The sequence below is a fragment of the Sceloporus occidentalis genome, unplaced genomic scaffold (genome assembly GCF_023333645.1).
Source record: "Sceloporus occidentalis isolate IW3139 unplaced genomic scaffold, rSceOcc1.0.p SCAF_528, whole genome shotgun sequence".
Lineage (NCBI taxonomy): Eukaryota > Metazoa > Chordata > Lepidosauria > Squamata > Phrynosomatidae > Sceloporus > Sceloporus occidentalis.
Genome location: NW_028317508.1, coordinates 1 through 72089, shown reverse-complemented (window position 1 = coordinate 72089; position 72089 = coordinate 1). Strand labels below are relative to the sequence as shown.

The window sequence follows — 72089 nt, the reverse complement described above, 5'->3', positions numbered from 1 at the left end:
GCCGGGATCTGACAACAAACCCCGGCGCACAGCAGCTGTTGCCGCGCGGATCACAAGGGAGCGGTATCGGAGATCCTTGAACCGGCCTAAAATCACTCAAGGGAGCCGGAGGTCTGTTAAAGACCTCCGATACCGCTCTCCCTTGCGAGACTGCTCCTCCAGCGGCGGACATTACTGTCCGTCTCTGGAGGGGTGCCGGGTGCCCCACTGATGAGCGGCACCCGGTGCGGACCGCCCCCCCCCCGCGCTAGGTACGCTACTGGTGGCAGCGGTACGCTACGGTGGCGTCGGACCCCGCGGCGGCGCCCCCTGGAGTGTGGCGCCCTGTGCGGTCGCACAGGTCGCACACCCCAAAAGGCCGGCCCTGGCTGCTGGCCTCTGTCCCACACCTGCAATGGCTACAGGGATCCAGGGAGATGCGTCAGCCAGCCCATCTCCCCAGCGGCAGCTCACATGTCCGGGAGCGGAGCAACTTGCCTTTCCTCCCCAGAGGCAGTGGGAGCAACCGGGAGATGTGCAAACATATATTCTGGCGCTTTCGCACCAGAAAAGTGTGGAGCGCTAACATTTTTTTTTTTTTTTTTATTAAACTCACCCTTTATAAGTAGTCGCTGGGTGGTAACATGTAATGAAAAAAACAGAAATACAAAAATAGTAGTGCAGTATGTCTGTATATAGAAATAGATAGTATATATATATAGCCTAAAGAGTGCGTATTTAAACGGAGCCTTTAAAAAAAGCGCTCCTGAGGGGGGCGGGGCCTGCAGCTGAAGAGAGAGGATGCATGGCTGAGCTCCTCTCCATACAACCCTGACAAAATCGGCACAACTCAGTTCACTAACCGGCTAAAATACCGGCACGCTGGGTTTAGGAACACCGCTAGCCCCGGAGCACAGGGACGCCTTCACAATGGCTCTCCGCCATTTTACACTCACCGCAGCTCCGGCTCTCACACGCTGAGGGGACAGACATCTCCCGGCCAGGACACCCAGTAATCCCTGCTATAAAATCAATGTTGTTTGTGGCTTTTTAGTGCAGGATCAAACTCTCAGTTTCTGGCCACACTATTGTCCGATTTTCGGCAGAAATAGGGACAAAAAGGACAAACAAGAAAACTTTAAAAAAAAAAAAAACCCGTTCTTTTCAAATATACTGCAGAAATTACCTACTATCACAGGAGGGCAGTAGTACACAACAAAGGCCTCTATATTATCGCATTCATATCTTTGGCAACTGAAGGGCATGTGAAAGTATCCTGATACAGATTACTACGCTCTCTCTAATTTTGTCTCAACTCACATTATGCCCAGCTGGCGATCTAAAAAACAAACCCCGCTCAAACTTACTACATTTTATTCTCCAAAAGATAACAATCCATCGTTATCTAATCTACTTTCTTCAACGGAAACTACACAAAGTGACGATCACTCACTATCACCTATTCATTATTCTACATACCTACATATTCAACTATGCCTCCCAAACCCACCCCGGCAGCCTCTAATACACTTTCGGAGGAAGCTGCTTCAACAGCCTCAATGGGAGACGCTAAACTTTCACCTACTATGGAAACCACTATTAGATCTCTATTTCAAGAATTCAGAGAATCCCTACAGCAAGACTTTATGTCCTCCCTAAGTACCTTATCCAAAGAAGTTACCAGCATAGGGAAACGGACTGCACAAATTGAGGAAAAAATGGGGGAATTTACTGATGCCCACAACGCTCTAGTAGACAATCAAAATGAAATGACTGATGATTTATTCGAACTCAAATTGAAATTAGCAGACCTAGAGAGTAGGTCTAGATGAAACAATATTAGATTCCGTGGAATCCCAGAATCAGTACAAGCTGCTGATCTCAGATCTCAAGCGGATCCGCGAGATATGATTATTGATAGGGTCCACAGGATTCTGAAACCTTCTCACCTCTCCAAGGACATACCCAGAGATGTCCTGGCCAGGATCCATTTCTTCCACTACAAAGAGGAAGTACTTAAAGCAGCCAAGAATCCTCCTACACTACCTGACCGCTTCTCTAAAATAGCGTTATTTGCTGACTTGTCAGCCGCTACTTTGAAAAGAAGAGCGTTCTCTACTACCACCGCAATTCTGAGAGAAAAAGAAATTCCCACTTCACTTTTGGAGTTGGGCAGGTGCGTTATCTCATCCAAATCACTTAATTTATCACAATGGTAGTTAAATTATCTACTTTGAATGTGAAAGGCTTGAATAGCCCCTTTAAACGAAATTTATTTTGGAAAGAATGTCGCAATCTGCAATGTGACGTAATCTGCGCACAAGAGACTCACCTGCTTGACTCCGACACCTTTAGGGTTAAACATAAAAACTGTCCTAATATCTTTTTTACACCTAATACAAAAAAAAAAAGGGGTGTACTTATAGCTATTAAGAACTCGGTGGCGTTTGATTAATGTCACGTATGATGCTAATGGTCGATATATTATTTTAAACTGTGACATTAATAACGTGAAGTTCTCTATTGTTTCACTCTATGCTCCCAATAGGCTGCAGGGGAGATTTCTTTCTCACCTACTCACGGCTCTCAACAAACATAGATATGGAGCGATTATATTGGCTGGGGATTTTAACAAGGTCCTTTCCCCCCGTATAGATAAGAACCCTCACAACATATCGGACAAAAACACAGACATTTATAACATTCTCTTTAAAGAAGACCTATATGACACATGGAGAACCCTTCACGCTGATGAGAGAGACTATACGTTCTTCTCTAACCCACATCACACATACTCGCGTATTGATCTCATTATGGTGGACAAATGGCTTCTCCAGAAAATTGTCTCCTCCACAATTGGTATTATATCATGGTCGGACCACGCCCCTGTATCAATATCCATTAAGGAACAATTTAACACCCCACCTACTGCCCCCTGGAGACTCAATCACTCTATTTTGGGCGACCCAAACACTAATACTACAATAGAAAGGGACCTGAATGAATTCTTTCATTTTAATTCCCCTTCAGATACTAACGTTCTTACAAATTGGTGTGCCCACAAAGCTGTCTCGCGTGGTACCTTTATAAAACTCGCCCCGGCCCCAAAATAAAGCAGACTAGCCAAGACACAAGACATTATGCACAATATTAAACGCAGAGACCCTACCTTGCTTAAATAACTCAAATCATTACGTTTCCAACTCTATCAACTTTTAAACTTCAAATTCGACTTTCTTCTTCAAAGGACAAGAACCCACTTCTACTGGCAGGGTAACAGGGCTGGCAAACTATTAGCGAATCGTTTCAAAACGAAAATAGCAAAATCTAAAATTCCATTTCTTTATGACAAAAGGGGTAGAAAGGTGCTGAACCCACAGTTGATCACAAACACATTAGCAGATTACTATAGGGATCTATACAACCTACACTTGGATCCGAATACTCCCCAGCCAACGCCACCCTCCATTTCTTCCTTTTTGAAATCTTTTTTTTTTTCAAAATCAATTTTTATTCAAGTTTCCAAACATATAGTAGGGAGGGGGTAGGGACACAGAAAGGAAAAAGAGGGCGGGTAGGAATGTGGGGGAATCAGGTTACCCCAGAATGAGACAATGGTGTACAAGATCACAAATCCAGGCACAAAATACAAGTACATAAGCCGGCGAACGTGAGGTAGCAATTAGCGGTACAAAAACAGAGAGCAAAACCAGGGGCAAAAATGGCGTACGCAGATCGAAAAGACCAGACAGCCCGTAAACAGAGCAGGAAAGAGCATCGAGCGGTCGAGCAACCTGGTAATACAGGGCATAAACAGGGCAACTACGCATCGTGCCCCACAACAGAGGATAACCAGTAAAACCATGTGGCCATATAGGCCTCCCTAAGTTTCGGAGTCGAGGCGGAAAGATCCTCAACCTTCCTGATCTCCTCCACCCTCGCCACCCAGTCTCGATGAGAGGGAGGATGAGGTTGTTTCCAGTGGAGTGGTATAAGGCTTTTAGCAGCGTCGAGGAGATGTCGGACCACCGACCGCTTGTAATGTGAGATCGAATGGGAAGTGTGGTGCAGGAGCATGGGCAGCGGTTGGAAAGGGGGGGGGAATCCGAGAGCTCCGAGATCACCCGGTGGATCTCCTTCCAGTAGGGTTGCAACAAGGGGCATGACCACCATATGTGCAACATCGAGCCCACGTCTCCACCGCACCTCCAACACCTATCAGAGGTACCCGGGAACATTCTATGGAGCCTCTGCGGCGTCCTGTACCAGTTCGTCAACAGTTTATAGTTAGTCTCCTGCGTCTTAGTCGCTTTAGAGCTCTTATGGGTGAAGACAAATATCTTGTCCCAGTCTTTGTCGGAGAGTTGAGTGTCACAGGTGGCCTCCCAAGTCGCGCAGAAGAGCGGTCGTGTCATGTAAGTCGCTGTCACGAGTAAGGAGTAGAGCAGGGAGATGGCCCTCTCCGGTGGGTGAGCCCTCGTGCACAAGGTCTCAAAGCCTGTTAAGGGCCGGTGAAGGTGGTCCCCATGTGGCAAGGTAGAAAGGTAGTGCCTAATTTGGTGGTACGTGAAGCGCTCCAACCACGTAGGTTCGCGACCCGCTATCAACGAACCCAAGGGCAGCAGTCCGCCCGCCCCCAGGAGCGCCCGAGCCCGAACAGGGGCAGGAACCCCAAGGAAATCCAGTCGACCCTCCCCACGCCCCGGCGCGAAGTCCGGGTTCCCGCAAAGGGGCAGCAAAGGTGACGGAGCGGTAGAGAGGCGAGCCCGTAGGACCACCGCCCTCCAAACCGCCAGAGTCGCCAGAATGAAAGGGTGTGAAATGCCGCCGTGGCTGCCACTCGGGCCCCACAAGGCATGATACACGCAGCCCCGCAACTCACCGAGCTCCAGGTCGACCCACGGTGTAGCGAGTGGACCCAGGGCGTGCCATTCCAAAACGCGAAGCAAGTGGGCAGCATGGTAATACCCATGAAAATCAGGCAAGGCAAGACCGCCCGCAGCTTTGGGTCTCGTGAGTTGGGAGAACCGCTGCCGAGGGCTCTTATTGCCCCAGACAAACTTAGACACCAGGGACAGAAGAACCTGAAAAAACTCCCGCGGTATCCGAATTGGCAGCGTTTGGAACAGATACAACACCCGAGGTAAAAGGTTCATCTTGATGACATTCACCCGGCCCATCCAGGAGAGGTCTCGCGGCATCCACCGCCGCAGGTCCCCAGACAGGGCAGCGAGCAATGACGTAAAATTGACATGGTAAAGACGTGCGGGGTCGGCGGTCAGCCAGATCCCCAGATACTTCAGCTTCTCTGGGCACCACTTGAAGGAGAAGCTAGGCAAGAGCGCAGCCGCTAACCGAGGGGGCAGGGTAACATTCAAGATCTCGGATTTCGAGTAGTTTATTTTAAGGTTAGATAGCTCGCCATAGAGGCGAAATGCCTCAAGAATATTCGGGAGCGTGACACTTGGGCGGTCAACGATAAACAGTAGGTCGTCCGCGTACGCCGCCACCTTATGATGTCTACCACCCTCCTGCAACCCCAATATGTTCGGGTCAGAGCGGACAGCCTCCAGGAAAGGCTCCAGAGACAGGGCAAAGAGCATCGGGGATAGGGGGCAACCCTGCCTAGTACCGTTCCTTATCGCTATAGGGGGAGAGAGCCCCGTTAACCCGAATGCGAGCAGTTGGTGAGGAATAGAGAGCCCCAATCCAGGCCAACATAAAGGGACCCAGACCCAGATGCTCCAGGGTAGCCTCCAAGAATACCCAGTCCACCCTATCAAAGGCTTTCTCCGCGTCGGTCGACAAGAATAAAATTTGGCGTGCCTCCACCCGCGCCTTTTGTATTACGGAGAGAAGTCTAATCGTGTTATCCCGCGCCTCACGTCGAGGGATAAAACCTGCTTGGTCGGGGTGGATCAGCAGTGGGAGGAAACGAGCCAAGCGCAACGCCAACATCTTAGCAAAAAGCTTTAAGTCGGCATTGAGGAGCGAGATGGGCCGGTAGCTCTGACACAAACCAGGATCCTTGCCTTCCTTCGGGAATAACCGTGATCGTGGCCGCCAATGACTGGGAAGGGAACTGAAGTCCCTCTCGTATGGCATTGAGCGCAGCAAGCAGGTGAGGGAAAAGATGCTTCGAGAAGGTACGATAGTACCCCAAGGGCAAACCGTCTGGGCCCGGGCACCTACCCCGTTGCGTAGCCTTCAGAGCCGCGGAAAGCTCCGCAGCCGAGAACGGCTCCTCCATGGATTCCGCCTGTTCGCGGGTAAGCTTGCGCACACCGTGTTCCGCAAGGTAACGGTCAACACGGACCCGTTTATCGTGGCGGGCACGAACATCCGAAGCCCGAGACGAGCCATAAAGGGAGGAATAGTAGGCGTGAAACGCGTCCACAATCTTAGAGGGATAAGGGGACAAATCCCCCGTAGGCGTCCAGACCCGATGGACGTGCGTGCTGCGCTTAAGTGGGTTAATCATCCTGGCTAACAGCTTACCACATTTGTTACCGTGCTCACTGAAAAATCTCTGACTATACAGGGAAGCCCGGCGAAACCTAGAGTTGAGAATGTCCGACAGTTGACCCCTCAAGGAGGTCAGTTCTGCGTAAGTCCCCTCGTCCAGGGTGTCTTTATGCGCAGATTCCAGGTGCTGAATGCGCGCGGTGAGCCGATCAATCTCCAGAGTGCGTGCCCTCTTTCTCCGCGTACCCTGTTGTATGAAAAAACCCCGCAGCACACACTTATGGGCCTCCCACACCACCAGAGGAGACACCCCCTGCGCATCATTGTCCTGAAAATAACGCTCCAGTTCCGTCTCCGTCTGAGAAACGAGAGCCTCGTCCAGTAAGAAAGAGTCGTTAAGTCGCCACGTCCACTCCCTGGCCCTACACAACGGAGAGTCTAGCATAATGGAAACACGAGAGTGGTCTGTCCAGGTCATCGGCAGGATCACGGCCGTCTGCAGCAAGTTGAGGTAAGTCTGAGAGAGAAATATGTAGTCCAGTCGAGAGTAGCAAGCGTGAGGCGAGGAATAGAAAGTGAAGTCCCGGGCAGTCGGGTACAGAGAACGCCAACAGTCAATCAAGTGCTGCTCAGCTAGGATTTTGCGAACTGAGCGCAGCTGGTTAGCGGGGACACAACTAGAACCAGAGGAGGTATCAGCCTCCGGGTGCAGGGGAACATTTAAATCCCCTCCCAGAATCACAAGGCCCTCTCCGAAGGTGGAGAGCGAGGCCACGATAGACTGGAGGGCCACATGTTGAGATCTATTAGGGAGATACACACTGGCAAAGGTGTAGAGAGCCTCTGCTATATAGCCTTTAACGAAGGTGAAACGGCCCGAGGGATCAAGGAGAGTATCCTTAACAACGAACGGGACCCTGCTAGAAAATAGTATAGCCGTCCCCTTAGTCTTAGACTCTGGATTGTAACTAAAATATCCCAGAGGGTAATGGGAACTCTTAAGGCCAGGGGCCTGCCCCTCTCTAAAGTGCGTCTCCTGAAGCAGCACCACAGAGGCATCATGTGCCTTAAATTCTCTCAAAGCCCTGGACCGTTTTTCGGGTATATTGAGACCCTGTGCGTTAACAGAATATATGGTCAGTGGAGCCGGGCGGAAAGCCATGAGAGTCGTTGTATAAAGCAGTGTCTCAAAACCGAGGGGGGGAAGGGTGGAGAGGAAGAGGACGGCAAAAAGGAGAACTGGAACAGGTAGGGGGGAGGTATGGGAGAGAAGTAGTATGTGGGGAAATGTGTCAAGTACCGGGTAGACTCCAACCCCCCGAGGGAGGCGAATGGGGTCCCCAGGAAACGGGATATGACACCAAGCCCCGTGGGGCAGAGAATTAAGCGGGCGAGGAGACGAAGAGAGCTGGAAAGGCCACAGAACCAAAAAACGCCCCGCCACCCGCCCGAAACAGACAACACCATAACGCGAAGACAACAAAAATTGGGCAACGCAGTACATTATAGAGTGCACAACAAATGCGGAACCCAGGGGAGAACCACCAAGAACATAGGAACCACACAATGTATAGAACCAGTGAGAGACCAAAAAAAAAAAAAAAAAAATAGTTAGACAGATAAAATAAAAGATACAACCGACAGGAGTCAGTAGGAGGTACAGTGGAAGCAGGTGAGTGGAAGTATCATAAAATGCAAGCAAAAATGTATGATGCATTTCCCACCGTGTGCGTGCAACATAGGAACGGTATAGGTACTAAAGGCAAGGGTGCTTGCAGCAATGATAAACAGAAACGCCCTGCAACAATCATGGCGCCTAAGAAAGCAAGTGAGCTAGGGAGACAAGACTCGATCTGATTGTCCAATCTCGATTGCAGTAACCTGCCCTCCAAATAATAAGATAATAGAAAAAAAATATAAAAAATAAAATTATTTTACACGTAGGATAACCAGTGCGCACATGCGCAAGAGCATGCACGTGCTATGTGAAGCACCAGGAGCATGTGGTAATGTGAGCATGGAATAACAGGTGTAAGTGTGAGAGTATGTGTGAGTGTGTGCACGAGCCACACGCGCAACCCGAGCAACAGGCGTCGAGAGTCAGGGTGGCCGCAGTGTAACATAATGACCCCATAAACACGAAACACACCCAAGGCGCAGGCGCTCCCGACCAGCCCCAAAAACACGGCGAAGAAATAAAAGCGAAAAGAAAGAAAAAAAAAAAAAAAAGTTATACAGATAAAATAAAAGATACTCAAACTAAATTAAAGTCTCACAAGAACCGCGGGTACACAGTCCCCGCCGTCGGAGCGGCGTATGTAACCAGGAAAAGATACAACTGAGTCTCCGCGGGTTCCCCACCAGCGCAGGGCCAACGTCAATCACTCCCTCGGCGGCCGGTCGCGGTCACCGTCTCCTGCAGCCCGTCTAGGGGGTCTGGCCCGGGGGGGTCCGCGTTGCGTCGATCTGCTACGGTGCTGTCGGGGATCCACGGCCTGGGTGGTCCAATCGGGGATCTCAAGCGGCGGCAGATCCAACTCCAAGAGGAAGGGACGAACGTCCGCAGGCCTGCGGATGGTAGCCGTGAGCGAGCCCCGGCGGGCGATCAGGGCAAATGGATAGCCCCACCGATAGGCGATCTTCCTCTCCTGAAGCGCGGCGGTCACCGGACGCAGGGCCCGTCTGGCCACCAGTGTGTAGTGGGAAAGGTCCTGATAGAGGGAGACCTCGTGGCCCTCGAAGGCCCAGAAACGGCGTGCGCGAGCCTTCAGCATGATCTCCTCCTTCAAGGTGTAGCTGTGGAGGCAACAAATTATGTCCCTAGGGGGATCTCCCGGGCCACCGCTAGAGCGCAGGGCCCTATGGGCGCGCTCGAAGTTTATAGGTTTCCTCTCAGGGTCAGCAGACCACTCCAGTATCATGGAGAAAAGCCTGTCCAGGATCTTTTTAAGGTCCTCGGGTCGCTCACCTTCAGGAAGGCCCCGCACCCTGATATTAGACCGCCGTCCCCGGTTATCCAGGTCCTCGAGGTGGTAGAACACATCCGCCAACTGGTGGGAACAGGACCGGCAGTGGGCCGATAGCTGGCGTTCGACATCCCTGGTCCTGGTGTCTACACCGGAGACTCTCTCGTCGAGGCGGGAAACTTCGGACCGCAAGGCCGCTACTTCGGCCCGGACCGTTTGCCTCACTTCTGCCACGAGGAGGCTGAAGTCATCCTTGGTGGGTAGGGAGGAGAACAGTCGACGCCAATCAGGCGAAGGCGGTCCCGAGGAACTCGGCACGGGCAGCAGGGGAGCACTTTCCTCCGAGGCCCGAGAGCACGCGGGAGTCTGCGCCATGTCGGAGTCCCCCGGCTGAGTCTGCAATAGCAGGGGAGTAGCAAAATAATCCTTCAACGACGAGGATTGGGGTCTGCCGTTAGTCGCCGGGGTAGTCGGCTCCGGAGGACCCTTTTTAGTGCGGCCCATTGCGTATTATACCGGGGTGTCTGCAAATCTCAGGACGGGTGGCGCGGAGCAAACGAATCAGGCAGCCATCTTCCTCGCCAGGCCAGCCACGCCCCCCTTATTTTTATTTTCTCCTTTTTGAAATCTATTAACCTCCCCTCTCTTAACAATGACACTTTACTTCTTCTAAATAAATCACTTTTCAAAAGAAGAGATATTATCGGCGATCTACTCTTTGAAACCAAATAAATCTCCAGGCCCAGATGGATTTACTGGGGAATATTATAAAAAATATTCCCATATTTTATCTCCTCAACTTCATCTAGTCTTTAACGAAATTCTTAATACAGGTACCATTCCCCCTGAAATGCTACACGCAATTATCATCACACTCCCTAAACCAGGTAAAGCTCCCAATAGGCCCGAAAATTTTAGACCGATCTCTCTGCTAAACATTGATCTAAAACTATATACTAAAATCCTGGCTAACAGGATTAACGACATTCTTCCATCTTTAATTAATAATGACCAAGTTGGCTTCGTTAAGGACCGACAAACGGTAGATGGAACAAGACGTTTATCAACTTGACTCACTTTGCGGAGACTCGTCGGATGCCTTCTCTGCTGCTCTCCTTGGATGTGGAGAAGGCGTTCGACAGGGTGCATTGGGGTTTTCTGTCATCGGTTCTAGCAAAATTTGGCTTCGCAGGCAAAATTTTCGCGGCTATTAAGGCCCTGTATTCCCACCCCTCTGCTGTTGTTTATCCCTCAGGATTCTTATCACATAGATTTAATATATCAAATGGAACACGTCAGGGCTGTCCCCTGTCGCCTCTCATTTTTGCTCTTGTGATGGAGCCCCTTGCCGAATCAATACGAACTGATCCTTTGATATCGGGCTTGCCGATGGGTAAGAAAGACCATCGCATCGGCTTATTCGCCGACGATATAATCATAGCTTGCAGAGATCCCCTGTCTTCCCTTCCATCCATACTTGACACTTTAAGGAAATTTGGAGCCGTCTCATATTACAAAATCAATGAAACTAAATCTCAAATTCTTAATATGGGCCTTTCCCCTAAAATAGTTAATGTCCTTAAATCTAGATTTCCATTTACCTGGACACCCACTTCACTCCCTTATTTGGGGATAAAATTGACGTTCCTTAGCACGCGTCTTTTTGACGAAAACTATGCTGTGTTACTGAAAAACATGAAACACAGGATTTCAAATCTACCTTCCTTGGGCGTTTCCTGGTTAGGCAGAGTAGCGGCCATTAAAATGATGATCCTTCCCAAAATACTATATATGTTCCGTACTGTCCCAATTTTTCTCCCGATAGCTTACATTCAAAAGCTACAAAGCATCATAATGCAATATACATGGATCAAAAAGAAACCAAGGGTTAGAGCAGAAACTCTTTACTTACCTCTGAGAAATGGAGGCATTGGTTGCCCTTCTATTCTCCAGTAATACAGGGCCACCTTATTAGATCAATTTAAATATATATGGAATATATATGGACGTCTCTAAATTGTGGGTGGAGATGGAGATGAAAGAGCTGGGCCCCTGTGGAATTCACGATATTTTTAGTGCAGCATATTTGTTCCGGACCGTTTTGTCATACTCTCATCCTACTTTGAGAGCAATTTCACAACTATGGCATCGGTTTGTAATTCCTACCAAACTATTTCAAGCTAATCCGTTATCTTTGTCTATTAAAATCTTTGAGGCAGCGATACCTGACTTGAATTTAGAGGTCTGGATTGACAAGGGAGTACAGCGTATATCAGACATTTGGGACGGTGAAACTATGATTCCATTTGAAATCCTTCATAATAAATTCCACATTAGCAACAAAGACTTTTATAAGTACCTACTATTACACCACGCCTTCCAGTCCATCAGAATGCACTCCACTCAAACTGATTCTGATTTGCTTCAATGGCTGACGCAACATAATAAACACCATAAAGGCATCTCACGGTGCTACTCATTACTACTTAAAACTTACCTAGACCTTCCCGACTCCTACAAACTCAAATGGGAAACTGAGCTTCATACTCATTTCACTGCAGACCAGTGGCAATTGGCACACACGGTTATACCCTCCGTGTCTAAATGTATCAGCCACCTAGAAACTTCCAAAAAACTGTTGTATCTGTTATGGAACCAGAATATATCAGCAAGAAACGCTTATTGCTTTAATGAATATAAGCTGGCCTCGACCAATATAAAGGGTTACACCTCATGCAGATACGCGGGAGACGCAAGTAGCAGTGTATTCAATTATCTATGTTTTACTAACCACAAGCGCCATCCGGCTATATCTAGTTGCAGGAAAGTATCTAAGTTTGCTTCTAACGGTTTTCTGCCTATTTCCACATAGTTTCAGGATTAACCAATTAATAAGCTTTACGTAACCTGACGTCTCTCTTTTCGGACACTATATAATCTATAATATAAACAAAATAAAGCAGAGTGATTTTGGACCTGACCCAGAGTGTGTCGTGTGTCTTATTTCTCTCTCCGTGCACGTACATTTATATTCACATAATTTGGAGCAGTTCAACAATTGAAGAAAGGCTTTATTGGAAAGCATCCAAAACAGTTGGCGCCCAACGTGGGGCTCGAGGAAGCCGTACCTGTCGGAGGTCCCTCCCGGGGAGAGTTCACGCCGTGAGCTGACGATTGGACCCTGGGACTGCAGCCCAGTTACAAGGTAAGATCGTTTCTTATCTACCTTGTGTGTCACTCGTTACTCACGTGTGTATTCGGAGGAGGGAACTCAGGTGGTTGACGCACCCTCGAGAGGCAATAAAAGAACCCCATGTAAATATACTGTCGTAGTCACTTGTTGAACTGTGGTGCCTCTCTTTTCTGGCAAGCACACTGTAGTGGGAAGGAATCGGTAAAGTGTCGCAAGTCTACACCTGATCAACCCAATTGCTCTGATCCCAGACGGTGCCGTAAGACTAACACTATTTTGGACAGCCCAGTCGCCTGTCCCCAGTGCATAATATTACTACAGTGTGTGTGTGCCTCGTATCAGAAGGTTTCGGAAGGTTGCGGACAAGGTTACGATATCGTTGCGGAATGGGGAACGATAACAGCGTTCCAAGTGGCTTTTGTACGCCCTCCCAATTAGTTGCCGACAGACGAGGGAAAAGATACATTAAGCAATTATCTAAGTTGGAAAAACGATATAAAGTACCCAGAGGAGGAACCTTATCAATTTGCACCTGGCAAAACCTCCTAAATGAAAAAGCAGGAAAATTAGACGACGACGGATTGAAAGATACTGTTAAAATCTGGCTAGATTGTAGCAAAGAATTTAAATCGTTAGATGGCGAAGAAATGTATGATGAAAAGCACTCAAGATATCTGTGTAAAATTCCAATGTCTCATACGCCACCGCCCTATAATGGCGCCGAGTCGTCGGACAAGGGGTGGAGCTGCCCAGCCTGTAATGCAATGACGTCAGGAAGCCGTCGCTCTTGTCTGTACTGTGAGGCTCCCGCCCCCTGTCTACTCCGGCTACCGTGTCGTGTCTGACACAGACACCAGCGCCATCTTGTGACGCACTTCATCAACTGTCTTTAGTGGAAAATCCCCACCAATTGCCTGCCCCGCCTTCTATGTTATATCCGGTACAGGCATCGGCGCCATCTTTGTTAACTGACAATGCCCAAAATTCTGGCCTACCTCCGGCTCCGTTGTCTTCTATGTCTATTCCCACAGTGTCATTGTACCCAGTAGTTAATCCGGATGGCACATTTGTATTACCTACCCAGATTACGGCACCCAGACATATGGTCCCAATCATGATAATGGGAAGCGGTGAGGAAACAAAGAAGGAAAAATATATCTACTAGTTCTGTTATGCTTCCGGCCCAACACCAGGCTGAGGAAGGCCTACTATTCCAGGGAGGCAAAACACTAGAAAAACCTCAAGCAGTACTATTTCCACCCGCTCCTCCCGTAGTTACACCCCCGGGACCTACACCCAGCACTACTGCCCCGATAATGATGATGGGCACGGGCGACAGTGCAGAAGGGGAGGAAATAGATACGACCGATGGCGCAACAGCTGCCCCGACCCAATCCGATGCCGACGAAGGTATGGTACTCAAAAAGGGGAAAAAGTTGCCTGGACCAAAACCACCAGCTAAACCCCAAGGAGGGTCTAGACCCAAACACCCACCTGTTCTCGCTCCCACAGAAATAGATACATATACTGACCAATCCGACGAAGAAGACGCAGGTCCGATCCAGGTCAACTCGCACGATCTTCCCCAGGCCCTCGCCGCCGTTCACGGCACTCTAACCCTGAGCAGCCTTCGAGTACGTCTGCCCCTCAACCACCTCCATCTATGGGAAATACTAATCCTAACAACCCTTTCTCTCCACAATTTGCCGAGATAATGTCTGCGGCTATAGTGCAAGCCACCCGACTTGCCACAGAAAGTTCTCCACGGGATGGTCTCTCTTCTACAGAACCGCGCTCCAAGTATGTAGCATTTAATCCACAACAATTGTACACAATTGTTAAAGATCTCCCCGAGCCCGATACACACCCAATGCCATTCTATCGCAAAATCTCACAAGCCTGGACCACCTATGGATGTACTTGGTCTGACCTTGTTAGAATTGTCCAAGCCAAATCAGGAGATTATGCAGGCCTCATTCTCGACCAGATACGAGACCCATCTTTCCCACCTTGTGATCCCAGATCTACTGAGTCGGGTCAACTGTTCATCAAACAATTAGAAATCTGGGCAAAGAACAGATTGTCCGAACAAACGGTATCTTTACAAGATATAACCCAAGAAAAAGGAGAGTCAGTGGAAAAGTTTGCCCATAGAATCAAGCAGCGTTTTCGTGATCTAGGATTCTCCTTCCAAGAAATGGCGCATTTCCGTATGCTGGGTCGTGCTTTTGTAGATGGCCTACGTTCTGATCTCAACAAAGTACTTACCACCTGCCGCCCTGAATGGAGATCAATGGACCTTGAAGTCCTTATACAGGTTGCTAAAGGATTGGAGGCAGGAAACAGCAAGAAAAAGTCCGTCATCATGGCGGTAATGACCGGAGCCGACACCACTAATGAAGCCACGGACGGACAGCGACAACGTCGTAAATGCTATGGATGCGGAAAAGTCGGTCATTTTAAAAGAGTATGCCATATCTTCCAGCTACTTTGTGGGCCTCTGGGCCTATGGACATTGGACGACTCAAAGTTCCACCAGTACAAGTTGTACTTAAGGATCCTAATATTCTTCCATATAAGGCCCAATATCCTTTATCAGTGGCCCAACAAGATGCAATCTCCACCCAAGTCGCTGCACTCTTGGAATCAGGTGCAATAATACCTACCACTTCTCCTTGCAATACTCCGCTGTACCCAGTGAAAAAGAAACAAATCAAAGGACAACCTCCAGTGTACAGGATGGTACAAGATCTACGCGCTGTCAATGAAGCTACGGTTCTGGATGCCCCCATCGTGCCGAATCCACATACTCTTTTGCCCAGTATTCCGCCTGCGGCTTCCTGGTTCACTGTAATTGATCTCGCTAATGCCTTTTTCTCCATTCCACTGCACCCTTCGTGTCAATATCTTTTTGCATTCACCCATGCTGGTCGACAATATACCTGGACTGTGATGCCTCAAGGAGCCCAAAACAGCCCATCCAGTTTCAGCAACGCTATGTCTTCTGTGCTTTCTTCATGGCAGGACGCTCACCCGGAAGTTGAACTCCTGCAATACGTGGATGACTTGCTACTCTCTACTCCAGACTCATCCACATGTCAAGAAAATACCCTGGATCTGCTCTATTTTCTAGCCACAGCTGGCTGCAAGGTCTCCAAATCAAAGCTACAGTTATGTCTTCAAAAAATTGTTTTTCTGGGACATTGTATTACCAAAGGCCGCAAACATCTTACGATGGCACGAAAGAAGGCTATCCTAGAGTTGGCCCAGCCAGAAACTCCACATCAATTACAGGCTTTTCTGGGGCTTATCTCATATTGCCATCCATGGATTTCTGATGCTTCTGTTCTGATGCAGCCTCTATATGACTGTATTCCTCGAGAACTCCCAGCAATTTTCTATCTCACACAAGAAGCTCTAGACTCTTTCTACGCTCTACAACAAATTATTGCCTCATCTCCAGCTTTGGGAATTCCAAACTACTCTCTTCCGTTCCGCCTATATGTAATGGAACGACAAGGCCATGCCACAGGTGTTCTCACCCAGATGCACGGTGGTCGACATCGTCCCCTCGGATTTTACTCCAAACATCTGGATCCAGTTGCTCGCGCGGCACCCTCCTGTGTACGGGCTATTCATGCTGCCAGCTGTCTCTTAGATATCACTTCAGACATTGTTCTTGGACACCCTCTGACGATTCTAGCTCCACATGATATTTCAGCTATTTTGCAACAGACTCAACCCAGACATCTCACTGCTCGTCATCTCCGACTCCAAGGAAGTCTCCTCCTACCTGACAATGTCTCTATTCAACGTTGCAATGTTCTCAATCCGGCTGCTCTCCTTCCGCTTCCAAGGGGGGAGTATACTGATATTCCGTCTACGGATTTTATTGATCTAGCCACAGAAGAGGATCTTCAGGAACAGCTACTGTGGCACACACAGTCATCAAATGTCGATTTTCCAGATGTACAACCCAAAGACGACCCACATGATTGTCTGACCACGATGCAAGCGGAAGTCGGTTCGCCTCCGAACATACAGGATACCCCACTCTCAAACCCAGAATGGACCCTATTTGTGGACGGCTCCAGATATGCCGATGACAAGGGTCGCTTCCATACGGGAATGGCGGTTACGACTGACACCACAGTACTCTGTGCAAAAGCTTTACGACCGGGTCAGTCGGCCCAGGAGGCTGAACTAGCTGCCCTCACCGAGGCCTGCGTTATGGCTAAAGATTCTACCGCAAATATCTATACGGATTCCAGGTACGCTTTCGGAGTTGTACATGATTTTGGAGTCATCTGGAAGGCAAGAGATTATATCACCACAGCAGGAACCCCGATCAAGAATGGGAAAGCAGTTGAAGCTTTGATGATTGCGGCCCTACTCCCGAAACAAGTTGCAGTAATCAAAATTAAGGCACACTCACAGGCTGACACTATAGAAGGAAAAGGAAACGCCTTAGCAGACAGTGCAGCCAAGCAAGCAGTCCTCAATGAAGACTCAACGGTCCCTCTAATGACGGTGACCAAGGAAGCACCAATGGAATTAGACTGGGATATTCTAATTCAATTACAACAACAAGCTTCAACCAAGGAACAAAACCAATGGATACAAGAAGGAGCAGCTAAAGATGATTGGGGAGCCTGGGCCAAAGGCCAATATCTTTGTTTACCCCGGACATTATATCCTTTAGTTGCATCGTTAGCTCACGGACCTACACATCAGTCTAAAACCATTATGAAAGAAATTATCGACAAAATCTGGATCACACCGGGAATCACTCCAATACTAGCACGAATCACCGAATCATGTTTAATTTGTGCTCAGTGTAATACCGGAAGAACAGAACCTACACCGTCTAAATGTTTATAGAATGCTCAATACTCTTTCCAGCGGATTCAGATTGACCATATTCAAATGCCAATGTGTCAGACATTTCAATATGTACTGGTAGTGGTAGATGTGTTTTCCGGATGGCCAGAAGCCTATCCAGTACGAAATCAAACTGCACCCACTACCGCAAAGAAACTCATTCAAGAACTTATTTGCCGTTTTGGAGTCCCTGAGGTCATAGAAAGCGACCAAGGACCTGCATTCACTGCAAACATCACCCAAGAAGTGTGGAAGATTATAGGTTCACATCTTGCTTTCCACACTCGGGAAAGTGGAAAGACTGAATGGCATAATCAAGTCAAAAATGCTAAAAATGACTCAAGAGACTGGTCTAAATTGGGTACAGTGTCTACCCATCGTGCTGTTTGCTATCAGACATACGCCAAAGGCATCACACAAACTCACTCCACACGAAATACTTTTCGGAAGTAGTCCCAGACTAGGCCAGTATTTCCCACAACAATTGCAAATGAATTATGAAACAATGGCAAAATATGTTATTGCTTTGACTACTCAGTTGTCTAATATATATGCCCAAGTTTTCTCTTCTATTCCAGATCCCAATACCCTCGAAGGTACCCATTCTCTATTGCCTGGAGAGTGGGTGGTCGTGAAGAAACACGTCCGATCTACTCTGGAACCGTGATTCCAGGGCCCTTATCAAGTGCTGTTAACAACACCTACCTCAATAAAAGTTGAAGGGAAGCCCCCGTGGATACACGCATCACACTGCAAGAGAGTCAAAGGATACGATCCTCCAGCAATTGACTCCTAAAATGCATATCCTTTGCAAGGGGGCGGGCATCCCATTGCTGCTATTAATCATTTTGCCGTATATGTGGGGACACAGGTTCTAGACACAGGTTCTACGGCTCAAGCTACCAGTCACCAGGGGGGTCGGGTAGCCATTACAAGAGACGCACGACTTTTTGGTACAACTCCAGTAGCACATCAGTAGCCACATTTTCGTTTCAACACTGTCATATTATAGATTGTGTTTCTAGAACCTACTCCAGAATATTTATGGGCAGAGAAACACAGGAAGGGATCAAGACCTATAATTGCGACCCCGGATACTGTATTATTGAACAAGGAGGCTATGGCTATGGCGAAGGAGGCTATGGCGGATGCCCCCCTAAACGTTGGAATTCTAACCTGATACCTTCTCTTAAAGCAGTTATTCAAGGTATAAATTCTAATTGTTGGCACGAATTTAAGATTTCCACTGCCCAAAATATGACTACTATCTTCTACACCAAGTGGGACATATGGTTACATAGTACACACAACACAGTTCAACTCCTTTGACTCCTATATTCCATCAAAATTCATTGATTCTACGTGTACGCAACTTACATGAGTGCAATTTGTTTTCTCTTTTATATTGTTTTCTGTTATTTTTTTTATTGCTCTGTCGAATGATTTCAACAAGCTTACTTATGTCATTTGTATAACTTGTATATTGTAACTGCATTACCTCTGTACATTTATACAATTTTGTTTATCTTTTCTAACAAAAAATGTAATAAACATTATGTTACAAAAAAAAAAAAGCGCTCCTGAAAAACACACGACTGTGCCCTTAAGGCGGCACTTCTCTTAAATGTCTTTCTGGCTTGTGCCTAATATAGGGTAGGCAGACCCTTCTTTGAAGCAGGTAGCAGCTGCAGCACACCAAATGTTTGGAAATCCCAGGATGCAGTAGAATCACATTTATTTTGTAAACTTATGTTAAAATCAACCCAAAGTATACAAAGAATTAAATAGTGTGTACTTCAAAAGTCCTGGTAGTCCTCCAAATACGCGTTTCACATTCTGACTTTATCAATCTGGAATGGTGTGCTTACTTCCTGATTCCTCTTTTATATCTGTTTGGCCCCTCCTCTAGGTGATTTTGTGGTGAATCAACATGTTCACTTAATGTGTCCTCCGTTTAATTTCTTTGTCTGGAAACCCAGACTAAGAGTTCATATTAACTCAAAGTGTGGGTGTACCGTGCATATTATATGTAAAGGAAAAACTGGATGTATACTTGGAAAAACATAATGTTCGGGGACATAATCTTTAATTATGGGGAACAGCTTATTGATCCAAGGAGAAATCTGACTGCCATTTTGGGGCAAGAAGGAATTTTTTCCCTGGTTAGTGCAAAATTGGAAAGAGCCAAACTGGGGTTTTTTGCCTTTTTTTGGATCAACAGCAACAAATTAACCGATATAGGAAAGGCTGAACTTGATGGAGACATGTCTTTTTTCAGCCTATATAACTATGTAACTAATTCCGGGTCCGGAGGAACCTGACCTCCCTCCCCAGCGGCAGCAGGAGCACCAGGGAGGGGATGCAGGCGGCATCACTCCCCAGCAGCTGAGTGAGTACCCGGGAGATGGCGCAGCCGGCCCATCTCCCCAGCTGCAGCAGGAGCACCAATTTTGGGAGGGCATTGATGGGCCAAATGAACTGACTGACTACGTTTGGGGTCTCCTCCTGGGTCAGTGCCATTCAGAAGGGGGAGACATAACCCTCCATCACTGGGACCACTGGAGAGGCCTGAGAGCCGGCCTCCTCCCTATTGACTATGGGCCCTGGGTTTGTAAAGACTTCTGTGTCTACACCCAACAGTATATAATCCAATCACTAGTTGAGGGGATTATCTCTGGCAGACAGCCAGGATCTGCAACCACCATTGTTTTAGTTTAATATTGTATGTCAGTCCCTCCCCCCAGTTCCACCACTACAGACATTTACCAAGACCACCCTGGAACTGATTTTGGCCAGTAATAGATAGTGGAGGTTGGGACCATATTGTATTGTTAATCCTGTTACTGCCCCTGTTGTCTCTGGGAGGCAGATTAATTTATGTTAATGTGTGTTTTGCTGAATATATCCAGCCCTGTGCGTCTAAAATAAAGCAGCCTTTGTTTTTGGTTATACCCTGCACTGAGTTCTGGCTAGCGACAGGGAAACCGGGGAAAAAGTGTCCCAGGCTAAGGGAGGGAGCGTAAGTCAGCGGAGGTGGTCGGTCAGACTAGCCAGATCCGTGACACATATGCCTACCCATACATATACAATGGCTACATACATGCCTGCCCACACACACACATATATATATACTGGTTTACACATACGCTTACAACACCCTTTCTGACATCATATCCTGGAGCCCGACATCAATTGCTGGAACACAGTGATAGGGAGCATGGAAGTTGAGGTCTAGTGCTCCCTTAAATGTTGGGCTAGTTATGGAGATAGAGGAAGGCAAAAAATTCCTTCCCGACTCCAAATATGTCCAGGCTCCTTTTGAACTCTTTTATTGAATTTACCATTACCACTTCCTCTGGCAGAGAGTTCCATAATCTCACCGCTCTTACTGTAAAGAACCCCCGTCTGTGCTGGTGTAGAAACCATCTTTCCTCCAACCGTAGAGGATGTCCCCTTGTTATAGATACAGTCCTGGGTATAAATAGGTCCTGGGAGTGATCTCTGTACTGTCCCCTTATATATTTATACATAGTTATTAAATCCCCCCTAAGCCATCTTTTTTCCAAACTAAATAACCCTAATTCTGATAATCTTTCTGGGTACTGTAGTCCTCCCATTCCCCTTATTACTCTGGTTGCCGGTCTTTGAACCCTCTCCAGCTCCACTATATCTTTCTTGTACACTGGTGCCCAGTACTGTACACAGTTTCCATGTGTGGTCTGACTAGTGACTTGTACAGTGGTAGAATTATTTCCTTGTCGTGGGCATCTATGCCCCTTTTGATGCACCCCATGATTTTATTTGCCTTAGCAGCAGCTGCCTGACACTGGTCGCTACAGGTAAATTTACTGTTAACTAAAACTCCTAAGTCCTTTTCCATGTCAGTCGTCCCCAGTGTTTTCCCATTTAATACATATTCCCAGCCTGGATTTTTCTTCCCCATGTGCATAACCTTACATTTATCTGTGTTGAACCTCATCTGCCACATCCCAGCCCAAGCCTCCAACCTATGCAGATCCATTTGTAATCGTGCACTGTCCTCTATTGTGTTAACCACGTTACAGAGCTTAGTATCGTCTGCAAAGATTGATACTTTACTATACAATCCCTCTACAAGGTCTTTAATAAATATATTAAAAAGAATAGGACCCAAAACTGACCCCTGTGGTACCCCACTAGCAACAGTAACCCACTCAGAGTATGTACCATTAATAACCACCCTGTTTCCTATCACTGAGCCAGTTACTTACCCACATACACACATTCTCCCCCAGCCCAAGCATTCTCATTTTATGTACCAGCCTTTTATGTGGCACCGTATCAAATGCTTTGGAAAAATCAAGATATACGACATCCAGCGATTCACCCCGATCCAGTCTTGAGCTCACCTCCTCATAAAAGCTGATCAGGTTAGTTTGACAGGACCGATCCCTTGTAAACCCATGCTGATATGGAGTCATACACTTATTTTCATTGACATACTCCAAAATAGCATCTCTTAGGAAACCCTCAAACAGTTTACACACAACAGAAGTTAAACTAACAGGCCTATAATTCCCCGGGTCACTTTTTGTCCCCTTTTTGAATATTGGCACAACATTTGCTATGCGCCAGTCCTGGGGAACAGACCCTGTCACTATAGAGTCCTTGAATATTAGAAATAGGGGTCTGTCTATTACATTACTTAACTCCCTTAGAACGCGGGGGTGAATGCCATCTGGACCTGGTGATTTGTCTATTTTGATTTTTTTTAGGCGGCACTGCACTTCTTCCTGGGTTAGACAGGCGACATGTACTGGGGCAGTTATCTCATCCTGCTGTATATTACCTGGCATTTCATTTTCCTCTGTGAATACAGCAGAGAAGAATATATTTAATAGATTAGCTTTTTCCTGATCCCCGTCTATAACTTCTCCCTCATTACTTTTTAAGGGGCCAACGCTTTCATTTTTAACCTTTTTACTATTTATATAGTTTTGGGGTTTGTCTTACTCTCTTTGGCAATGAGTCTGTCTCCACTTTTGCTGCTTTTATCTGATTTTTACATATTTTATTTTTTTCCCGATAGCTTTTTAGTGCTTCCTCACTGCCTTCCTGTTTTAGTAGCTTAAATGCCTTTTTTTTGCCATTTATTACCCCCTTTACATTTTTATTTATCCACATTGGTTTTCTCTTGTTCCTGACTCTTTTATTCCCATACGGTATGTACCTTTCACAGTGAGAATTTAAGATATCCTTAAAAATCTCCCATTGAGTGTCTGTACTCTTGTTTTTGAGGACATTTTCCCAATTTACAGTGTTATGGGCTTCTCTTAGTTGATCAAACTTTGCCTTCCTAAAGTTCATAGTTCTTGTGGCTCCTCTAAGAGTTCCCTTATTGAAGGACAAGTTATAATGTATCATATTGTGATCACTATTTCCTAGATGCCCCTTGACCTGCACATTAGTTACTCTGTCAGGTCTGTTGGTTAATATTAAGTCCAGTAGGGCGCCCCCTCTGGTCGGGTCCTGTACCATTTGGGACAGATAATTATCCTTACTTATAGTCAGAAACCGGTTTCCTTTATGAGATTCACAGGTCTCTGTTTCCCAGTTTATGTCGGGATAGTTAAAGTCCCCCATAATAACCACCTCATTGTGATTTGCTGCCTTGTTTATTTGCTTTAATAATTGATCTTCTGCTGCTTCCATTATATTTGGTGGCTTATAGCAAACCCCGATCAGTATTTTATTATTTTTCTTTCCATATATTTCTACCCATAATGACTCCACATTATCATTTCCCTCACATATATTCTCCCGCAGTGTGGCCTTTGGGCTGGACTTTACATAAAGGCAAACTCCTCCCCCTTTTTGTTTTTTTCGATCCTTCCTGAATAGACTATAACCCTGTATGTTAACCGCCCAGTCATAGCTATCATCCAACCATGTCTCTGTTATACCCACTATGTCATAGTTTTCTTCAGACATTATTAACTCCAGTTCGTCAGTTTTATTGGTCAGACTTCTGGCATTAGTAAGCATACAATTTAGAGGTGTATGTTTTTTTTCCCTATGAAGCCTATCCCTATTGACTATTCTAACCCCTCCCTCCGCTCCACCCCCAGGTACATTTATAAGCCCCAGCTTTCTATCTACACTATCTTCCCCTTCTATATTGTAGTTTCCCTCCCCCCCTTTACCTAGTTTAAACACTCCTCCACCCTTCTGGCCATCTTCTCCCCGAGCACAGCTGCACCCTCCCCATTGAGGTGCAGCCCGTCCCTACCGTAGAGCCTGTATCCGACAGAGAAGTCGGCCCAGTTCTCCATGAACCAAACCCCTCCTTCCTACACCAGCTTCTGAGCCACTTGTTTAGTGCCTCGGTCCCTCCTAAAAATTCTCTGTACTCACAAATGTTTTTAGTTTTTCCTTTTTCTCTCTCTTAGCGTGTGTGCTGTATTACAGTTATATGAAGCCAACAAAACGTGATTATTTTTCTCATGAAACGTGGCTAGATATATAGATTTTTTTTTTTTTTTATGAGCTTCCATATTATGGTATGTAACCTCTTTGCGAATACATTTTCTTCCTGTTTTACCAAAAGCTCAGACAGTTTTGCAGACACCTATTTAATGCATGATTCAATTCTCTCATTTTATTAGCCTCTACTAGCCTTGTGGTAGGAGTCTGTTCCACTTATCTACCACCCACTTTGAAAAGGAAATCTTGCTGAGATTAAGTAAAATTTACATACATAAAAAAAAAAAAAAGGAAAAAATTTACTAGTTTTAAATTTTATTCAGAGCTGCACTATAGGTGCAGCATGAAATTCCCCCAAAATAACAGTGGCTTCAATGAAAAACTAACGTTGCCTCGTTCAGCTGCCCTAAAATAATACAATCCTTGCGTCTGCAGAGATTAACCAACTAACAGTGATCATTCCTTTAACCTCTGTGCCTCATTAAAATATAAAATGGTTATATAACCCACTACAGATGCAGGACATACTAGTACATGCCGCAATCTTTAGGACGCAGGACAAATAACATGTTGTGTATAAATGTCCTGAATCGCTGCATTAAAAAATAGCGAGTTTAGTGATGGCAAAATTCCCCTTCACCATGTCAAACACAAGTTTAATCATCTAAGTGAAAAAATTCTAAGCAAAATTACATATAATTGGTTTATAATTGTAGTTTTTTCTTTTAGTAGCAAATATTAATTCACATGTAAATTTTTTTTCATTTTTAATAAAAACTATGATTGAGAAAAATGCATTTTTTTTTCCCCCTGTTATTTGCCACTCTGCCCCCAGTTATGCACATCTGACACCAGGCTTGCCACTCTCCCCCCCCCCCCAGATATGCCACTTTGCCCCCCCCTTCCGACTTACCAATGAATTCCCAGACTTGTCCCCCATGCTCCAGATTCCCTGGTGTCTAGTGGGGGCAGCTGCTGAACATCTGCACGATGCATGTAGACAACTTCCGCTTTTGCCAGGCACTTCCGCCAGGGCTTCTATGACGCTCCGTTGTAGAAGCCCCAGCAGAAGTTCTGGGTAGCAGTGGAGGTTGCACAGACATTCACCAGCTGCCAGAGAGGATGATCCCCCGCAGCGCTGCAGGGGACCTGGATCCTCCTCCCTGGCAGCCTGTGAACGTCTGCGCGATGACAACCTCCTTAACTACAGGGAACTTCTGCAGGGGCTTCTATGGCGGAGCACCGGAAGGTCATGTCACGCCGGCACTCCGTCATGGAAGCCCCGGCAGAAGTACCAGGTAGCAACGGAGGACGGCTGTCAGAGAGGAGCATCCAGGTCCCCTGCAGTGCTGCGGGAGATCAGGACCTTAGTCTTGTGGTCAGACCTCGATTTGAGGTCTGATTATAAGACGACCTTGAATACAAGACAAGGGGTATTTTTCAGAGCATTTGCTCTGAAAGAAACTTGTCTTATATTCGAGTAAATACGGTAGTTTAGCAACTTAATGTATGTGAGCTTTTTTGGAGGAAGCATGTGAAGTTATTCATTTTATTTAGAAAATTGTTTGAAGAGAGCTGGTTAATTATATTTAGACAGAGTCTAAATAGAAAATTGTATGCTGCAGGTCTTGATAGCCAGTCCTACTGGTACATTGGTCAAACATTAATCATGGTATTCTACTGATGTTACAGAATTAAAAGTATTGACCATGTTAACAGGAATAAGAAAAACACACACAATACGGTCATACTGGAACACAGAACCTATGAATCTATTATGAATCTACTACCCCCATTTTTAACAATAATTTATGGAAATTACAAGGACCAGTTTATGAGCCAATTCTATACTTTATGCACTTTGCTGAAATTATAGGGTTTATAATATACCACAAAATGTTACCACAATGTTAAGCTCTGAAGGAAAAAAAAAAAAAAATATGGCTTGTGTGGAAACACTAAATGCGAGAGTGAAAAACAACAAGCATCTAACAAAAATGTAGAAATATCTTGCATCCTCAAATGCAACCTAGCTCTTGGGTTAAACTCTTGACAGGGGCTTGTTTTAAAAGTTCATTTCATAATGGACTATTGTTCAAATACAATTGAAGACCTGCTGTTTTTATTTACTTAACTCATTTTAAATGGCTATTAGAAAATACTGCAAAGCAATGTATATCAAAAGGCATCACATGTACAGCACTTTCATGTTTCTATTTTTTTATTTTAACATAATTACCATCACACAGACGACCAAGTATAAATTGACAATCCCAGTTTTCTCAGGTTAGTTCTGAGAAATCAGATTACTTTGTGTGCTGCATTACCAATATTATGTTGTCTATTAATGAAATGGCAACAGAGATCTGCCTCCCCCAGTACAAGTTAATGGCAGACCCTAACATACAAACAGCTGTGATCAAAGAGACTTTATGATAATTTAAGTCCTTGCAAGTTTTGCTGTAAGTTCATCCTCTCCTTTTCCTGTCTGCTTTTCTCCACCTTAAAGGCAAGTGTATTGGTTTTCTTCTCCATCCTACGCTCCTGGTAAGAAGAAAAGGACCAGCAGTTTATCACACACATTCACGAAAAAGTGTTATGACAACATAAATCAACACTTACATTAAATATTACCGAGCTTGTTTTACTATATGGCTGTGGCTTAGAAAAAAACAAATACCGTATTTGCTCGATTATAAGACGAGGTTTTTTTCAGAGCAAATGCTCTGAAAAATACCCCTCGTCTTATAATCGAGGTCGTCTTCTAATCAGACCTCGATTAGGTTGCCAGGCTGCTAACCGGTGCTTTGGTCGCGAGCAGCGTCTCTTCCTCAGAGTGTCACATAACTCTGCCTCCCCCCTCCTTCCTCTGGGGGCGGGGCCAGAGAAGTTGCTCGCACAGCCGGGCCCCTGCAGAAGTCTTCGAGTGAGAGATCTGCAGTTCAGGTAAGGGGGTGGGGGAGGGTTTTTGTGATTAATGTGTGAAGTATGTGTGATTAATGGAATGAATGAGTATTTAAATGTTTGTGAATGAGTGTGTGTGTGATAGCATGGATGTGTAAGGTGGGTGGTGGTGGTAGCATGGCATAGGGAGGCTGTACTCCCACTGCTATCATCCCCAGGTTCCAGCATGTATTGGCTGCCTTGACTTGATAGGAGTGTGATTATTAGCAGTTATATATATATACCTCCAGAAATGCCTTTTAACCCCCTATATGCCACTCTGCCCCATGATATGCTTTTTAACCCCCTATATGCCACTCTGGCATATAGAGGGTTAAAAGGCACATCATGGGGCAGAGTGGCAAATAGGGGGTATAAGGCATTTCTGGGGGCAGAGTGGCAACCCTGGGGGGGCAGGTTGGCAAATAAAAGGAAATAAAAAAAATATATATATTTTTCTCAATCATAGGTTTTATTAGATATGAAAAAATTGTTTACATGCATTAATATTTACTAGTAAAACTTTTTTTCCTATAGTGTAGTCTTATATTCAGGCTTTTTGTTTTTTTCATAAGTTAATATTCAGATTTTGGGGGGTCGTCTTATAATCAGGGTCGTCTTATAATCGGGCAAATACGGTATTAAAATTGAAACAGTAAGCCTAACATAAGATCAAGCAACAAAAAAAAATAAAAGACTCTCTTCCTCAAACTGTTTCTTCAACTATGGTGACTTAACTCTAAGGAAGGAAGAATATGGGAAAATTGTTGGTAAAAATAAAAAAGTCTGGTCATCCTTAGGATCACTGATCATTGCTAACTTTACATGCCTAGATACCTTGCGTTCTTGCTTTATGGCTTGTTTTCTTCCCTTCCTCTCCTCTGTGGATTCTTCTCTGGACCGTGGCTGGGTTGATGATCTTGGCAAGTCAACATCATTAATCATCTCCATGCGCTCCACTTGTTTTGCTGTAGGGCCCCTTGCAGGCAGTACTCCCAGCGGAATACCAGTTTTTGCAGATAACTTTATTGCTTTCTGCTGGAGAGGAAAACAAAAAACAAACATTTTATCTTCAAAATTTTCACAAGCTGATAAAAAGCATAAAAAACGTACACTCGCTGGCCATTTTATTAGGTACACCTGTTCAATTGTTTGTTAACACAAATAGCTAATCACATGGCAGTAACTTAATGCATGTAGGCATGTAGACGTGTTCAAGAAAACTTGCTGAAGTTCAGACCGAGCATCAGAATGGGGAAGAAAGGGGAGTAAAGTGACTTTGAACGTGGCATGGTTGTTGGCGCCAGACCGGCTAGTCTGAATATTTCAGAAAATGCTGATCTACTTGGATTTTAACGCACAACCATCTCAGTGAGCGGCAGTTGTGTGGACGAAAATGGCTTGTGGATGTCAGTGGTCAAACGAGAATGCGCAGACTGCGATCACCTGCTCCGTGAGCAATGGCAGACTATGGGATGCAGTAGAGGATACGACACTGACCCGCAACAGTTGGAACAAGGCGGGGGAGCTGGAGCGGGGATGACATACATAGTGGCCGGCATCTTGCCGCCACAAGACCACTAAGCTCCTGAACACGAAACCGTCCAAGTTCACACCCTAACTGGGAAAACTACAAGGTCCATCACACGCTTAGCTATGGGGGTGTGGAGAGGAGTGCAGCAGCCAGTGTGGGGCCCTGGAGAGATTTGGGGAGGACCTTCAGAGGCCCACATTTATGACAGAGTCCTCGAGAGTGGCAAACAAATCAAACGGTGACAAAAGCTATTTAGCGTAAATCACATACTCTATGAAGGACAGTGTACCTCCTGACTACTTGTTTGGATAAAGAGTAGGTGAAGAAGGAAAAAAGAATGGTGAAATGAAGTTGCAATAATATACTGGGTATGCCTTATCGTCTCAACTGCTCTAGTATATTTAAAGTAAACATCTCAGTAAAGGGACAATGGACAGATTTATACAGAATTCTGCCAAAAAGATGATGACTAAGACTACACGTAAGCAGCAGAAAACAAAGATTTCCCTAACTCTACGGCCAGGGGAGGAAAGCTTGGAGACCCTTCCCTACCAAGCCTGGGCTTTACATGACATGGGAACACCAATTCCGGGACCCCCAGTAGAGGGCTTGGTAAAAGAAGTAGCACAATCCATTCTACTACATACAACGATGTCGGTTGACATCTCTACTAACACGCTACGCTTTACCACCTAAGAACACCAAAGCGATGTGGTAGACGAAAATCAAAGTCTTAAAGAAATGATAAATACCTACTCAGAAAAGATGCAAGCTCTAACTGAGAAACCCAATGACCGAGAAAACATAAATTGCAGTAATAAACCAAACTTTGTCGGTATCCCAGAATTAGGGAAAAACAATGTTCCTGCAACCCTGCAAATTTGAAAAGGGAATTCAACTATGCTTACACTTAGATTCCCATAAAAGTATTTCAGCAGCGGTATCAGCCAAAAGGAGAGAATTTAACCCTATACGCAAACTTCTGTAAACTCAAGTTTACTACAGCATACCCTGCTAAGCTATGCTTAACCATCAATAACTGTACAACTGTCTTCCAAAATCCAAAGGAGGCAGAACAGTTTGTTTCAGCTGATCTGACCCTCCAGACGCCAGAGGAGTATTCATGCTGCGGAAGAAACAAAATGTTTTTTTTTTTCATGTTGATTTTTGTTATCTAGGTTAAACTAAGGATGTTATAACTTTTAAATGTCAATGCAGTGTTTTCTTCACCCTCGCACACACTACTTAATCAAGGAAGTCCTGGAATGTGGTCAGTCTGTACACACCAATTAAAAGGGACCAAGGTCCTTTCATTTTTACATTAAAACTCCTGAATCCACAGACATTCCAAAAACGAGAAGGGACAGCAAACTCGATAAAAACTTTTTATTCCGACTCCAATTCTTTGGATTAACATATCAAAATCAATAAAATCACGAATATATATATAAAATGAAAGCGCTACGCGTTTCGCTCGTTCAGAGCTTCAACCAGGTGCCTGTCACGTACAAGTAGTTTGGAGACACCGTGGTCAGGTAGGACTCCAGGAGAGAACAAGGTCAAACAAGCCGAGTTCAGGATTCAGGAGAGCAGGATAGTCGTATAACGTAGCCAAGGTCAGGATTCAGGAGATCAGGATAAACGGTAAACGTAGCCGAGGTCAGGATTCAGGAAAACAACGAAGTCAGACGAGCCAGGATCAAACACGGGAAACCGTAATCAAAACGCTATCTGGGAGCTAGCACAAGGCATAGGACAACCATCAGAAGGCGACGTATGACTGAACTGAAGAGGTTTAAATAGGGAACCTCAGGGGAAGTTCGAATCCCCCGCCAAACCGTTATGATGTCACTTCCGGTATCTGGGAATCGCGGCCATCATGAGTGTGGCGTAATCTCCCTTCATACAGGCCTGCAGTGGGAGTTCGCAACCAGAGGGAGTTCTGCGAGCGCAGAAGCAGGACGCCGTGTACCAGGAGGTCTGCCTCTCCTGCGCGGCACTTCAGAGGACGGCGGCGGAAGCGGCGGTCTCCCTCTCCTTTGTGGTGGCTGCTGCGGACGTGGCCGTGCGTTGGAGGGGGGTCTCCCTCTCCTCAGTGGTGGCTGCAGTGGGGGTGGCCGTGTGTTGGAGGGGGGTCTCCCTCTCCTCCGTGGCGGTTGCATTGGAGGGTCTCCTTCGCGGCGGCTGTTGCGGCACCGTGGGAGCCGAGGACAGGTGAGTAACAGCGTCTTGTTCTTCTGTATCCAGTTTCTTATATGCATGTGAATTAATATTTACTAGTAAAACATTTTTCCTATAGGATAGTCTTATATTCAGGCTTTTCTTTTTTTCCCTAAATTAATATTCAAATTTTGAGGGTGGTCTTATAGCCAAGCAAATAGGTATATTCAGGGGAATTTTTCTATTGTTTTAGAATTATGTTCTAACTATGTTGACAGACTAAAAAAAATAAGCGGGACACCGTATGTAATCATAACTACAGTGGATATTAAAAGTCCACACCCCTACTAAAATGCCAGGTTCTTGTGATTTTAAAGAATGAGACAGATAAATCATGTCAGAACTTTTCCACTTTTAACGATAACAATTAAATTGAAAAACAAGCTGAAGGTGAAAAAAAACTAACAATAACCTGAGTGCAGTGTGTGCACACCCTCTTATAACTGTATTCAGAATTAACCAATCACATTCAAACTCATGTTAAATAGAAGTCATTACACACCTGTCATCATTTAAAGTGAATGATTAATCACAAATAAAGTTCAGCTGTTCTAGTTGGATTTACCCGACTGAGTTGCATCTCAGAGCAAAAGCCATGTTCCGCAGAGAGCTTCCAAAGCATCAGAGGGATCTCATTGTTGAAAGATATCAGTCAGGAGAAGGGTACAAAATAATTTCCAAAGCATTAGCTATACCATGGAACACAGTGAAGACAGTCATCATCAAGTAGAGACAATATGGCACAACAGAGATGTTACCAAGAACTGGACCTCTCTACAAAATTGATGAAAAGACGAGAACAAAACTGGCCAGGGAGGTTTACAAGAGGCCTACTGCAACATTAAAGGAACTGCATGAATTTCTAGAAAGTACTGGCTGTGTGCTACATGTGACAATCTCCTGTATTCTTCATATTAATGGGCTATTTCTAACAAATAAAAACATCTAAGCCCAGCTGAAGTTTGCAAAAACAAACATCAAGTCCCCCCAAAAGCACGTGGGAAAATGTGTTATGGTCTGATGAAACCAAGGTTGCATTTTTTCGCCTTAATTCCAAAAGGTATATTTGGCGCAAAAACAACACTGCACATCATCCAAAGAACACCATACCCACAGTGAAGAATGGTGGTGGAAGCATCATGCTTTGGGGCTGTTTTTTTTCAGCTGGAACCAGGGCCTTAGTCAGAGTGGAGGGAATTATGAACTGTTCCAAATACCAGGCAATTTTGGCACAAAGCCTTCAGGCGTCCGTTAGGAAGCTGAAGAAGAAGTTCACCTTTCAGCACAACAACGACCCAAAGCACACATCCAAACCCACAAAAGCATGGCTTCACCAGAAGAAGATTAACATTTTGGAATGGCCCAGCCAGAGCCCAGACCTGAATCCAATTGAACATCTGTGGAGTGATCTGAAGAGGGCTGTGTACAGGAGATGTCCTCGCAATCTGACAGATTTGGAGCATTTTTGCAAAAGAAGAGTGGGCAAATATTGCCACGCTAATAGACTCCTACCCAAAAAGACTGATTGCTGTAATAAAATCAAAAGGTGCTTCAACAAGGTATTAGAGTTTAAGGGTGTGCACACGCTAGCAACGTTGTTGTGAGTTTTTTTTTTGTTTTTTTTAATTTTCTCCCCCTCAAAAATCTCAGCTTGTTTTGCAATTGAATTTTTCACGTTATAGGTCACATTAAAGGTGGAAAAAGTTCTGACATGATTTATCGTTGTCTCATTTTTAAAAATCACAAGAACCTGGCATTTTAACAGGGATGCGTTGTTTTTTTATCCACTGTATATTGCAACAAGACTATTGTATAACAATTTGTGTTCACATTTCTCTACAAAGAAATTTCAGTCTGAAATGAGTGGAAGCTCTTGTTTATCAGCAAGTTTGCAGCTATGCATGTCAGAATTCCTAACTGCAGGTGTTCACAAATGCCTGAGCTAACTTTATAATACTAGCGCATATGCTTTTTAATGCATATGATAGGCGATGATGTGCAATTTAAATGTTTCATACCCCTTCTGTAGAAACTTTGCATTGCCTCCTACCCTGCACATAGTTCTTAGGCTTCCTGTAAATGTGTTCCCCATTCTGTGGAAAATCCATGCCGGCTTTTCCAGGAGGCTAGAAGTCTGCAGGATCCCGTCTGGGATTCCTATGGAGCCTGATTACCTGCTGTGTGAAAACAGGACAAGTTATGTCCTTTAACGTCCATTGTGTGTTGGTAGGGCCGCATGGTATAGGAAAGCCAATGTTTTTTGTTTATAGTTTCATGCATTTTTAAGCACGATATAAAAAACCTGCTTTCTCATCCCACAGTATGCCCCCTGTTCCTTCTCCAATTCCCTGCCCTTTTCACACACATTTTTTTTTTTGCCTAAGCTTCTGTCCTCTATTTGCGCACACAACTTCACTACCATTCAGTCCACGATGTTCTTACCTGTCTGTCTCTCTGCTTAGTAAGATCCCACCACAAGGTAAGTTAGGTCATAACCACTCTAAATAACAGAAGCAACTACTTTTTCAGACATATCACAGCCAGACGTCACAACTACTACAAGCGTTTGCACAACATCTGTCCTTTCTACAAAAAGAAACAAAAGAGAGTGCAGCGCTCCGTTTGTAATAACTCTATATTAATAGTGTTATGCAATATTTGAACATATCCGTCCTTACAAAATAACACCCACGTGCATAGTAAATAAAAAAAAACCCAAAAAAAACAGGTATACTTAGATTCAAATCACATGTGATGTCTTCTATGAGACTCTCAGCAGGTTCACATGAAAAATAAAAGAAGCATATAGATAATAGTATAATATTGTTTATACAAGAGATATTAACCCTCCTATAAGATTGGTACTCACAATCTTTTGAGCAACCAAGTTTGCTCAAACTATAGGGCGTCTGTGTAGAAATATCATAGGATCCAATAGTTTCTGGAAAACAGCAGCTTTGTGGTGTTCCACTCAATGTTGTTGTTCCTCAATGAGCATCAGCTCAAGATATACAGGAGGTCAAAATGAAGAGGAGGATTTGAAAGTAAAAATAGCAATTTATTAGTAGTAAAATCTAAAAAACGATATGCTTGCAACAAGCAAACAAAGTTTGTGTTACTTCCAGGTGGGCGTATCGCCAATTTGCATAACGCGTTTCACCCAATCAGGCTTCCTCAGATGCATACCAGTCCCTCCTCTTCATTATCCTTATATGCTCTGCTGCATTAGATCTGCCAGGTGGAGTCCCTTTATGTGCAGCTGATGTTTAAATCCAATAATATTAGAATGCATTATGTATAAAAGTTTGTCCATATTCAGCACCCATATTTAAGTGTCCATAAAAATATCTATAACAATGTCCATATTGCACAAAGAGAATGAATTAAAAACACACTTAACTATAAAGCATTTTAATCATAATAAGTTAGAAATTGGCTCAGAGACCTATCAAACCCATCCATATGGGGCATGTAGTGTTTCTCACATATTAGTAAAATATTTATAAAGATCATGTATAAATACCAATATAAATAGATATACATTACATAATTTAAAACATATAAAACATATGAGAAATATATATCTAAAACCACATATACATATATATTAATTATAAATTAGTTTCATATTTTATGAGGGAATAATTAATCTAAAAAATTAAATAGATCAAAATCCTGATTCAATCCCACAGGATGTAGTGTTTTCAATACATAGACCCACTTCATCTCAATCTGACCAACTTTTTTAATAAAATTTCCTCCTCTCCAATTTCTCTGGACTACCTGTATACCTATATATTTAACCCCTTAACGACAATTGCCGGTCCTGGCACGACACGGAAAAGCATGTGCTTTACGACAATTGACGTGCCAGGACCGGCACGTCTTTAAACGGGTGCAGAAAGCGATCTGTTTTCGCTTTCTGCACCCAAAAAACGTTGCTGAATGCCTCGACCTCGAGGCATTCAGCAACGCCGCTATCGGAACGAAGGGGCCATCTCTGGCCCCTCCACGGGGCGTCAACATCCGCCATACTTTGTATGGCGGCGGACACCCGTATTAAAAGCGTTTAGGAGGCGATCGATGATCGCCTCCTAAACTTAAATGGTGTCGCTGGAATGCCTCGATCAGGAGGCATCCAGCGACACCAAACACTTACCTTTCGATGGGCTGTGACCGCTCCGGAGAGCGGTCACAGCCGCAGCTGCCGATGATCTTCGCCATCAAGCAAGATGGCCGCTGCCCTGTAACAGGAACAAACAAATTTTAAAAGTTCGCTAGACAGTCCAGACCATCTAGAGAACTTTGGCTCCACTTGCAGGTTGAATACAGGTACTGCATTCACCATGCAAGTCAATGATCACAGTGTGATTAGTAAAAATAAATAAAAAAATAAAATAAAATTTATAATAATTAGAAAAAAAATAGTAAAAAACTAGTAAAATGTAAAAATCATTTCCCACTGATGTCACTATCAGGGGAACCTCCAAGTTGAAAAAAAATGTTAAAAATTTTTTTTAAAAAAGAAAAAAAAAATATATATATATATAAAAAATATATTTTTGTGAGCAAGTCCTAAAATTAGCATATTAGCTTAAAACAATTCTCGCATGGAAAGAGTTAAAATACTGGCATATTAAATGCCCGTGGGGTGTCTACTTTTAAAAAAGGTATGATTTGATGGGGTAAATTGAATTGGCCGGGTTCAACAACGTCCCAATTAACACCGGGGGAAGGATGGCCACACACCTAATTTCCAATTAGAAAAATGCACACGTACCAAATGTGGCCTTTTAGTTCCCACAAAAATGACACACCCATGCATGTGGGATATCACTGCACTCAGGAGATGTTGCTGAACACATTATGGGGTGTCGTGTGACAGCGGCATATACCAGGAGCTGTAAATTCATACATAAAGTAGGTGTGTGTGGGAAAAATACACACACAAAAATACTACTGCAAACTTTGAAAACATGCTGGTGGTAAAATGTGTGCATGCAAAGAGTTAAAATACCAGCATTTAAAATACCCTGTGGTGTCTAGTTTTGAAAAATATATGGTTTTGTTGGGCACACTGAAATGGCCCGGCTCAAAGATGTACCAAATAGGGCATGGGCAGTGGATCCCCAAATGCCAAAGTTCAACATTGAAAAATGCGCATGCCCCAAATGTGGCCCTTTTGCCCCCAAACGGCCAGGCAAAATCCTTCATGTGAGGTATCGCTGTACTCAGGAGATGTTGCTGAACACATATTGGGGTGTTTTGTGATAGTGACATATACGAGAACTTTTTAATTCATACCTGAAGTAAAATGTGTGTGGAAAACCAAATGCAAAAAAATGACTACCACAAAGTTTGACAAAGACTGGTGGTAGATATGGTGCATGGAAAGAGTTAAAATACTAGCATTTGAAATACCCTGGGGTGTCTAGTTTTCAAAAATATATGGGTTTATTGAGCACACTGAAATGGCCCGGCTCAAAGATGTACCAAATGGGGCATGGGCAGTGGATCCCCAAATGCCAAAGTTCAACATTGAAAAATGCGCATGCCCCAAATGTGGCCCTTCTGCCCCCAAACAGCCAGGCAAAATCATTCATGTGAGGTATTGCTGTACTCAGGAGATGTTGCTGAACACATATTGGGGTGTTTTGTGATAGTGACATAAACGAGAACCTTTTAATTCATACCTGAAGTAAAATGTGTGTGACAAAACAAATGCAAAAAAATGACTACCACAAAGTTTGACAAAAACTGGTGGTAGATATGGTGCATGGAAAGAGTTAAAATACTAGCATTTGGAATACCCTGGGCTGTCTAGTTTTCAAAAATATATGATTTGATGGGGTAAATTGCATTGGCCGGGTTCAAAGATACCCGAAATGGCACATGAGGGGAAGAATTACCAGATTTGGAAAAAATGGCTTTGAAATAGCAAAACGCTACCTGTACTTATTGCCCCATAATGGGTAGAAAAAAGCAAAAAAACATAAAAACATTGGGTATTTCTAAACTCAGGACAAATAGTAGAATCCATTTAGCAGGTTTTTTCATTACCTTTTATAGATGAGTAAAAGATTTTTCAACTAAAAGTTAGAAACAGTCATTTTTTTCTAAATTTTTCACCATATTTTATACTTTTTTTAGTAGTAAATAATATGATACAATCAAAACAATGTCATCTAAAGAAAGCCCTTCTTGTCCTGAAAAAAACAATATCTAATGTGTGTGGGTTCAGTAAACGGGAAAGAAGAATATTACAACTAAACACGAGCAGCGCAGAAATGTTAAAATGGCCATTGTCACGAAGGGTACAAAAAGTAAAATCAGCCTTTGTCACGAAGGGGTTAAGGTGCTTAGGGTCGCTGTTGTGACATTCTTTAAAGTGTAGAGGTACAGTGTGATTTGTTTGAGCTCCCCTTATTGCTCTGACATGTTCATCGATTCTTTTGTGAAGTGGTCTCACCGTTCTTCCAACATATTGGAGTCCACATGGGCATTCCAATAGATAAATAACATTTTTAGTATGGCATGTTATTACATTTTTTATGTTATATTGTTTGCCTGTTCTACAACTCTTGAACACTTTAATTGCTGACCTGTTCATACAGTTTGTCCCTTGACATGAGGTGCATTGTCCACATTTATAATTTAAACATACCACATTATCTAACAAGTCTCACTTTTATCCAGCACAATATAAATCATCGGCTATTGATATATTTGAGAAATTGGTTACAGATGATATTGACAAATTATCAGAAAAGAAACAAAATTTTAATACCAATAATCTTACATCAGGTGAATATCGGGCCCTCAAGAATCTGCGTCAAAATGAAAATGTTGTTATAAAACCAGCAGATAAGGGGGGTGGGTTAGTTCTTTTAGATAGATCTAAATATCTTGATGAATGTTATAAACAGCTTAATGATACAACAGTCTACATAAAATTAAAAAATAATCCTATAAACGACATGAAAAAATCTTTAGTACAAATGTTGGATTATGGAAAATTATGTGGAATTCTAACTAGTAAGGAATACAATTTCTTGAATACAACCTATCCGCGGACACCTACTTTTTACACACTCCCTAAAATTCATAAAGATTTACAGAATCCTCCCGGACGACCAATAGTTTCTGGGATTGGATCGATTTCTGCAAATTTGTCTAAATATATTGATGAGTTTTTACAACCTATGGTGAAAAAAACAAGATCTTATCTAAAAGACACAACAAGTTTGCTACAACAATTGGAAGGGATCCAATGGAAGGATAGTTATTTTTTAGTTACGTGTGATGTATCTTCATTATACACGATAATTCAACATGAAAACGGCTGTGAAGCTATAGGATATTTTTTGAATAGAGAAGAAAACATACCTAAAATACAGGGCGATTTTATAATAAGAGCCATCCAGTGGATTTTACAAAATAATTACTTTTTCTTTAATGACCAATTCTATTTACAACAACGAGGAACGGCGATGGGCACTCGTTTTGCTCCCAGCTATGCCAATCTATTTATGGCATATTGGGAAGAGACGTTTGTCTATTCTTCCCATAGCTGGGAGCAAAATTTGATTGCCTATCGTCGTTATATAGATGATCTGTTTTTTATTTGGGATGGTCCAGCGGAAGGATTGTATTCATTTTTGGAGCATCTTAATACTAATCAGTGGGGGATCAATTTAACCTCAGAACATAGCAAACAACAAATTTCATATCTGGATCTTTTAATATATATTGAACAATCAAAATTATGCACAAAAACTCTTTAAATTAGTGGACACAAATAGTTATATCCTCTATAATAGTGGACACTATAGTCCACGGCTGAATAACATCCCTAAGGGACAGTTCATGCGCATAAAACGTAACTGTTCAAATAATTCTATATACCAACAACAAATTAATAAGGTTAACGATGAATTTATACAAAAAGGTTATCCAGAATCAATATTACAAAAAGCGATGAGGGAGACCGAGATGGTAGAACGGACACATTTATTAACATCCAAAAAAAGGGACGTTCAAGATAATACTAGGGCTGCAACAACTAATCGATAAAATCGATAATAATCGATAATGAAATTCGTTGCCAACGAATTTCATTATCGATTAGTTGAATCGATTATTATCGATTATAAAATGAGGGTTTTTTCAGAGCAAACGCTCTGAAAAATACCCCTCATTATATAATCCGTTTCAGTGACTCACAGCAGCAGCTCCTACTTACCAGCCCCTCCCTGTAATCACTGTGACAACTGGCCCCGCCCCCTTCCTTCTCCCAGAAGGCCAGAACCACATGGCTGTGACACTCATCTAACTGAGTATAAAATTAATATTTGGGCTACTGAAAGTTAGGGGAGGTGGGGGTTAATTTAGGGGCAGTTATGGTTAATGGGGTGTTTAGGGGCAGCTGTGGTTAATAGGGTGTTTGGGGTTAATTTGAGGCAGTTGTGGTTAATGGTATGTTTAGGGTTAATTTAGGGGCTGTTGTGGTTGACAGGGTCTTTAGGGTTAATTTAGGGGATGCTGTGGTTAATGGGGTGTTTAGGGTTAATTTAGGGGCAGTTATGGTTAATGGGGTGTTTAGGGTTAATTTAGGGTAGTTGTTTTGATGGGGTATTTAGAGTTAATTTAGGGGTAGTTATGGTTAATGGGGTGTTTAGGGTTAATTTAATGATGAGGACTGAGGGTTAATTTGATTAATTTAATAAAGTTAACTTAAGTTGCAGCTAGAGATAAAGGGGGGCCAAACTAAGGGGAATCTAAATCCTGGGGGCAGTGAAGATTAACCCAGTACTTATCACAGTGTGCTGTGAACGGGTCTGTGACTCTATGAGGGGACTATGAGATATCTGGGGGGTATAAGGCATATCAGGGGAGGATGGAGTGACATATCTGGGGGTATAAGGCATATGTGGGGAGGGCAGTGTGGCATGTCTGGGGAGGACGGAGTGGTGTATCAGGGTGTATAAGGCATATCTGGGGCCACAGTGGCATATCTGGGGGTAGACTGGAGTGGCATATGTGGGGAGGTAGTGTGGCATGTCTGGGGAGGATGGAGTGGTGTATCAGGGGGTATAAGGCGTATCAGGCACAGTGGCATATGTGGGGGTGGAGTGGTATATGTGGGAGGCAGCATGGAGTGGCATATGTGGGAGGCAGCGTGGAGTGGCATATGTGGGAGGCAGCGTGGAGTGGCAGATGTGGGAGGCAGCGTGGAGTGGCAGATGTGGGAGGCAGCGTGGAGTGGCAGATGTGGGAGGCAGCGTGGAGTGGCAGATGTGGGAGGCAGCGTGGAGTGGCAGATGTGGGAGGCAGCGTGGAGTGGCAGATGTGGGAGGCAGCGTGGAGTGGCATATGTGGGAGGCAGCGTGGAGTGGTATATGTGGGAGGCAGCGTGGAATGGTATATGTGGGAGGCAGCGTGGAGTGGCATATGTGGGAGGCAGCGTGGAGTGGTATATATGGGAGGCAGCGTGGTATATGTGGGAGGCAGCGTGGAGTGGCATATGTGGGAGGCAGCGTGGAGTGGCATATGTGGGAGGCAGCGTGGAGTGGCATATGTGGGAGGCAGCGTGGAGTGGCAGATGTGGGAGGCAGCGTGGAGTGGCAGATGTGGGAGGCAGCGTGGAGTGGCAGATGTGGGAGGCAGCGTGGAGTGGCAGATGTGGGAGGCAGCGTGGAGTGGCATATGTGGGAGGCAGCGTGGAATGGTATATGTGGGAGGCAGCGTGGAATGGTATATGTGGGAGGCAGCGTGGAGTGGCATATGTGGGAGGCAGCGTGGAGTGGTATATATGGGAGGCAGCGTGGTATATGTGGGAGGCAGCGTGGAGTGGCATATGTGGGAGGCAGCGTGGAGTGGCATATGTGGGAGGCAGCGTGGAGTGGCATATGTGGGAGGCAGCGTGGAATGGCATATGTGGGAGGCAGCATGGAATGGTATATGTGGGAGGCAGCGTGGAGTGACATATGTGGGAGGCAGCGTGGAATGGCATATGTGGGAGGCAGCGTGGAATGGCATATGTGGGAGGCAGCGTGGAGTGGTATATGTGGGAAGCAGCGTGGAGTGGTATATGTGGGAGGCAGCGTGGAGTGGAATATGTGGGAGGCAGCGTGGAGTGGCATATGTGGGGGGCAGCGTGGAGTGGCATATGTGGGGGGCAGCGTGGAGTGGCATATGTGGGGGGCAGCGTGGAGTGGCATATGTGGGAGGCAGCGTGGAGTGGCATATGTGGGGGGCAGCGTGGCAAGCCTGGGCTCAAATGTGCATAAATTGGGGGGGGCTGGTTGGGAAATAAAGACAAGAAATGTATTTTATCAAAGTTTTTTTTTATTCTGCTGTTTGTATTTACCATCATTTGTTTATTAAATTATTTTAAATAAATGAAAAATTTACATTCATTTTTTTTATCCGATTAATCGATTAATCGAAAAAATAATCGGCCAACTAATCGATTATGAAAATAATCGTTAGTTGCAGCCCTAGATAATACGATACCTTTAATTTTCAATTATGATAAATGCCATCACGAGTTAAAAAAAATTGTTAAACGTCATTGGTCTATACTTTTAAAGGATGATGACCTGAAACAAATCCTCCCTGAAACCCCTAAAGTGATTTATAGGGGGGCTCCAAATTTGAGTTTAAGTTTAGCTTCTAGTTTTATTAAATCTCAACATAAGGATAATGGATTTATACATAATAATACAGGGTTTTATAAATGTGGACAATGCACCTCATGTCAAGGGACAAACTGTATGAACAGGTCAGCAATTAAAGTGTTCAAGAGTTGTAGAACAGGCAAACAATATAACATAAAAAATGTAATAACATGCCATACTAAAAATGTTATTTATCTATTGGAATGCCCATGTGGACTCCAATATGTTGGAAGAACGGTGAGACCACTTCACAAAAGAATCGATGAACATGTCAGAGCAATAAGGGGAGCTCAAACAAATCACACTGTACCTCTACACTTTAAAGAATGTCACAACAGCGACCCTAAGCACCTTAAATATATAGGTATACAGGTAGTCCAGAGAAATTGGAGAGGAGGAAATTTTATTAAAAAAGTTGGTCAGATTGAGATGAAGTGGGTCTATGTATTGAAAACACTACATCCTATGGGATTGAATCAGGATTTTGATCTATTTAATTTTTTAGATTAATTATTCCCTCATAAAATATGAAACTAATTTATAATTAATATATATGTATATGTGGTTTTAGATATATATTTCTCATATATGTTTTATATGTTTTAAATTATGTAATGTATATCTATTTATATTGGTATTTATACATGATCTTTATAAATATTTTAGGTGAATTAAAGTTTTATTGAAAATTTTTGAAAACATGGATAAACATAATACATCGAGACAATAGGGGGAAAGACATAATAATGAGGGTGGGGTAATGGGGCAGACAAAAAGTCGAGATCGTAAGAGCAGCGGCAATATTCTATCACAGCATTTTTACACAAGTCTGAGTAGCGCTCGGTTGAGAAGCAATGCGGAGTGAGGGCAAGGTCAGTCAGACCGCGTTGGCAAGGTGCCGCGTGCCTCCGTGAGAGACCCACATGAAAACGATAACAGGAACAGACCGACACAAACAAGAATGAGGGAGGAAGGGGGAGGGGAAGGGAGACGGGGGGAAGGAACGGCAAGGGGAGAAGGAACAGTAAACACCGGGAGGGAAGAAGTGCAATAGCAAGAAGTGAGAGCAGCATGGCAGAGGGGAGGGAAAGACACCCAAACGCCCAGTGGGTGATCACTCACGAAGCAGGGAGGCCAAAACGGGAGAAGATTGGAAGGACAACCAGCTAGCCCACACCGCAGTATACGACCCCATCCTGTCCGAAGCCAGATGTACCATCTCCTCCAAGCCCCGAATATCCTCCACACGAGTGACCCATTGGCGCAACGAGGGAACCTCAGAACGTTTCCAATAAAGGGGGATGAGGCTGCGAGCCGCATTGAGAAGGTGGCGAAGGACAGAACGCTTCATCAGCGCCAAGGAGCGCTCCGAGTGAAGAAGGAGGCCCAGTCCCGGAGAAGGCCGAAGCGACTCACCCGTCACCTCCTCCAGACAGCGAAATATCCCAGTCCAATAGGGCTGAAGTCGAGAGCAGCTCCACCAGATGTGCAGGTAAGTGCCCCTCTCCACCCCACACCTCCAACAAAGCGGATCACTCCCCGGCATAACCCTACTGATAGCAACCGGAGTCCTATACCAACGAGACATCAGTTTATAAGCGGTTTCTTGGTACCGCGACGCAATAGAACATTTGTGCGCCAAGACGCAAATCTTCTCCCACTCCTGAGCTGTAAGCACCACACCAAGCTCAGCCTCCCACTTCCCCATAAACGCCGGAGGAACCAAAGAGTCCACTTCCAGAAGAAGGCGGTAAATTGCAGAGATCCCACCTCTAAGGAGGCGATCCCGGCCAGCAAGCTGTTCGAACGGGGTGAGGGGCCGAGTAACATGATGTTTGCCTGGGAGAGACCGCACATATCTCGCCATCTGGGCGTAGCGAAAGCGTTGTAGCAGGGTGCCCTGAATGGAAGGACTAACATGGTCAAAAGCTACAGGGGCATCACCATCCCAGACGGTCGAAACTGTGGCGTCACGGGGCAGTCCCAACGTTTGAAGATAACCGACCTCCAGACCCGGGGCAAAGTCCGGGTTGCCAGCAAGTGGAGTAAGCGGCGACGGAAATAAGGAGAGAGCGCCGCTAACACACCGCCTCCGCCACACCCCCCAGGTCGCCTGCACAAAGGGGTTCAGACTGAGGGAGGACTGAAGCGCCTCGGGGCGGAGCCCCAAGCTGCCCCCGAGGGGTATACGCGTATCAGACTGTTCCATTGCCACCCAAAGCTTGGAGGCCGGACGGAATCTCCACTCAAGGAAACGCAATAAATGGGCAGCACGATAGTAGCCAATGAAGTCAGGCAGAGAAAGACCCCCTCTATCTTTCGGGCGCGTTAGCAGCATGTAACTGAGCCTAGGACGACTGCCCCTCCAAACATATCGCGTCACTAGTGCACGTAAGTCCAAGAAAAAAGACTTTGGGACGACAATCGGCAGGGTCTGAAAAAGATACAAGACTCTCGGGAGGACATTCATTTTGATCACGCTGACTCGCCCGTGCCAAGAGAAATGAGGGAAGTTCCATCGAGCAAGATCGGCGCGTAACTGTTGGAGAAGTCGGGGAAAGTTCACCCTGTAGATTGACGCAAGATCCCTGGGAAGTTGCACCCCTAGATACTTAAGATGGTCCGGACACCACCTGTAGGGAAATGAAGCGCATACAGCGCGTGATTCAGCCGCCGACAGAGACACGTCCAGAACCTCCGATTTATCGGTATTAATCTTAAAATGGGAGAGGGATCCATAGGTCCGCAGTGCAGCGTGGATGTGGGGAAGGGAAACGACAGGCTGGGAGATCGTGAATAACAAATCATCCGCGTAGGCAGAGACCTTGTACTCGCGGCCAGAACAGATCAGACCGCGGACGCTAGGATTGTTCCTGATTGCCTCCAAAAAAGGTTCAAGAGAGACAGCGAAGAGAAGCGGAGACAGGGGGCAGCCCTGCCGCGTCCCATTGTGGATGGGGAAAGAGGCCGTGAGGGCCCCATTCAGTCGTAGACACGCCGAAGGGGATGAGTACAGCGCCATTATCCAGTGGAGCCAGGCCTGCCCGAATCCCATGGCGCATAGGGTCTGGAACATAAAGTCCCAAGCGACCCTATCGAACGCCTTCTCCGCGTCAGTAGACAAGAGGAGAATTTTCTGTCCGGTCGAGCGAGCCAGGTGAATCGTGTTAAGAGCTCGATAGGTCCCATCTCGCCCCTCCCTCCCCGTCATGAAGCCCGACTGGTCAGGATGGATCAGAGAGCCCAGCACCCCCTGCAGCCTAGTGGCCAGCACTTTTGCGAAGATTTTCAAGTCGCAGTTCAAGAGGGAAATGGGCCTATAACTTTGGCAGAGCAGCGGATCTTTACCCTCCTTCGGCAAGACAGTGATTGTGGCCATCAGAGAATGGGGGTGCAGGAGCTCCCCCAGCCGCAACGCGTTAAGGAGCTTCGTGAAAGGAACCCCTAACTGCCCCCAAAACGTGCGGTAGTAGCGGAGGGGGAGGCCATCCGGACCCGGAGCCTTCCCGGCCGCCATCGACTTCACCGCCGCCCACACCTCCTCCTCCCCAATCTCCTCCTCCAATGCCGCGGACTGGTCCGCCGTTAATTTACGGCGCACGTGTTCCTCCAAGTAAGCGCGTATGAGAGGCATCCGACTTGCACCCTCCGTATCGACGGGAAGGTTGTACAGTGAACGATAGTATCGACAGAAGGAGTCGGCGATGTCAGAGGGTAAGCAGGACGTAAGGCCCTCGGACGTTGTAATCCTACTAATGAACAACGACTGCTGTTTGGCACGCATGGCCCGGGCCAGCAGCCGCCCACTCTTATTACCGTGCTCATAGAAAAGGGAGCGGGTACGGAGGAACGTCCGCTGAATATCCTGGTTAAGCAGCGATGTTAAACGACGTCGCAGGTCGTTCAACTCCAGGTAGGTGTGTTCATCACAAGAGCGCTTGTGAAGCGTCTCCAGGACGGCTATCCTCTGAGTGAGGGCCGCGATCTCATGGGTTCGAAGTTTCTTGCGGGCTGAAGCCTTACCAATAAATAGGCCCCTAACGGTGCATTTGTGAGCTTCCCACACCGTGGGCAAAGCCACCTCCGAGTCAACATGATCCCGGAAATACAACGCTAATTGGTCGGACACCTCCTGAACAAAGGCAGCTTCAGAAAGTAGGGAATCATTCAGACGCCAAGAGGTGACAGTGGGCCGATAAAGGCAAGCCCGGAGACGCAGAGTCACCGGGGAGTGATCCGAAACTGTAGAGACCGCAATAGAGCATTGCTCAGCAAGGCCCAAGTGATAGTATTCCATAAGGATAAGGTCTATCCTAGAATAAGTGCGATGCGGGGCAGAATAGCAGGTGTAGTCCCGCTCCCCTGAGTGGAACGCCCGCCAACAATCAACCAGGCGATACTTCCCCAAGAGTGAGTTAAACTGTTTGACATGGGACGGAGGGGCACCAGCGGCACGCGAAGTAGAGTCAAAGCGAGGGTCAGGCGTCACATTAAAGTCCCCCCCCACCAACAGGATGCCCTCCTTAAAGGCCATGAGCTTACGGAGTATGTGCGACAGGGTAGAGCATTGTCTCTGGTTGGGCAGGTACACAGAAGCGAACGTGAAAACTTGGTCCAGGATCGTGCCCTTGACAAATGTGTGTCTACCATCAGGGTCAATCTGGGAAGCAGACAGGAGGAAGGGGGTCCGGCGGGAAATAAGGACCGCCGTCCCACGCGACTTAGAGCCAGAATAGTTACTGCAGTATACCTGCGGGTAGGCCGGGTGACGGAGGGAAGGAGCATCCGCCCCGCGAAGATGGGTCTCTTGTAGGAGAACCACAGAAGGGGCGGGGTTACGAAAGCTCCGGAACACCCGAGACCTCTTCTCAGGAGAGTTAAGGCCCCTCACGTTGAGACTCAAAACCTCAAGGTTTGACTGGCGAAAGGCGGGGGCAGGGGAGGGCATAGCGAGGAGTCAGAGGAGGAAAGGAGAGAAAAGTCAAGGGGGGAAGCAGGGGTAAAAGAGAGGAGGAGGGGAGAAGAGAAAGAAAGAAAAGAGAAAAAAAAAAAAAAGGGGGGGGGGAGGGTAAGGTAAAAGAGGGGAGGGAGGAAGGGAGCACAATAGGAGAAGGAGGGGAGCACAACACGAGAGGGGGAACACTGAACACAAAAACGTAAGCAAGCGCTAGTACCGCTCAACAGCAGGAATCGGCGAGAGCAAAGGCGTTGCAGCCAATCTCTCAAAGTACGGGATACCGATCTGCAAGGGGTAAATGGAAGCGCTACTGCACGTGGCAGCAAGGCAGAAAACTGAAAAACGTGAAGTAAAAACTCCGCAGTACTTCGCAGCCATAGCTCACATAGACAGTGAAAGGAACCAAAACCATCCGGAACAGAACTAAAAAAGCCCAAAACATATCATCGAACATTCGGACCAAACTCCCCAGAGGCGAAGCGCATGTGGGAGTAGTACAGATAACAGGTGTCGAAACGTAAGGAGCAAGACTAGCAGGGACCCCAAAATGGGTACCAGGTGCGGACGGAGTCAGGCCCCCTCGGAGGTAGAGGGGAAGGAAAAAAAAAAAAAAAAAAACGTGGTCAGGGAGCGATGCCGTACAGCATGCTTGGGTGGTCCACAAAACCCTCCAACTTAGCAACCAACTCGCAAATGTGTACAAATCATAATAGTCATAGGAACAACAGAGCAAATAAAGAAAACATCTGGTTATCAAATATAATCAGGTGCATATAGTAGTCACCCAGCGGAAGGTCAAGTGTAAGGCAGTTATGTAGTGCAAGGCGTACATAGATAAATAAAATGAAAATAAATAAATAAATAAATAAATAAATAAAAAAATAATAATAATAAATAAAAAAATACGTGGTCAGGGAGCAATGCCGTACAGCATGCTTGGGTGGTCCACAAAACCCTCCAACTTAGCAACCAACTCGCAAATGTGTACAAATCATAATAGTCATAGGAACAACAGAGCAAATAAAGAAAACATCTGGTTATCAAATATAATCAGGTGCATATAGTAGTCACCCAGCGGAAGGTCAAGTGTAAGGCAGTTATGTAGTGCAAGGCGTACATAGATAAATAAAATGAAAAAAATAAAAAAAAAAATAAAAAATAAAAATACGTGGTCAGGGAGCGATGCCGTACAGCATGCTCGGGTGGTCCACAAAACCCTCCAACGTAGCAACCAACCTGCAAATGCGTACAAATCGTAGTAGTTATAGGAACAACAGTGCAAATGAAGAAAACATCAGGGTATCAAATATAATCAGGTACATACAGTAGCTACCCAGCGGAAGGTCAAGTGTAGTGCAAGGCGTACATATATAGATAAAATAAAAAAAATAAAAAAAAACGTGGTCAGGGAGCGATGCCGTACAGCATGCTCGGGTGGTCCACAAAACCCTCCAACTTAGCAACCAACTCGCAAATGTGTATAAATCATAATAGTCATAGGAACAACAGAGCAAATAAAGAAAACATCTGGTTATCAAATATAATCAGGCACATATAGTAGTCACCCAGCGGAGGGTCAAGTGTAAGGCAGTGATGTAGTGCAAGGCGTACATAAATAAAAAAAAAAAAAAAAAAAAAAAACGTGGTCAGGGAGCGATGCCGTACAGCATGCTCGGGTGGTCCACAAAACCCTCCAACTTAGCAACCAACCCGCAAATGTGTACAAATCATATTGGTTATAGGAACAACAGAGCAAATCATCTGGTTATCAAATATAATCAGGTACATATAGTAGCCACCCAGCGGAAGGTCAAGTGTAATGCAGTTATGTGGTGCAAGGCGTACATATATAGATTAAAAAAAAAAAACAAAAAAAAAAAACAAAAAAAAAACCCTCACACCCCCAAGGGAACTACATAGAGACGAGTCGGAACAGGTACGTCACAGGTTACTCCTCAGGCGCCGTGGGATAGCGACTCCCATCATCCACGTCTCCTCCCCGTCTCGGCCTGGATCGCCTCCGCGCCGGAACATCACGGGAAGCAGGAACTGAGGAAAACCCCGCAAGGGCCCAGTCGCCAACGTGTGGAGGAGGTATTCCTAATGCGAGGGTCACCTCCGCTACATCACGGTGTGTCTTCACGTGAAAAGTGGAGCCTCCATGTAGAATAGAGAGCTGGAAGGGGAACCCCCAGCGGTATCGAATGCTCCGGTCCCGGAGCAAAGACGTAAGCGGCCGCAGCAGTCGTCGGTTGCGCAAAGTGATCGCGGAGAGATCCTGGAACAGCGCCAATTGTTGGCCTTCGAAGGTAAGTGAGCGCAAATTACGCGCCGTATTCATGACTTCTTCTTTCACAGTAAAGTCCTGAAAACAACAAATTACGTCTCTGGGTGGATCTGTGGGCCTACCGCGGGGCCGCAAAGCGCGATGCGCTCTATCCAGGCGTATGGGGGAGTCCAGGTCGCGGCCCAACACCGTGTTAAAGAGCCGTTGCAGCAGCGCCCGGAGGTCTTCAGGACCGTCAGTTTCACGCAGGCCCCGCACCCGCACGTTGTTGCGCCTACCTCTGTTTTCGAGGTCCTCTACCGATCGCCGCAGTTCTGTCGCCAGGCCGGTCAGATGAGAGGTCGTCCGCTGCAGTTCCAACACCTGTTGCGCGGTACGAGTATGCGAATCCTCGAGGTGAGTAGTTCGCCGCTCCACGCCAGCCATATCCGCGCGGAGGGCCGCAACCTCTTCATGTAAGGTGCGCTTGACCTCCGCGATCAGGTTGCTGAAATCGGCCTTAGTAGGTAGGGACCGGAACAACTCCTGCAATGCCTCAGCCGATGGGGACGCTCCGGCGGGTGGCGGCGAACGCGAAGGCTCCTCAGACAGCGTGGTACTGGCCGGTGAGGACGCCATGTTGGGCGACGGGGGCTGCGTGTCTAAGACCGCAGGAGTCTGGAAATAAGTGCGGAGCGAGAGCCCCGACGAGCTCGGTCGCGGCTCAGGTGGTTCCTGGTGCTGGGAAGAACGTTTGGGTTTGCCCATGTTGGTCCGTATCGCCGGATGGGTGCGGATTGTAGTGAGCAGGCAGCGGAGCTAAGGGATCAAGCAGCCATCTTCCAGCTAGGCAAGCCACGCCCCCCTTTATAAATATTTTACTAATATGTGAGAAACACTACATGCCCCATATGGATGGGTTTGATAGGTCTCTGAGCCAATTTCTAACTTATTATGATTAAAATGCTTTATAGTTAAGTGTGTTTTTAATTCATTCTCTTTGTGCAATATGGACATTGTTATAGATATTTTTATGGACACTTAAATATGGGTGCTGAATATGGACAAACTTTTATACATAATGCATTCTAATATTATTGGATTTAAACATCAGCTGCACATAAAGGGACTCCACCTGGCAGATCTAATGCAGCAGAGCATATAAGGATAATGAAGAGGAGGGACTGGTATGCATCTGAGGAAGCCTGATTGGGTGAAACGCGTTATGCAAATTGGCGATACGCCCACCTGGAAGTAGCACAAACTTTGTTTGCTTGTTGCAAGCATATCGTTTTTTAGATTTTACTACTAATAAATTGCTATTTTTACTTTCAAATCCTCCTCTTCATTTTGACCTCCTGTATATCTTGAGCTGATGCTCATTGAGGAACAACAACATTGAGTGGAACACCACAAAGCTGCTGTTTTCCAGAAACTATTGGATCCTATGATATTTCTACACAGACGCCCTATAGTTTGAGCAAACTTGGTTGCTCAAAAGATTGTGAGTACCAATCTTATAGGAGGGTTAATATCTCTTGTATAAACAATATTATACTATTATCTATATGCTTCTTTTATTTTTCATGTGAACCTGCTGAGAGTCTCATAGAAGACATCACATGTGATTTGAATCTAAGTATACCTGTTTTTTTTTGTTTTTTTATTTATTTACTATGCACGTGGGTGTTATTTTGTAAGGACGGATATGTTCAAATATTGCATAACACTATTAATATAGAGTTATTACAAACGGAGCGCTGCACTCTCTTTTGTTTGTTTTATTGTCACGTAGGGGTTAAGTGTTAAGTGCTGGCAGCTATTTATACTCACTTTATATATCAAAATATTTATCAGAAGCGCCGTCATTCACTTTATTTTTAGCTTTTACATGGTGGAATCTCACCCTTGTGACGGCACGGGGTTAATAAGTGCCATCCATAACAATTATTACGACCATCTGGGGTTAAACGTTGCAGTGCCTGAGCAGTTGCCATTGTTTTATGATGTATCCCACTTCCATAAGAGTGTTGTGTATTGCCTACGTTCCCTTCCCTTCCCATCCTACCCCATCCATGTGTCCCCTGCCCACAAACTTCGGCTCTCGTAGCCCAGACACCCCTGCAGAGACTGGGGATCCCTGGTCGCTAGCGCCGCGAGAGAAGCATCAGACTGCCGGCGCGGCTATCGGGCACGCGCCAGCTATCCCGCGGTCCGCTTCAAACTACTGCCGCTCGGGGTCCCTTCGACCGATCATGTCGCTTTTTGGACCGGATATTCCTGGACCCTGAGTGCCCCCTCGAAACCCCCGAGATTGGCGCTGCTCCTTCGGGATCACCCCGACGACCAAAGTATACGGACATTGTGGGGCTCGGTTGCCTAAGTGTGGTGCCGGACTGTCTGGGCAGGACGGGAAGATGCGTCCTGATTTATGACCTTTTTATCACCTAACCCGTATATAAGCCTGTGTGTTTCCCAATAAAGTCTGTTACTTCCCTGGAACATTAGTGGCGTCTAATGCTTCAGGGGCCCGTTGGATCACTGGTTGTCCCTGTCAGGACAACTACGGCACTGTATTCAGCATCGCCTCGGCGGGATGTGGTGCCGGGAAACTAGAGTCACCGTACCAGTTTGTGAGCCCTGTAGTGCTGGTATCGGATAGCGCTCGAAGAGGTTAACCCCTCAGTCCCGGCAGGAAGCATCGCAGAACCGACGGGCGTACCCAGCCGGGGTACAAGGCGTGCCCGTGACAATTGTCACGCTGTGTAAGAGTGCAGCAACCCATGGTGACTGGCGATAGAAATTTAAACTGTAACACAAGAAGGCCAAGCTCATCTCTATGTCAACATATCTATAAGTAGCATCTGTTATATTAATAAGATAAAAACAGGTGTGGTAAAAATGAAAAAGCCATGAAAATTACTATACCTTTGGTGAATCCTTGATAATTTGGGGGTGATTATATAAATTAGAATATGTACCTGTTGCAAGAAAAAAAAAGTATTACCACTTATACAAACGTCAGATAAATATATAGATTCTGGTAGCGTAAATAAGGGTGCCTCTCGTGCCACTCGTCAGGGGGTGCTTGGTGGGCCAGCCAAACAATGTCTATGCAGCCCAGTGGCCAACTACCCGGGTCTGAGTTAGGCGGTCGTCGGGCCGCATAGACGTCTGCGCAGCCCCCAATGACGCTTGACCAGGACCAGTGAAATATGCAAGGGTTAAGAGGGCGCAGTAAAGTGAAAGGGTAATGAATGTTAGGAGGGAATAGGTGGCACAGGCAGGCTGTTTTAGGGGCAGAGGCCTACCACATCAATGTCTATCTTAGTGATAGGGGCATGCTGCACTACCGTCAATGTCTTGTTCAGTATATAGTAATAGGAGTAATGCTGTACCATATCTGTTCAGTAAATGTTATTATACAATTATAGTATTATATAAAATATATATATATATATACCTAGAGTATTTATATATTACACACCTGATAGATTCCATGGTGGTAAAAGTCGTGTGTTAGATGGGCAATGCCTTTGGTCTTTTAGCTCTTCATGTGTATGATCTTCAAAAAAAATATGGCTGGTGCTAGTTTGTGGCCATATCCGCACAGTGTATTGTTATAGGAAACTCCCAAATGAATGCTGCATTAAGAACATTTACATGGTATTGCTATTAAAGGGACACTCTAGGTGCCATATTACTTTAATATAGAAGACAGCTGAACACACATCCTGACACCCCATATATTCCTCTTTAGTCATCTCCAATTTCTTGGTAGAAAGCACTCCAACTCATTTCAATGAGAATGCTTTCCTGAGACCTATTGGTTGCTTCAAGAGGACTGGTGGAGGCTAGGGACAGACACTTCTCCCTAAGGTAAATAATTTGTTCCACTTTTTAATAACGCATATTAAAGTACTTGGGAAGTACTTTAAATTAAAGGTTTTTCATATTGCACACAGACTGAAATCTCATAGGGGAGCATAATGTACTGTTATGGTAAGGTTTGCATTTCCTGTCAGGAATAAACCTGTAAACCATTATACTTACTCAGAATAGATTCACAGTCCCACTTTTCATGAGGCTCCTCTACTACTATAGTCTGCATTTCTTCCTTATCCTCTTCGGCTTCCTCAACAATCATTTGCATCCCCTCTCTGGGTGATAGTTCATCGAGTTTAACACATCTACAAAAGAAAATTAATGAACATTAAAACTGTCTGTAACTAATACTTTCTTTGCAAAACAATAGGAACATACACCAGATCGACATTAGGCAAAAGATTGGAAATACATGATTTCACATTTTGCGCCTATATATATATATATATATATATATATATATATATATAAATATATACCGTATTTGCTCGATTATAAGACAAGTTTTTTTTCAGAGCAAATGCTCTGAAAAATACCCCTCGTCTTCTAATCGAGGTCGTCTTCTAATCAGACCTCAAAATGTCCGCTGGGGCCATGCTGCTTACCGGGCTTTGGTAACTGGAAGCTAGAAGAGTGTCACATAACTCTGCCTTCCCCCCTCTTTCCTCTGGGGACGGGGCCAGAGAAGTTGCTCGCACAGCCGGGCCCCTGCAGAAGTCTTCGAGTGAGAGATCTGCAGCTCAGGTAAGTGGGTGGGGGAGGGTTTTTTGTGATTAATGTGTGAAGTATGTGTGATTAATGGAATGAATGAGTATTTAAATGTTTGTGAATGAGTGTGTGTTAGTATGGATGTGTAAGGGGGGTGATGGTGGTAGCATGGCATAGGGAGGCTGTACTCTGACTCCTATCATCCCCAGGTTCCAGCATGTACTGGGTGCCTTGGCTTGATAGGAGTGTGATTGCTGTTAGCAGTTATATATATATATATATATATATATATATACCTCCAGAAATGCCTTTTAACCCCCTATATGCCACTCTGCCCCATGATATGCCTTTTAACCCCCTATTTGCTACTCTGGCATATAGGGGATTAAAAGGCATATCATGGGGCAGAGTGGCATATAGGAGGGTATAAGACATTTCTGGAGGCAGAGTGGCATATAGAGGGTTAAAAGGCACATCATGGGGCAGAGTGGCAAATAGGGGGTATAAGGCATTTCTGGGGGCAGAGTGGCAACCCTGGGGGCAGATGTGCATAACTGGGGGGGCAGGTTGGCAAATAAAAGGAAATAAAAAAAATATATATTTTTCTCAATCATAGCTTTTATTAACCCCTTGATGACAATTGCCGGTCCGGGCACGTCACGGAAAAACATGTCGTTAACGACAAATGACGTGCCAGGACCGTCATTTGTTAAAACGGGTAAAAAAAAAATCGATCCGTGATCGATTTTTTTTACCCAAACGGCGTTGCTGTAATGCCTCGACCTCGAAGCATTCAGCAACGCCATGATCGGAATCAGGGGCCATGTCTGGCCCCTCCCCGGGGCGTCAACATCCGCCATACAATGTATGGCGGCGAACGCCCGTTTTAAAAGTGTTTAGTAGGCGATCAACAATCACCTCCTAAACTTAAATGGTGTCGCTGGAATGCCTCGATCAGGAGGCATCCAGCGACACCAAACACTTAACTCTTGATGGACTGTGACCGCTCCGGAGAGCGGTCACAGCCGCAGCTGCCGGTGATCTTCGCCATCAGCAAGATGGCGGCGGCCCGGGAAAAAAAATAATAAAGACGAAAAAGTTCGCTAGACGGTCTCCTGACCCTCTAGAGAACCCTGGCTCCACTTGCAGGTTGAATACAGGTACTGCATTCAACCATGCAAGTCAATGGAGCCCAGCTTTCTAATCACAGTGTGATTAGAAAAAAATTAATTAAAAATAAAATAAAATTAATAATCATTAGAAAAAAAATAGTAAAAAACCAGTAAAATGTAAAAATAATTTCCCTCTGATGTCACTATCAGGGGAACCTTCAAGTTGAAAAAAAATGTTAAAAATGTTTTAAAAAAGGCAAAAAAAAATGAAAATATATATAAAAAATATATTTTTGTGAGCAAGTCCTAAAATTAGCACATTAGCTTACAACAATTCTCGCATGGAAAGAGTTAAAATACTGGCATATTAAGTGCCCATGGGGTGTCTACTTTTAAAAAAATGTATGATTTGATGGGGTAAATTGAATTGGCCGGATTCAACAATGTCCCAATTATCCCGGGGGGGAAGGATGGCCACACATCTAATTTCCAATTAGAAAAATGCACACGTACCAAATGTGGCCTTTTAGTTCCCCCCAAAAATGACAAACCCATGCATGTGGGGTATCACTGTACTCAGGAGATGTTGCTGAACACATATTGGGGTGTCGTGTGACAGCGGCATATACCAGGAGCTGTAAATTCATACATAAAGTAGGTGTGTGTGGGAAAAATACACACACAAAAATACTACTGCAAACTTTGAAAAAATGCTGGTGGTAAAATGTGTGCATGCAAAGAGTTAAAATACCAGCATTTAAAATACCCTGGGGTGTCTAGTTTTCAAAAATATATGGTTTTGTTGGGCACACTGAAATGGCCCGGCTCAAAGATGTACCAAATAGGGCATGGGCAGTGGATCCCCAAATGCCAAAGTTCAACATTGAAAAATGTGCATGCCCCAAATGTGGCCCTTTTGCCCCCAAACAGCCAGGCAATATCATTCATGTGGGGTATCACCGCGCTCAGATGTTGCTGAACACATATTGGGGTGTTTTGTGATAGTGACATATACGAGAACTTTTTAATTCATACCTGAAGTAAAATGTGTGTGAAAAAACAAATGCAAAAAAATGACTACCACAAAGTTTGACAAAGACTGGTGGTAGATATGGTGCATGGAAAGAGTTAAAATACTAGCATTTGAAATACCCTGGGGTGTCTAGTTTGTCAAAAATATATGGCTTTATTGGGCATACTGAAATGGCCCGGCTCAAAGATGTACCAAATAGGGCATGGGCAGTGGATCCCCAAATGCCAAAGTTCAACATTGAAAATGCGCATGCCCCAAATGTGGCCCTTTTGCCCCCAAACAGCCAGGCAAAATCATTCATGTGAGGTATCGCTGTACTCAGGAGATGTTGCTAAACACATATTGGGGTGTTTTATGATAGTGACATATACCAGAACCTGTTTATTCATACCTAAAGTAAAATGTGTGTGAAAAAACAAATGCAAAAAAAAAGACTACCATAAAGTTTGACAAAGGCTGATGGTAGAATTAGTGCTTGGAAATGGTTAAAATACTAGCACTTGGAATACCCTGGGCTGTCTAGTTTTCAAAAATATATGACTTGATGGGGTAAATTGCATTGGCTGGCTTCAAAGATACCCAAAATGGCACATGGGGGGAAGAATTACCAGATTTGGAAAAAAGGCTTTGAAATAGCAAAACGCTACCTGTACTTTTTGCCCCATAATATGTAGAAAAAAAGCAAAAAAACATAAAAACATTGGGTATTTCTAAACTCAGGACAAATAGTAGAATCTATTTAGCAGGTTTTTCATTACCTTTTATAGATGAGTAAAAGATTTTTCAACTAAAAGTTATAAACAGTCATTTTTTTCTAAATTTTTCACCATATTTTATACTTTTTTTAATAGTAAATAATATGATACAAACAAAACAATGTCATCTAAAGAAAGCCCTTCTTGTCCTGAAAAAAACCAATATCTAATGTGTGTGGGTTCAGTAAACGGGAAAGAAGAAAATTACAGCTAAACACGAGCAGCGCAGAAATGTTAAAACGGCCATTGTCACGAAGGGTACAAAAAGTAAAATCAGCCTTTGTCACGAAGGGGTTAAATATGAAAATATTGTTTACATGAATTCATATTTACTAGTGGAACTTTTTTTTCCTATAGGGTAGTCTTATATTCAGGCTTTTTGTTTTTTTCCTAAATTAATATAATCAGTCTTATAATCAGGGTCGTCATATAATCGAGCAAATACGATATACCGTATTTGCTCGATTATAAGACGACCCCCCAAATCTGAATATTAATTTAAGAAAAAAAAAAGAAAAAGCCTGAATATAAGACGACCCTATAGGAAAAATGTTTTACCAGTAAATGTTAATTCATGTAAACTATTTTTTTAATAAAAGCTATGATTGAGAAAAATATTTTGGTTTTATTTCCTTCACATCAATATTTAATACACAGAACATTTTAAAGGTCTTACTATTATATTTCATATCAAAATTTTATTAATTTTCCATACATAGAAAAAAAAGACAATTTTTACAATAACCAATAATACGTACAGTCGACAGACAGTGACAAATAAGCCTCTAATTCGGGATGCAACGAAATTATAGGGAAACAATATATCTCCTACTACACAATTTCCAGGAGCTGTATGCATTTCTCCCACTTTTTAACCTTACTTATACTATATCCAACTGATTTTGTTATGCCCAGTTCCATTTTACAATGGTATAATGATCGTAATCTTATCTCTGACCACTGAGGGACCTTATTACTTTTCCAATATTTGGCTATCAGTATCTTAGTAGGCAGAAGTATATGAATTATTAAATATATGTCTACCTTTGGACCTGATGGACAGTCCAGATGTAAAAGAGCAAAATCTGGAGTAAAGGGCAGCTTAAATCCAATCAATCTCTCGATATGGTCAAAGACCTTTCTCCAAAGATCTTTTATTTGAGGCCATAACCACCAGGTATGTATATAATCCCCATTTTCAGATCCACATCTCCAACATATTGCTTCTGTTTTTCCATACATTTTTGCTAATTTAGAAGGAACATGGTACCATCTATAACCCACCTTATAAAAATTTTCCCTAGTATTCAAACAACGTATAGCTTTATTGACCCACCGTATCGAATCTAACCAAGATTCCCAGGGTATTGTCCTCCTTAAATCCCTTTCCTATAACTTAATTGCCGAAATCTGCGTGTATTTTTGATGGGATCTAATGAGGGTTAAGCATCTAGAAATCATACCCTTAGTATTCCTCATACTATAGATTCTTTTAAGTTGTTTCAGATCTTCTCCATTATACAGTAGATTACATTTTGAAATAAAGCCCTTAATTCTTAAATATGAGAATATCTCTTTGGAGGGTATAGAAAACTCCTCCTGAATCTGGGGAAAGGATTTAAATTCATTGTCTAGATATAGATCTTGAACAATATAAATACCTGCTTGTTTCCATGGGTTTAGATTTAGATTATCTATATTGCCTGAGATTACATCTAAGGGGAGAAAATTCCCTAGCGTATTATGTAAACCTAGTTTTTTTTTGGTCCGATTCCATACGTCTAGTATACTTTCTAAGACTAGAGATCTTTCTCTCCATATTTTTTCCCTGCTTCCAGATCTTATAATCCATGGTAAAGATGCGATATCTCTACAGCCAATCATTTTTCCTTCAATTTGATACCATATCTCGTCTCTAGTTTCCTTTATCTGGGAGGCCATTACATGGGCTAGCATACATGCATCATGATATTCCACAATATTTGGTATTCCAAGTCCTCCTCCTCTGGTTTTCTTAGAAAGGAGTTTTAGACTTATTCTAGGTTTTTTATTTAGCCAAATGAACTTATTAAAAGCTGTCTGGATCATACGTAACCAAGATTTGGGGACTTGTAGAGGTAACATCTGAAATAGATATGTCCATTTGGGAAGAATATATGATTTAATAGTATTTATTCTACCGGTCCAAGAAATTTCTTTCCTTTTCCAGTCTTTTAAAATTTTATTGGTAGATCTTAATAACGGTAGAAAATTAGTCTCTACTATCCTTACAGGGTCCTTAGAAATCTTAATCCCTAGGTACTCTATATAATCTTTAGCCCAGATAAAATTGGATTTTATAAATCTTAATTCTTCTTGTCTTAAATTATTTGCCATAAGAACAGTTTTATTAATATTCACTTTATAGTTGGAATATTTAGAATAAATTTCAATCACTCGCATTAATTCAGGTAAGGATGTTCTAGGTTGTTCTAAAAAAAGAAGGATATCGTCTGCGTATAAGATAATCTTACTTACTAGCGTATTAATTCTAAAGCCATATATGTCCTGGTTACCTCGAATATCGGAGGCAAGGGGTTCAATTGTTAATATATATAAAAGAGGTGATAATGGGCACCCCTGCCTCGTACCATTAGTAATTGGGAACCATTGAGATGCTATCCCCGGACCAACTGTTCTTGCAGACGGACACGTATAAAGGGCCATAATTGCCTCAAAAATATTTCCTTTTAAACCATAGGCTTCAAGAGTATGTTCCAGGAAGTCCCAACTGACCCTGTCAAAGGCCTTCTCAGCATCCAATGACAGGGTCAAAGTTGGGACCCCCGAGCGCGAAGAGACGTCCAGAATATCAATAACTTTCCTAATGTTGTTCTTCGACGTCCTACCCGGAATGAAGCCAGTCTGGTCTTGAAGAATTAGATTATGTATTACAGCTTTTAGCCTCTTCGCTAGTCTTTATTAGGCTTTAGTATCGGAACTATATTAGCCCTTAGCATTTCAGGGGGGAAAGAACGAGTCTTAATTACTTCATTGAAAGTCTTGGTGAGTTTATCCGCTAATAGATCTTTGAAAATTTTATAAAATTTATTACTATAACCATCTGGCCCTGGCGCCTTGTTATTTTGCATTTCATTAATAACCTTTTTAACTTCTTCTATTTCTATAGATTGGTTTATGGACATCAGTTGGTCTTCTGATAATTTCGGAGTGGCTCTTTTTGAGAAATATTCATATGCATGTTCTTGCTTTTTAATCTTTAAGTTATATAGAAGTTTATAATAGTCATTAAAGGCTACTCCGATTTTCTCTGGAGTAAGGCACAGTTCTCCGTTTGATCTTATTTTATGGATTCTTCTTAATTGTCTCTTAGCCTTAAGTTTATTGGATAGCAATAAATCGGCTCGGTTGCCCTTATAATACCAGTTAATTTTTAGGTAATGCAAGTTTTTATTTTTTTCCTCAATTAGTGCTTCATTTATTTTATTTTGTATTTCATTTAATACTCTTGTCTTAGATTCTGAAGGGGAAAATTTGTTTTCCTGTGAAATTCTATAAAAATTTAGATATAACTCAGCCAAAGGGGCCCCCCTGGATTTTTTCATTATAGTACCCAATTTGATAAGGTGGCCTCTGATTACGCATTTATAGGCACTCCAAACTATTGGCGAAGGGACTTCTTTATTCTCATTTTCCAAAAAATATTTTTTTGTAATGTCTATTATATAATCTCTATTCTCCTTTTTAGATAATATATTTTCATTTAGGCGCCAATTTGATCTTATTTTAGGATAACCATTATTAATGCGTTATGATCTGACCAGGTAATATCCTGTATTAAAATCTTTTTTACCCTTCTTGCTATCTCATCATCACCTAGGAATAAATCAATTCTTGAATACGAAAGATATGTTTTAGAAAAGCACGTAAAGTCCCTTTCTTCTGGATGGTAAATCCGCCATAGATCCAATAAACCATAGTTCCTTATGGTTTTTTTTAAATTGGAGTGCCTGTGTTTTTATATTTTTATCTATAATCTGAACTTTATTTGTTTTCTTATCCAGCGCTGGCTCTATAATTAGATTGAAGTCTCCCGCAAATAATAGTTTTCCTTGTTTAATTCTTATAATCTTTTCAAATAGACTTCTAAAGAAACTATTAGAAGAGCCATTAGGGGCATAGATATTAATCAAGGTATAGATTTCACCTTGCATTTCCATTATTACTATTATAACCCTTGCCTCTTGATCAATTTCTTGATAGATAATTTTAGCGTCTAATTCATTACTAATAAGAATTGCCACTCCTCTTTTTCTATAACTTTCTAGTGACGAGCAAATCGTATGGGTATATCTTTCAGGAATGAATCTCATATTATCCGATTTTTTCCAGTGGGTCTCTTGTGAAAAGACGATCTGGGCTTTTTCTTTTCTAAGAAAATGAAACACTATTGAGTGCTTAGTGGGAGAATTCAAACCCTGGGTATTAATTGAAAGTATTTTAACCATAATCCCGGAATCTGCGAACCTCTATATTCCCTTCCTTGTGCATCCCGAATAGCTGACAAAACATACATAAATTTTCAACAAACATTATATAAAAGACTAGAACATTATCAGTTCTCTTAAACTTAATTAATCTTGTCCGCTGGTTATCTATCTCAACATACCGTGGTACTAAACCCCACCCACGGATAAATAACACCATCTTCCACTCTAAGATGGTAAATGGTGAAGAATTGAGTCGTCAGGCCAGAAACCCGAACACATAGCAGCTAATCGTATACCTCCTAAAAAAGCCAATAGCAGACAAGCATATATAATAAGACTAGGGCCTTAAATACTCTAATATATAGATAGTCATTAATCGATAGAACAGAGCACGATGTGAATCGACCCTTTAAACTGTGTATCTAACTAAGATATATAATAAAAAAAAAAAAATATATATATATATATATATATATATATAAATAGTGCTTTGTGAATATTTTGTGATATGATATATCTATTTATATAAAATTAGTGCTCGATTTTACTTTTAGTTTTCATTTATATAACTTATTACATGCAGTGAGTGTATGTTATATTAAATATATATACCCTTGCCCCAAATTGATTCTTCTTCTAACAGTGTGTAACTATACAACCATTACAAAAACATGTATAATATTTATTTTCTATCTCCCCTTCTCTTGTTCTTTATTATATGTAAATAATTCTCCAACGTGTATGTTAAAAAAAACAAAAAAAAACCAATTGTATATTTACTCACACAAAAGCCTGTTGTTCTATCCATTTCATAGCTGTGTCTGGGGAATCTAAGACTTCCGTCTTGCCTCCTATTGTTACAATAACCCTTGCAGGAAAACCCCATTTGTATGTTATATTGTGTTTCCTGAGTACCGAAATAGACTCCGAGAAAGCTTTTCTATCTTTTCTTGTTTGGAACGAAAGATCTTGGAATACTTTAATATCGGAGTATGGGGTCTCCTTAATTTGGCTAAACCTAACTGCTCTTATTATATTTTCTCTAATAATATAGGAATTACATGTTATAATAACATCTCCCGTGACATTTGGCGGAAATGACCTTGGTTTAGGAAGTCTAAACCATTTGTCTAAGATATATTCTCCATCCTTTAAACCCAAGGCCTTAAAAAAGGCGGTTAGGTAGTCTCCCATTAGATACTGGGTTATCTCTTCTGGAATGTTGCGTAATCTTAGGTTATTTCTTCTAGATCTGTCTTCCATTTCTGCCACCTTCAACTCCAAATGTCTTAAATTGATCTGTTGCTTAGCCATAGTATCTTTCTGAGCAAGTATAATGCGGTCTAGGTTCTCAACCTTTTCCTCTGTTGTTTTAAGTCTTTGCCCGATGGAAGTCAGTTCATTTTTCAAATCCTTTATATTATCTTGGATCTCCTGTTTTATTAAAATTAACTGATTGTCAAAGCACATTTTAATATATTCTGGTGTAGCAGGCTGTTGTTCCATGTCATATACATCCTTATCTCCTGATTCTTTGTCTGGTGTATTTATCTGTCGCGAATCTCTCCTACTTGAGAGTCTTTTATCCTGCCGATCCTGTTTATCTTTTTTTTCCTTTTCTCGTTTGGAGATAGATTTCTGTTTAGCCATTTTCCTAGTGGACATTTTGAAATATCCAGCAGTTAGTTTACGTCAAGTCTGTCCAAACTTTGTGTCTCATAGGATCCAGCTCCCAGTCTGCTGAACCCCACGTTTATCGTTTAAATATTAAGGTAATGCAAGATACCGTAGATTCCTTAGACAGTTTACGACCATTCAGATATAGCAAATATATCAATTCGATATCCTCAAAAGACGGGAGGCTTATTCTGTTCATTTAATATAGAGATATTTGATCTCTATATATTCTCTTTAAAAGTCTCTTTCTTATATAGTACTTTTTGAAGCTGTTCGATGATATTAAGGTATTATATTTGCATAGGTCTTGTATTCTCAATAATGATAAGGTATTATATTTGCATATGTCTTATATACCCAATAATGTTAAGGTATTATATTTTGCATGTGTCTTATATCCCTCAAAAAAACAAACAAAAAAACCCCCAAAAAAATACAAAACACAGCAGCTCTTGTACTCTCTTCAGTACTCTTCAGTACTCTGTACTTGATGCTTGTCTGCTTTCCTTATTTATTTATTTATTTATTTATTTCCTCTTCACCTCTCCCCTGCACATCCTCCTGCTTTGCTGTTATAATCCCCGTTCTTAATCATTCAAAACACATTATTATGTACGTCACCATTCCTGTAGAACTTCTCTTCAGCTTCAATAAAAAAGGCTAGGAGCGCTTAGATAAGGGAGACACCAATCGAGCATCCAGCGGCATTCAACGGGACTCAGCAGCATTCGGCAGCATTCAGCAGCGTTTCCAGGGTCACTCTACGGTCGGTGATCGCACAGACGCCGGCATCAGCATCAACCCAGCGTGAGAGTCAGACTGGAAGTAGCAGGGCAGCAGGAGGCGGCATGCGGTAGTTGGCAGCTGGAGGGTCCAAGGCTTCAGGGGCCGGCGATCATAGTAAGCCGCCCGCGATCGGCGTCGGCACCGTCAGCAGTTACCGATCAGCTGCGAGGTGTCGGGTTAATCGGCATTGCGGCTCATCTAGCGACGCGGCGCGCAAACGTGCGTCATCACGTCGTCCCTCCCCCTCACATTCGGGAATTAACCCTATTTCCTTCTATTTTCCAACCTGCCCCCAGTTATGCACATCTGCCCCAGAAATGCCTTATACCCCCTATATGCCACTGTGCCCCATGATATGCCTTTTAACCCTCTAAATGCCACTGTGCCCCATGATATGCCTTTTAACCCTCTAAATGCCACTGTGCCCCATAACATAGTTCATAACCGTTCATAAGGTTGAAAAAAGACCAAAGTCCATCAAGTTCAACCTATATACATATTGTGTCCCTACTGTGGCCCATGATATGCCTTTTGACCCTATACGTCACTGTGCCCCCTGATATGCTTTTTGACCCCCTATGTGCCACTCTGCCTCCAGAAATGCCTTATACCCCTATATGCCACTCTGGCATTTAGAGGGTTAAAAGGCATATTATGGGGAAGAGTGGCATATAGGGAGGTTTAAGGCATTTCAGGAGAAAGAGTGGCGTATAGAGGGTTATAAAGGCATTTCTGGAGGCAGAGTGGCATTAAGGGGGTTAAAAGGCATTTCACCGAGCACTCTGCCTCCAGACATGCCTTATGCCCCCCATTTAATACTCCCCTCCCTCCAAACTTACCGGTACTTAAGTCCTCCGCCATGTATCCGGTACTGAGTCCTCGGTCATGTAGCCGGGGCAGGATGGAGGTGTGGCTAGCAGCGGGGGGTTGTCTGCGTCCATCGCGCAGACCTTCCCCGGTGCCGGGAACTCTGACAGCCGGGGAAGGTCTGCGCGATGGACGCAGACAACCCCCGCTGCTAGCTACACCTCCTTCCGGCTGCAGCGGAAGTTGTCTATGCGAATCGCGTAGACATCTACACGCTGCCCCAGCATCACACCGGGGACTCAGAAGTACCGGTAAGTGGGGCGGGGGACAGGAGGATCCAGGTCCCCTGCAGCTGTGGGGGATCTGGATCTTAGTCGTCTCATAGTCATAGATTATAAGACGACCCCGATTATAAGACGAGGGGTATTTTTCAGAGCATTTGCGCTGAAAAAAACTCGTCTTATAATCGAGCAAATACGGTATTATATATATATCGGAACAAAGTGGTACATTTATATTCCAAATTAGGGCTAGTTAGCAAGTTTTTTGGCTTGCGGTCTTCGATACCAGGGAAACAACATTCTGAAAAAAATGCCCTCTATGAGATATATGTAGCATGTTTCATACAGACAACAGAACATACTCCTTTGCTTTCTGCTTGTAGTAGTCATCTATAATATTTTGCAGTCGTCTGCTGTCAGAGTAAATGAAACCTTCCAATTCTGCATTGTCGAGGGCACCAATTTCATCATCACCAAACTGTTCATAAAACTGGAGTAAAGGGAAAAAAAACCCACAAAACAAAGTTATGAAAATTGAGATCAGGATAGATAAAACTACTGACAAACTACAATGTTTTCAAAAAGTCCCGTATTTGCTCGATTATAAGATGACCCTGATTATAAGACGACCCCCCAAAATCTGAATATTAATTTAGGGAAAAAAGAAAAAAGTTTGACTAGTAAATGTTAATTCATGTAAACTATTTTTAAATAAAAGCATTGATTGAGAAAAATATTTTTTTGTTTTTATTTCCTTTTATTTTCCAACCTGCCCCCCCAGTTATGCACATCTGCCCCCAAGCTTGCCACTCTGCCCCAGAAATGCCTTATACCCCCTATATGCCACTGTGCCCCATGATATGCCTTTTAACCTTCTATGTGCCACCCTGCCTCCAGAAATGCCTTATGTGACGGATCGTCCTGTGCCCCAGACTGGACACATCCGCCCGTCAGCTCCTTCCCTCTCCCAGTAAGCGGACGCGCTGCGGCTGTCCGAAGAAAGCAGTCACAGACCAGCACTTCCCTCAATCATGAGACAGGACTTCATGCTTTGAGGTTAAAAACAGAACTCTCTTTATTACAAACACACAGAACTTATATACAATCTACATTCACTGTGCACCGAACCCAACCCCCAATCCTATCAGCCACATCCCATGACAAATCCCATCAGCCACATCCCCTCACAAATCCCATTGGTATACAGAGGATGTATCAGGTGAGGGGATTAAGGGATACAATGGGTTCCCCCACCTGTGTTATCCCCCCTGTAGTGCGGGTGCCATCTGGGCAGACAGGGCTGTGCTGGCTGATTAAGAGCCCCAGCCAGATTATAGGATCGTCTCTTTGAAGGCTGGAGCTGCAGCCACATTCAAACAGGGTACAAATAAATATAATAATAATAATAATAATAACAGTGAAGATCAGACATAGGTTCTTTACATTACTCCCCTCTTGTGCAAACGTCTGGCAGACACAGCCAGATCCCTAATGGATCGGCTTGGGGATGACCGGGCCTCTACTGTCTCTAGTCCTGCGGGGTAGGGAGAGCGGGCGTGCGGCTTCTGGGGCACCCTGGCAGCCCCATGTCAGTCACCCAGGCTCCTAGGCCTGGCCCGTAGTCAAAGGGTAAGAAGCCTCTCCAGTGGGCAGCCCTCTTTAGTCTCCTCTGCAGGCATGGGAGACCTTTCTCCAGGGCTTCCTTTCCCCTCTGGGCCCTCAGCCCAGACTCGGCTCCCTCCCAACCTGATGGAACCCTCCCATGGTTACCCTGACTACGGGCTGGTCCCGAGTCAGCTCCACATTCCCCCACCCAAACAACAAGAGCCCACTCCAAAGCAGCAGCAGTTTCACTTACCCCTACCTGGCTCTCCGAGCTGGGGCTCGTTTTGCCCACTGGACCATGCCGCTGGGGAGGAGTGCCGGTTGCCCTTCCTCCCATACTTGGTGACAGCCGCTGGGGAGGGTCGCCGCCTGCGCCCCCTCCCAGATGCTCGTGCTGGGGAGAGCCAGATAATGGGGGTGTAAGCTGTGGAGGGCAGAGGTCAGCGACTCTCTGCCCGGTGCAGGGAATGTTGCTGGGCAGAGAACAGCGTCCCTCTGCCCTGTGGCCAGCTCTTCCGCTGGTGGTTCCCTGCTAGCAGGTGGGGACCCTTCGCTGTGGGGCGGGCAGAGGCCAGCAGCACTCTGCCCTGTTGCCGGTGTTTCAGCCAGAGCGAGGATTGCTGGTGCAGGACAGAGGTCAGCGACTCTCTCTCCGGGTGCCAGCACTTCTGGTTGGTCCTCGTTAGCCGGCGGGAACACTGTGCTGGGGGATGAGCAGAAGCCAGCAGCACTCTGCCCCGTGGCCAGCTCTTCTGCCGGTCTGGCCTTTTGCGGTGCTGGGCAGAGGATCGCGTCGCACTGCCCTGGTGGGTCCCTGCTAGCAGGCAGGGACCTTTCACTGTGGGGCGAGCAGAGGCCAGCGGCACTCTGTCCCGGTGCCGGCGCTTCAGCCGGAGTAGGAGGGGCGCATGGTGCTGGGCAGAGAACAGCGTCCCTCTGCCCTGTTGCCGGCGTTTCAGCCAGAGCGAGGATTGCTGGTGCAGGACAGAGATCAGCGACTCTCTCTCCGGGTGCCAGCACTTCTGGTTGGTCCTCGTTAGCCGGCGGGAACACTGTTCTGGGGGATGAGCAGAGGCCAGCAGCACTCTGCCCCGTGGCCGGCTCTTCTGCCGGTCTGGCATTTTGCGGTGCTGGGCAGAGGATCGCGTCGCACTGTCCTGGTGGGTCCCTGCTAGCAGGCAGAGACATTTCACTGTGGGGCGCTGCAGCCGGAGTAGGAGGGGCGCATGGTGCTGGGCAGAGAACAGCGTCTCTCTGCCCTGTTGTCGGCGCTTGTGCCGCCTCTAGTGGAAACCCGTAGACCGCTGCCTCAAATTCCGGCGACTGCATGCGGTCCATAATCGCCCTGAAGACTTCCTCCCAAAAGTGATTGCCCACTTTCACCTCTTCGGGCTCTGGCTGCAATACCAGGGGCAGAGTGGCTGAACCTGTAAGTCCGGAGGCTTGCCAATACCAGTGAGCGGCCTCCGGAGCTCGCTCTGTGACATCTGTCGGCTCACACTGCAGGGCGTAGCTCCCCTCGAACAGTGCCAAGTATTCTGCCTCGAGACACCATTCTCTGTCTACTAGTCTCTCAAGGTCTTGGCTGAGTTCACTTGTTGCAGTGGGCGGCAGGGCTCTCCGGCGCTTGTCACTAATGTCCCACCATCGGTCCATGTTGCCACTGCCAAAGACACCCCTTTCCTCAAATGCCTCCCACAACAGGCCAGGCCCACCAACATCCATCCCTTCCGAAGAATGGGGCTTTCTGGATTTTCGCTGCGGGCCTCGGGCTTCCCAGTATATGGCTCGGTACTCCTCTTCGAGCCCAATCTCCTGTCGGACCAGCCTCTCTAGCTCTGCAACCTCACCTGGAGACGCAGGTCCCCCGAACAAGTAGAGCCTCCCATTCACCTGGTCCCTGATTTGTTGTTCTAGGGTGGGCAGATGTGTACCTCAGTGGGCGCTCCACTTTTCTAGGGCCGCTCTCCATCTCACGAGCCGGGCTCGGGTCCGTCTCTCAAACTCCCATACTGGAGTCTCCGATTCGAGGGTATCGACTCCCCTCCAAGTCACCTCGCATCCCGGTGACTGTTCAATCCACTCCATCTGTGGATCCGTTTGGCTCTTCCTCGCCAGGGTATAACTTTGTTCTGCGGCTAGTTGCTTTGGTCCGCTCTGGTCTGGAAGGACTAGATCCCACCGCTGCCACCAATGTGATGGATCGTCCTGTGCCCCAGACTGGACACATCCGCCCATCAGCTCCTTCCCTCTCCCAGTAAGCGGACGCGCTGCGGCTGTCCGAAGAAAGCAGTCACAGACCAGCACTTCCCTCAATCATGAGACAGGACTTCATGCTTTGAGGTTAAAAACAGAACTCTCTTTATTACAAACACACAGAACTTATATACAATCTACATTCACTGTGCACCGAACCCAACCCCCAATCCTATCAGCCACATCCCATGACAAATCCCATCAGCCACATCCCCTCACAAATCCCATCGGTATACAGAGGATGTATCAAGTGAGGGGATTAAGGGATACAATGGGTTCCCACACCTGTGTTATCCCCCCTGTAGTGCGGGTGCCGTCTGGGCAGACAGGGCTGTGCTGTCTGATTAAGAGCCCCAGCCAGATTATAGGATCGTCTCTTTGAAGGCTGGAGCTGCAGCCACATTCAAACAGGGTACAAATAAATATAATAATAATAATAACAGTGAAGATCAGACATAGGTTCTTCACACCTTATACCCTTATATGCCATTCTGGCATTTAGTGGGTTAAAAGGCATATTATGGAGCAGAGTGGCATATAGGGAGGTATAAGGGATTTCAGGAGGCAGAGTGGCGTATAGAGGGTTAAAAGGCATTTCTGGAGGCAGAGTGGCATTAAGGGGGTTAAAAGGCATATCATAGAGCACTCCCATAGAGAAATGCCCCCCACTTAACATCTCCTCCTCCCAAACTTACCGGTGCTTCTGTTTCCCCGGTGTGTTGTCCGGGCAGCGGGTAGACGCCTACGCGATTTGCGTAGGCAACTTCCGTTGCAGCCGGAAGGAGGTGTTGTTAGCAGCGGGTGTTGTCTGCATCCATCACGCAGACCTTCCCCGACTGTCAGAGAGGAGAGTTCCCCGCACCGCTGCAGGGAATTCTCTTGGACAGTCGGAGGGTGTAGACAACCCCCTCTGCTAAACGCACCTCCTTCCGGCTGCAGGGGAAGTTGCCTACGCAAATCGCATCGACGTCTACCCGCTGCCCGGACAACACACCAGGGAGTCAGAAGCACCGGTAAGTTTGGGGGGGGTTACCAGACAGGAGGATCCAGGTCCCCTGCAGCGCTGCGGGGAATCTGGATCTTAGTCTCATAGTCAGACCTCTATTTGAGGTCTGATTATAAGACGACCTCGAATATAAGACGAGGGGTCGAGCAAATACGGTATTTGTCCTCTTCCTGATTTCTTCTATTTTTGTTAGTCACATTTAAATGTTTCAGATCATCCAACTAATTTGAAGATATTTTAATGTATAACAATAAATATGATACATACTTAAATTACTGAATTCACTCACTTTTTCAAATCTCTCATCCAAAAGAGTGAGTTGTTCGTTTCTCCTCATAATTGAAGATGTCATGGAATATTCTGTGAATCTACTCTTTGTTTCCTCCTGCATAAAAAGAAAACCATTTACACTGCCGGAGTCTCCACGATCTTCATCATCAGATGTAGGTCTGTCTGAATCAAAGTCGCCTTCTTTGCTATCCACATCACTATCCATGTCTTCCCATTCATCATCACCTTTCCCATAATGACTTCTATACAACAACAAAAAAGATACAATGAGAAATATTTTTTTTAGGGATACATTTCCAAAAACCAGTCATCAGAGGAAACAGTATTATTAACTTTTATTAATATAGCGCCAAACAGTTTACGTACCGATTCTTACAATACATACATTCAAGTGTAATGTTGAGCCTAAAATAGACAGACTAAGGCATACCGGTACATTAGGTAAAGAGGTAAAGTTCTTATGCTTACAATTCTAGTTTGCGATAAAAAAAAAAATAAAAAAAAAAAAGTAAGATCTAGGTGGCAACCTTACAACACTTTACCTTGGGAAATCCATTGTGAAAAAAGTACACCCTCTCTATAGTTTCACATAAAATTAAATCTGTTCTTTGGCAGGTCTAAAAATTAGGTAAACATAATCTCAGATGAACACCACCACATGGCATATTACACAGTTTCGTGATTTATTCAAACAAAGCCGAAATGGAGAAGCCCTGTGTGAAAAACTTAGTAAACCTTATGATTCAATAGCTTGTAGAACCACCTTTAGCAGCAATAGGACAGTCTCTAACATCATTTTGGAGAAATTCTGGCCTACTCTTTACAACATTGCTTCAGTTCATTGTAGGGCTGCAACTAACGATTATTTTAATAATCGATTAGTTGGCAGATTATTTTTTCGATTAATCGGATAAAAAAATGCAAATTTTTATTTTATTTAAAATACTGTAATGAACAAACCGGGTGTTATAAGAAAAAACAAAAAACAGCAGAATAAAAAAAACTCATCTCTTTATCACAATGGCATTTCTCTATTCACCTTCTTATTTTACTGACATAATAAAACCTACAAGAACCCAAACAGTGTTTCTCAAACTCGGTTTTAATAGTTATTAGTAAATATTTATTCATATGTTAACTATTTTCATATTTAATAAAAACTATGAGAAAAAAGCTTCTTGTTTATATTTTCTTTTATTTGCCAAACTGCCCCCCAGTTATGCACATCTGACCCCCAGCTTGCCACTCTGCCCCCAGATATGCCTTATACCTCCTATATGCCAGAGATTCCACTGTGCCCCCTGATATACCTTATGGCCCCCTGATATGCCTAATATCGATATGCATTCATAGAAGCCTCTGCAGGATTCTCCTCTTTGTCAGCCGGTGGGGGTCTGCACGATGTGCACAGACAGCCTCTGTTACTCCCCTTCACTTCCGCTGGGGCTTCTACGATGGACCTCCGAGAAGCCCCAGCGGAAGTGGAGGGGAGAGGCGGAGGTTGTCTGTGCGCATCGCAGGTCTCCTGCAGGGGATCTGGATTCTAGTGTTATAATCCGATCTCTGTTTGAGGTCAGGTTATAGAAGGAGAGGAGTTTTTCAGAGCATGTGCTCAGAAAAAAACCGTTTTATAATCGATTATTATTGATTTTATCGATTAGTTGTTGCAGCCTGAGTTCATTGAGGTTTGTGTGCATTTGTTTATGCACAGCACTCTTAAGGTACCACCACAGAAGACAGAAGTCTTGTGGTTTGTTCAGATGCAACTTTGCAAACCCAAGCTGTGCTGCCACGTTCTTTTGAGAGAGAAAGGCTTGCTCCTGCTAAACCTTCCAAACAAACCATACTTGTTCAGTCTTTCTAATTCTCCTGTAATGAACTTTAACATTTCAACATGCTGAGTGCTGTAGAGTCTGGGATGTAACTCTTGGGTTTTTTGCAATTTCTCTGAGCATTGCACGATCTGACCTTGGGGTGAATTTGCTGGTACATCCACTCCTGGGAAGATTGACAACTATCTTTAATGTTTTCCACTTTTTAATAATCTTTCTCGGTGTAGAAAGGTGGACTTTAAATTGTTTTATAAGGCCATTTTCCCTCTTCCCATATTGATGGGTAGCAACAATTGGTTCTCAAAGATAATTGCTGATGTCTTGGCATTGTGTTAACACAGACAAGCAAACTGCTAAAACTTTGGCTTTTATAGAGGTGGTCACACTTGCTGATGATCAAAAACTCAAGGGCATTTGCTAAGCAGCACCTCTCTGTTATTTAGCACCTAATTCCTATGGAAGCAGTAAGGGTGTAGTTAGTAATTCACAATTGTCTTCTCCATTTTGACTTTACTTTTGTTAAATACATCCTGAACAGATGGTTGTTATGTCCTGATATGTAAAACCACAGAATTCATATGTACTTTCTGTTTCACATAACTGTATATATACACACATATACATATATATATATATATATATATATATATATATATACACACACAAACGCGCGCACACACACAGTCACTGGCCACTTTATGAGGTACACCTTGCTAGTACCAGGTTGGACCCCCTTTGAGAACTGCCTTCATTCTTCGTGGAATACTTCCTACAAGGCGCTGAAAACATTCCTCAGATGATCCATGATCCTCCATGATGTTCCACCACATATATACACATTATATATATATATATATATATACGCGCGCGTGTGTATATATATATGTGTGTATATATATATATATATACGCGCGCGTGTGTGTATATATATATATATATATATATACGCGCGTGTGTGTGTGTATATATATATATATATATATATATATATATATATATATATACGCGCGCGCGTGTGTA

General features: G+C 44.3%; 1 protein-coding gene across 1 annotated transcript; it reads right to left on the bottom strand.

The window, feature by feature from the left end:
• Positions 1-26376: 26376 nt before the first annotated feature.
• Positions 26377-69479, bottom strand: LOC149271373 (protein LTV1 homolog; the record flags this gene model as incomplete). Its single annotated transcript, XM_089507501.1, has 6 exons — positions 26377-26490; positions 27727-27927; positions 51474-51526; positions 52599-52735; positions 64442-64569; positions 69236-69479. Coding segments are annotated over 6 exons (877 nt in total), but the record flags the coding sequence as incomplete, so codon positions are not given.
• Between the last annotated feature and the right edge of the window lie 2610 nt (positions 69480-72089).